This window comes from Loxodonta africana, chromosome 6 (genome assembly GCF_030014295.1).
Source record: "Loxodonta africana isolate mLoxAfr1 chromosome 6, mLoxAfr1.hap2, whole genome shotgun sequence".
NCBI classification, from domain to species: Eukaryota; Metazoa; Chordata; class Mammalia; order Proboscidea; family Elephantidae; genus Loxodonta; species Loxodonta africana.
This window is the reverse complement of record NC_087347.1, coordinates 21,261,315-21,333,403: the sequence shown is the minus strand read 5'-3', so window position 1 is coordinate 21,333,403 and position 72,089 is coordinate 21,261,315. Positions and strand designations below refer to the sequence as shown.

General features: G+C 38.5%; 1 protein-coding gene across 1 annotated transcript; it reads left to right on the top strand.

Moving 5' to 3' along the window:
- Positions 1 to 45,037: 45,037 nt before the first annotated feature.
- On the top strand, positions 45,038 to 60,057 carry CCDC195 (coiled-coil domain containing 195). Its single transcript, XM_064287416.1, has 3 exons — positions 45,038 to 45,608; positions 52,109 to 52,355; positions 59,934 to 60,057. Exons 1-3 carry the CDS (start codon positions 45,347 to 45,349, stop codon positions 60,055 to 60,057), a joined length of 633 nt encoding a protein of 210 aa, XP_064143486.1. The 5' UTR covers positions 45,038 to 45,346.
- The last annotated feature ends 12,032 nt before the right edge of the window (positions 60,058 to 72,089 follow it).

The window sequence follows — 72,089 nt, the reverse complement described above, 5'->3', positions numbered from 1 at the left end:
ACATACAATGCAATTCCGATCCAAATTCCAATGTCATTTTTTAAGGGGATAGAGAAACAAATCACCAACTTCACATGGAAGGGAAAGAAGCCTCGGATAAGCAGAGCATTACTGAAAAAGAAGAAGAAAGTGGGAGGCCTCACTCTACCTGATTTCAGAACCTATTATACAGCCACAGTAGTCAAAACAGCCTGGTATTGGTACGACAACAGGCACATAGACCAGTGGAACAGAATTGAGAACCCAGATATAAATCCATCCACATATGAGCAGCTGTTATTTGACAAAGGCCCAGTGTCAGTTAATTGGGGAAAAGATAGTCTTTTTAACAAATGGTGCTGGCATAACTGGATATCCATTTGCAAAAAAATGAAACAGGACCCATACCTCACACCAAGCACAAAAACTAAGTCCAAGTGGATCAAAGACCTAAACATAAAGACTAAAATGGTAAAGATCATGGAAGAAAAAATAGGGACAACCTTAGGAGCCCTAATACAAGGCATAAACAGAATACAAAACATTACCAAAAATGATGAAGAGAAACCAGATAACTGGGAGCTCCTAAAATTCAAACACCTATGCTCATCTAAAGACTTCACCAAAAGAGTAAAAAGACCACCTCCAGACTGGGAAAGAATTTTCAGCTATGACATCTCAGACCAGTGCCTGATCTCTAAAATCTATATGATTCTATCAAAACTCAACCACAAAAAGACAAACAACCCAATCAAGAAGTAGGCAAAGGATATGAACACGCACTTCACTAAAGAAGATATTCAGGCAGCTAACAGATACATGAGAAAATGCTCTCGATCATTAGCCATTAGAGAAATGCAAATTAAAACTACAATGAGATTCCATCTCACTCCAACAAGGCTAGCATTAATCCAAAAAACACAAAATAATAAATGTTGGAGAGGCTGCAGAGAGATTGGAACTCTTATATACTGCTGGTGGGAATGTAAAATGGTACAACCACTTTGGAAATCTATCTGGCGTTTTCTTAAAAAGTTAGAAATAGAACTACCATACAACCCAGAAATCCCACTCCTCAGAATATATCCTAGGGAAATAAGAGCTTTTACACGAACAGATATATGCACACCCATGTTTATTGCAGCTCTGTTTACAATAGCAAAAAGCTGGAAGCAACCAAGGTGTCCATCAACGGATGAATGGGTAAATAAATTGTGGTATATTCACACAATGGAATACTACGCATCGATAAAGAACAGTGACGAATCTCTGAAAGATTTCATAACATGGAGGAACCTGGAAGGCATTATGCTGAGTGAAATTAGTCAGAGGCAAAAGGACAAATATTGTATAAGACCACTATTATAAGATCTTGAGAAATAGTATAAACTGAGAAGAACACATACTTTTGTGGTTACGAGGGGGGGAGGGAGGGAGGGTGGGAGAGGGTTTTTTACTGATTAATTAGTAGATAAGAACTACTTTAGGTGAAGGGAAGGACAATACTCGATGCATGGTAGGTCAGCTCAACTGGACTGGACCAAAATCAAAGAAGTTTCCGGGATAAGCTGAATGCCTCAAAGATCAGCGGAGCAAGGGCTGGGGTTTGGGGACATGGTTTAAGGGGACTTCTAAGTCAATTGGCAAAATAATTCTATTATGAAATCATTCTGCATCCCACTTTGAAATGTGGTGTCTGGGGTCTTAAATGCTAACAAGTGGCCATCTAAGATGCATCAATTGGTCTCAACTCACCTGGATCAAAGGAGAATGAAGAACACCAAGGTCACACGATAACTATGAGCCCAAGAGAAAGGGCCACATGAACCAGAAACTTACATCATCCTCAGACCAGAAGAACTAGTTGGTGCCCGGCCACAACCAATGACTGCCGTGACAGGGAGCACAACACAGAACCCCAGAGGGAGCAGGAGATAAGTGGGATGCAGACCTCAAATTCTCACAAAAAGACCGTACTTAATGGTCTGACTGAGACTAGAGGAATCCCGGCGGTCATGGTCCCCAAACCTTCTGTTGGCCCAGGACAGGAACCATTCCCGAAGACAACTCATCAGACATGGAAGGGACTGGACAGTGGGTAGGAGAGAGATGCTGATGAAGAGTGAGCTATTTGTATCAGGTGGACACTTGAGACTGTGTTGGCATCTCCTGTCTGGAGGGGGGATGGGAGGGTAGAGAGGGTTGGAAGCTGACAAAATTGTCACGAAAGGAGAGACTGGAAGGGCTGACTCATTAGGGGGAGAGAAAATGGGAGTATGAAGTAAGGTGTATATAAACTTGTATGTGACAGACTGACTTGATTTGTAAACATTCACTTGAAGCTCAGTAAAAATTAAAAAAAAAAATTTCGAGGAAAAAATTGCCAACAAAGAATCATATATCCAGCAAAACTGTCTCTGAAATATGAAGGTGAAATTAGGATATTTCCAGATATACAGAAGTTTAGGGAATTCATAAAAACCAGACTAAAACTAGAAGAAATACTAAAGCGAGTTCTTTGGTTTGAAAATCAATAATAGCAGGTATCAACCCAAGACTAGAATACTGGACAGAGCAATCAGAGGTCAGCTCAGACAGGGAAATCACAAAAATAAATCAAGGTAAAAAAAAAAGCTCAAAACGGTAACAGCGATGTTATTATGTAAAAGAAAGCAACATTAAAACAATTAAGAGGGACTAAGAAATGTAGTCACAGATCTTCCATATGGAGAGGAAGACAAGGTGATACAACAATATAAAACAGAAGAGAAAGCAAATAACCTGAATAAGAAATGAGATGGGTGATATTACAACAGACCCAACTGAAAATTAAAAGAATCCTATCAGGTTACTATGAAAAATTGTACTCTAACAAATTTGAGGATCTAGAAGAAATCCATGAATTCCTAGAAACACTACTTACCTAAATTAACACAAACAGAGGTAGAACAACTGAATAGACCCATAACAAAAGAAGAGATTCAAAAGGTAATCAAAAAACTCACACACACAAAAAAAGCCCTGGTCGGGAGGGCTTCACTGCAGAGTTCTACCAAACTTTCAGAGAAGAGTTAACACCACTACTACTAAAGGTATTTCAGAGCAGAGAAAAGGATGGAATACTCCCAAGCTCGTTCTTTGCAGCAAGCCTATCCATGATACCAAAAACAGGTAAAGACACCACAAAAAAAGAAAATTACCCACCTATACCCCTCATGAACTTAAATGCAAAAATCTCAAAAAAATCTAGCCAACAGAAATCAACAACATATCGAAAAAATAATTCACCATGACCAAGTGGGATTCATATCAGGTATGCAGGGATGGTTCAACATTAGAAAAACAATTCATGTAATCCACCACATAAATAAAACAAAAGGCAAGAATCACATGATTTTACCAATTGATGCAGAAAAGGCATTTGACAAAGTTCAACACCCATTCATGATAAAAACTCTCAGCAAAATAGGAATAGAAGGAAAATTCTTCAACATAATACAGGGCATTTATACAAAGCCAATAGCCAACATCATCATAAATGGAGCCTGAAAACATTCCGCTTGAGATCGGGAACCAGATGAGGATATTCTTTATCACCACTCTTATTCAACGTTGTGCTGGAGGACCTAGCCAGAGCCATTAAGCTAGATAAAGAAATAAAGAGCATCCAGAAGAAGTAAAAGTATCTCTATTTGCAGATGACATGATCTTATACACAGAAAACCCTAAAGAATCCTCAAGAAAACTACTGAAAGTAATAGAAGAGTTCAGCAGAGTATTAGGATACAAGATAAACATACAAAAATTACTTGGATTCCTCTACAACAACAAAAAGAACATCGAGGAGGGAATCACCAAATCTATAACATTTACAGCAGCCCCCTAGAAGATAAAATACTTAGGAATAAATCTTACCCAAGGTGTAAAAGACTTATAGAAAGAAAACTACAAAACACTTCTGCAAGAAACGAAGAGAACTACATAAGTGGAAAAACATACCTTGCTCATGGATAGGAAGAATTAACATTGTAAAAATGTCTATTCTACCAAAAGCGATCTACAGATTTAATACAATTGCTACCCAAATTCCATCAACATTTTTAAATGAGATGGGAAAACAAATCACCAATTTCATATGGAAGGGAAAGAGGCCCCGGATAAGTAGAGCATTACTGAAAAAGAAGAACAATGTGGGAGGCATCACTCTACACAAAATAATAAATGTTGGAGAGATTGTGGAGAGAATGAAACACTTAAACACTGCTGGTGGGAATGTCAAATGGTACTACCACTTTGGAAATCAATTTGGCGCTTCCTTAAAAAGCTAGAAATAGAACTACCATACGATCCAGCAACTTCACTCCTCAGAATACATCCTAGAGAAATAAGAGCCTTTACACGAACAGATATATGCACACCCATGTTCATTGCAGCAGTATTTGTGATAGCAAAAAGATGGAAGCAACCAAGGTGCCCATCAATGGATGAATGGGTAAAGAAATTATGGTATATTCACACAATGGAATACTATACATCGATAAAGAACAGTGATGAATCTGTGAAACATTTCATAACATGGAGGAATCTGGAAGGCATTATGCTGAGTGAAATTACTCAGTTGCAAAAGGACAAATATTGTATAAAACCCCTATTATAAGAACTCGAGAAATAGTTTAAACAGAGAAGAAAATACTCCTTGATGGTTATGAGAGGGGGGAAGGAGGGAGGGAGGGAGGGAAAGGGGTATTCACTAATTAGATAGTAGATAAGAACTACTTTAGGCCAAGGGAAAGACAGCACACAATACAGGAGGTCAGCACAACTGGACTAAACCAAAAGCAAAGAAGCTTAAAGAATAAACTGAATGCTTCAAAGGCCAGCATAGCAGGGGCAGAGGTTTGGGGACCATGGTTTCAGGGGACATCTAAGTTAATTGGCATAATAAAATCTATTAAGAAAACATTCTGCATCCCACTTTGGAGAGCAGCTTCTGGGGTCTTAAACACTAGCAATTGGCCATCTCAGATGCGTCAATTGGTCTCAACCCACCTGGACCAAAGGAGAATGAAGAACACCAAGGACACAAGGTAATTATGAGGCCAAGAGACAGAACGAGCCACATAAATCAGAGACTACATCAGCCTGAGACCAGAAGAACTAACTAGATGGTGCCCAGCTACAACCTATGATTTCTCTGACAGGGAACACAGCAGAGAACCTCTGAAGGAGGAGGAAGGCAGTAGCCTATAGACCCCAAATTCTCATAAAAAGACCAGACTTATTGGTCTGATTGAGACTAGAAGGACCCTGGTGGTCATGGCCACCAAACCTTCTGTTACCCCAGGACAGGAACCATTTCCAAAGCCAACTCTTCAGACAGGGATTGACCTGGACAATGAGATAGAAAAAGATGCTGGTAAAGAATGAGCTTCTTGGATCAAGTAGATGCTTGAAACTATGTTGGCACCTATGGAGGGGAGATGAGAGGGTAGAGAGGGTTAGAAGCTGGAAGAATGGACACAAAAAGAGAGAGTGAAGGGAAGGAGTGGGCTGTCTTATTAGGGGGAGAGCAATTAGGAGTATATAGCAAGGTGTATATAAATTTTTGTATGAGAGACTGACTTGATTTATAAACTTTCACTTAAAGCACACACACAAAAAGTTAATTGTATTTTAAGTGAATCTAACCTAAATTAAAAAAGAAAAAAGAGCAAACAGCATATCTTGGTAGGAAGAGACACTTCTGCAGGAAATGAACTCCAGTGTAGACTTAATGACCCATTAAAAATATGTTCTGGAGCAGATTTGAGCATCTAATAGGTGGTTAGTCTGGATGACCTTTAAGATTGCACTTTACCATAGATTCAGTGTTTCTAAACCTGACGTCTACAACCTCTAGAGTATCTGGCACATGAGCTGTTACTGAAATTGTTTTAAATACAAACAGAAGTAAGATATCAAAAGAACCTCATAATTTTTTGACTGACTTTTTAGTAAGCAAATCTTAGAATTTGAATATATAAAATAAAGTTGTATGAACAAAAAAGGAATAATGCTTCCTCAAATCACTCCTTCCATCTGTCGCCTTAGATCAGTCAACCAATATTGATTAGAATGGGCCCAAACAAAAAACAAATACAAATAGAAAATAGAAGAAAACAAGTGAGCACCATAAAAATTTTTCTAATAATTTTTACCTTGTTGCAAAAGTCCATTTATATTTAAGCATTGAAGACCCTGCCATCAGAGAGTGTGATATTTAATATTTGTGCTTTTCATTCCCAACAAAGAAATGCTTCATAAAATAGGTAACAAAAGCTATAACTGTGCATGTCATTCTCATTCAAGATTAATGTTTAACCTGTATCTTCTTACATTCCCTTAATATTTCTGGATACCCTTGCACAGTTAAACAGCCCAAAAGTAAATAACAGGAAAACACTTATAGGATAGGACCCTGCAAAGAAGTAATTATATACATTATTGGCCTTATCGTGAGAAGTTTAGGTACAATTATCAGCATAATATTTAAGTAATATTACTGCAGTTTATATAATCCCCTCCTGAATAAAGGTTATCCTTCCTTAATCAATAGGTATCAAAATTAATAATTTACCAGAGAAGTACAGAATTATGATATATTTTACAAAGAAACAGAGTATTATTGGTATGTACCAGCTTTGATGTATTATGACAGTTAGCAATTATAAGAAATACTTGGTCCTTGAAGGATCAACAGAAGGAAGACTTTGCGTTGCTGGTGTGATGGTGAGTTCATGGCAGAAACAAGAAACTGTTCTTTCCGGGAAATTCTCTTCAGACACAAAGCGATATTCTAGAACTGTGGATGGATATGAAATGGAAAACGCTAAGTAAAACTCTGTTCTGAAAAACAACACCCAGAATGAATAAATCATGGTGATCTCTTACCTTCCTTGACAGTCTAATTGCCCAAATGCTGAAAGATGGCACGGAGCTGAGTGACATGTATTGTTCGGGAATATTCAAGGGCAGGATTTACCAGCCCCACTGCATTTGATTTGTGAATAAAATTGACTTGCTTCCTTGTAGGTACAAGCCAGAAAGACCTGGGAAAAGACAACGGAAGCTAATACCCTGCTCGTGCAAGTTATCCAGGAAATGCAAGCAGAGATCAATAAACTGGAGAAAGATAATTAAGCTCTCCAAAAGAAAATGATTTCAAGTAGTCAAAAAACCTCGGGATCAGGGAAAGAATCAAGAGATGAAAGGAAGAGGAAGCCACAGACATTGGTAATCTAGGAGAAGCAGTGCACAATCTTCAGCTGCACTGCCTGGCAGTGTTTCCACTGATTCAGCACCAGCTCTGGGAACACCCAGCTATACAACATTCATTGCTCCTCTAGGCTGTGCCCACTTCTGCAAATATCTCCTAAATATTATGCTTATCACATTACCACATAATTTGAGATTGTTGTTATTGTTAGCTGCCATCAAGTGAATCCCCAACTCATGGTGATCCTATGGACATAGAAGAAAGCTATGGCCAGTCTTGCACATGGAATGTACAAAGTATGAATCTAGGAAAACTGGAAGTCATAAAAAATGAAACCGATCACCTAAAGATCGATATCCTAGTAATTAGTGAGCTGAAAGGAACTGGTACTGACCATTTTGAATTAGACAATCATATGGCCTACTACGCCAGTTGTGATCCATAGTGTCTGAATTTCAGAAGTAAATAGCCAGGCTTTTCTTCCTAATCTAAGTGCAGTAGCTTCACTGAAACCTGTATATTAGGCAAGAATTCTACCACTGAACCAACACTGCCCTCACTAATGGTGGGGAATTTAATCCTTTTTCTCTTGGTAAACTTTCTTTGAAGCCCTAGACAAATGTTTCTTTAGCATCTTCTAGCAACATGTTTTAGCAACAAACACTTTCTAGATATGTTGTGAAAACCCACTGCCGTCGAGTCGATTCCGACTCATAGTGACCCTATAGGACAGGCTAGAACTGCCTGATGGAGTTTCCAAGGAGTGCCTGGCAGATTCGAACTGCCAACCTCTTGGTTAGCAGCGGTAGCACTTAACCACTACGTGTTTCTTTAGCATCTTCAAGCAACATGTTTTAGCAACAAACTCTTTCTAGATATGTTGTGATATGAATAAAATAAGAACGATCGGTTTGCGGCAAACAATCATTCAAAACAATGTGTTTTTCCCCCTTGACTTCAAATATTCAAAAACTATTGAAGAGGACACTGAATGTGTCTATGTCAAATGGATTGCTCACTTACTGGTTGCAACAGCACTGCACGATAGCTAAAGGCATATATAGCATAGTTAGAGGGATATGTTTGTGAGTGATTTGTTAGCAAGTAGCCACTTGATCACCATGTGCCTGTCAGTTTGTCATACTCTGGTGGCTTGTGTGTTGCTGTGATACTGAAAGCTTTGTCACCAGCATTGCAAATACCAGCAGGGTTATCCCTGATGAACAGGTTTCAGTGGAACTTCCAGACTAAGACAGGCTAAGAAGCAGAGCCTGGCAGTCTACTTCTGAAAAATTGGTCAGCAAAAACCTTACGAATAGCAGTAAACATTATCTGATATAGTGGTGGAAGATGAGCTTCTCAAGTTGGAAGGCATTCAAAATATGACTGGGGAAGAGCTGCTCCCTTAAAGGAGAGTCAACCTTATGATATGGATGGAGTCAAGCTTTTGGGACCTTCATTTGCTGATGTAGCATGACTCAAAATTAGAAGAAACGGTTGCAAACATCCATTAATAATCAGAACAAAAAATGCACACAGTATGAATCTAGGAAAATTGGAAGTCGTCAAAAAATGAAGCTGAACACCTAAAGATCCATATCCTAGGCATTAGTAATCTGAAATGAACTGGTACTGGCCATTTCGAATCAGACAATCATATGGTCTGCTATGCCAGGAGTGACAAATTGAAGAGGAATGCTATCGCATTCATTGTCAAAAAGAACATTTCAAGATCTATAGTGAAACACAAGTCTGTCAGTGATAGAACAATATCCATACACCTATAAGGAAGACCAATTAATACGACTATTGTTCAAATTTACATACCAACCCCTGAGGCCAAAGATGAAAAAATTGAAGATTTTTACCAATTTCTGCAATCTGAAACAGATCAAACATGTAAGAAAGGTGCATTGATAAGTATTGACAACTGAAATGTCAAAGTTGGAAACAAAGAAGGATTCGTGGTTGGAAGATATGGCCTTGGTGATAGAAACGATGCCAGAGAATTACATGATAGAATTTTGCGAAGCCAACGACTTCTTCATGCAAATACCTTTTTTCAACAACATAAACAGCAAATATACATGTGAACCTCAGCAGATGGAATACACAGAAATCAAATCAATATATCTGTGGAAAGACAGGCTGGGAAAACTCAATATCAACAATCAGAACAAGGCCAGGTGCTGACTGTGGAACAGATCATCAACTACTCGTATGCAAGTTCAAGTTGAAGCTGAAGAAAATCAGAGCAAGTCCACTAGAGCCAAAATACAACCTTTAGTATATCCCACCTGAATTTAGAGACCATCTCAAGAATAGATTTGACACATTAAACACTAATGACCAAAGACCAGATGAGTTGTGGAATAACATCAAGGACTTCATACATGAAGAAAACAAGAGGTTATTAAAAAGACAGGGAAGAGAGAAAAGACCAAATGAATATCCGAAGACACTCTTAAACTTGCTCTTGAATGTAGAGTAGCTAAAGCAAATGAAAGAAAAGATGAAGTAAAAGAGCTGAACAAAAGATTTCAAAGTGTGGCTCCAGAAGACCAAGTATTACAATGAAACATCCAAAGACCTAGAGCTAGAAGACTGAAAAGGAAGAACACTCTCAGCATTTCTCAAGCTGAAAGAACTAAAGAAAAATTCAAGCCTCGAGTTGCAATATTGAAGAATTCTATGGGCAAAATGTTTAATCACTCAGAAAGCATCAAAAGCGGATGGAAGGAATACAGAGTCACTTTACCCAAAAGAATTGGTCCAAGTTCAACCATTTCAGGAGGTAGCATATGATCAAGAACTGATGGTACTGAAGAAAGAAGCCCAAGCTTCACCAAAGGCATTAGCAAAAAACAAGGCTCCAGGAATTGATGGAATATCAACTGAGATGTTTCAACAAACAGATGCAGCATTGGAAGTGCTCACTCATTTATGCCAAGAAATTTGGAAGAGAGCTACCTGGCCAAACCACTGGAAGAGGTAAATATTTGTACCCATTCCAAAGAAAGGTGATCCAACAGAACACAGAAATTATCAAACTATATCATTAATATCGTGCACAAGTAAAATTTTGCTGAAGATCATTCAAAAGTGGTTGTAGTAGCACATCAACAGGGAACTGCCAGAAATTCAAGCTAGATTCAGAAGAGGAGGTGGAACAAGGGATATCATTGCTGATGCCAGATGGATTATGGCCGAGAGCAGAGAACACGAGAAAGACGTTTACCTGTGTTTTCTTGACTACTCAAAGGCATTTGATTCTGTGGACCATAACAAATTATGGACAAAATAATTTGGTTCTTACACAAAACCAGCATTATGTGAGGAGGATAACAACTGCCAGAAGAAGGAAAAAATCTCTCTTGGAAGAAATACAGCCAGAACGCCCCTTAGAAGCAAGGATGGTGAAACTTCACCTCACATACTCTGGACATGCTAACAGGAGAGCCCAGTCCCTGAAGAATTCAGCATGCTTGGTAAAGCAGAGGGTCAGCAAAAAAAGAAGAAGACCCTCAACGAGATGTATTGGCACTGTGACTGCAACAATGGGATCAAGCATAGCAAAGATGGTGAGGATGGCACAGGACTTACAGACTTACAGACGCTACGAATCAGTTTTTCCAAAAGGATTTTGATACACCTCAAGAATTTTTTTACTAACCACTCTAGTTGTACCTATTCTTAAATTTTTTTAACAAAGACAAGGATTCATTATTTGGCAAAGCATTTTTTTTCCTGTTTATGTATTAATATACTCCAAAAATTAATCAAAACATATTTATATGTTATTAATGCCTTTTATTGAAAAGAATAAGAATTCATGAAATAGAGACTATTCTGGAAAACTCAAAATGTACAGCTTCTGTCCCCACAGCAACCCACTAGCTGGTTTCACATGGTCCTTCAGGATAATTTCCTGTGTGCTGGGGTGGTCTGCTGCTTCTTAAGACCAGCAAGAGAGGAGGAACAAGATGAACTTTCATTAAAAGAAAACAAACTTAAATCTTATCTAGAGGAATTAAACTTTTAGGTCTAATCTAATTTCACCCTTGCAGGCAGTTTGACACTGAACACTAAAATGGGAGGCCAGATTTATGGCTTTAGCCAATTTTGTAGGATTCAGATGATTTTTTTCCCGTGCTTCAATTAGTTCAGTTGAATCAATATCCACTTGTTTGTACATATCTGCACAGTGCGGCTCACCTAAAAAGAGAAAGAGAAATATCAAAATACTAAGTATCCAATGACCAGATGTGCTTAACATCTGGCTACACTTTAGAATCACCTGAACCCTGTTCAAATAAGCCAATATTTGAATCCCATTCTTCAGAGGTACTGATTTTATTAGTCTGAGGTGGGACTGGATATCAGTAATTTTCCAAAAACTGGTTAAGAGGTGATTAAAATGTGCAGCCACAATTAAGAGTAAGGATTACTTTACTAATATCATAGCCTTTGAATTAAAGAAGTAAGTTTCTTTCTAGATTAAGTTTGGGTAAACATGATATTTATTAAAGTGAGTTATTATTCACACCTTCGCAATCCTTCTGTGCTACAAACTAATGAACATTTCTGGGAATGATTAAAGTGGTAAATTTAGAGAATAATGTTTTCAGTTTCCTTTTTGTTCGACCCAGGCGTAATACAGCTTAAGTTCCATCTGAGGAGGTTACAAAGTCTGAATCTCAGTGAGTCACGTTTTACACAGTTTTCCCGGCGCTCTACTGGAGTCACACAATATCCAGCAGTGGATTGTTCAATTTTCAGGTTTTCCACAAGCTGGCTGTTAAAAAAAAAAGCTTGAAATTGGCCATATGGGAGTGTTTACACTGTGGAAATCAGAAGACGCTACAAACCAGGGCTTTTGCTCTTATGGAGAGTGGATTGATAAATATATATGAGAATAAAATCAAATGGTTGAAATTTGATGTAGAATTAATATTTTTGTCAACCCCTTAATTTTTACAGTTATGGAACCTGGACCTCAGAGAGTTTAAGTGCCTTTTCCAGAAAATTGGTGGCAGAACTAAGGATTGAATCCAGTTCACCAGAGTTCCTGTTACACTCTGACTTATGTAGCAAATGCTGTGAAATGTAAGCTCAGGGCTTTACAGACAAGCATCCATCCAAATGAAAAAACAAAACAAAAATGAAACAAAACAATTGCCTTAGAGACTCACAGTAACCCCATATGTTTCAGAGTACAACAGTGCTCCACAGGATTTTCAATGGCTGTGATCTTTTGGAAGTAGAAAACCAGGGCTTTCTTCCGAGTCACTGACAGCCCTTCAGTTAGTAGCAGTGCGCTTAGCCGTTTGTGCCACCCAGGGACTCCAAGCATCCAACAACATGGTATTATTCTAGGGGCACCAGGTATTTGCTGTTACCAAAAACTCCATTGCTGCTGAGTCAATTTCGACTCATAGTGACCCTTTAGGACAGAGTAGAACCATCTAGTACGGTTTCCAACCTGTAATCTTTACAGAAACAGACTGCCACATCTTTCTCCTGCAAAGTAGCTGGTGGATTCAAATGCCAACCTTCCGGTAGGCAGCCAAGCACTTAAACATTGCACCACCAGGACTCCTTATCTGCTGTTATGAAGCCAAATTATGTAATAACTACTGCACATCCATAGCTGGATTCAGAAGAGGACATGGAACCAGGGATATCATTGCTGATGTCAGATGGATCCTAGCTGAAAGAGGAGAATACCAGAAGGATGTTTACTTATGTTTTATTGACTATGCAAAGGCACTTGACTGTGTGGCTCATAACAAATTATGGATAACATTGTGAAGAATGGGAATTCCAGAACACTTAATTGTGCTCATGAGGAAACTACATAGATGAAGAGGCAACTGTTCAAAGAGAACAAGGGAATACTGCATCACTTAAAGTCAGGAAAGATATGGACTATATGAAAAAGAGTGGGACATCAGGATTGGAGGAAAACTTATTAACAACCTGCTTTATGCAGATGACACAACCTTGCTTGCTGAAAATGAAGACAACTTGAAGCACTTACTGATGAAGATCCAAGACCACAGCCTTCAGTATGGATTACATTTCAACATAAAGAAAACAAAAATCCTCACAACTGTATCAATAAGCAACATCATGATCAAGGAAGAAAAGATTGAAGTTGTCAAGGATTTCATTTTCCTTGGATCCACAATCAATGCCCATGGAAGTGGTAGTCAAGAAATCAACCGACACATTGCATTAGGCAAACCTGCTGCAAAAGATCTTTTTAAAATGTTAAAAAGCAAATATGTCACTTTAAGGACTAAGGTGCACCTGAGCCAAGCCATGATGTTTTCAATTGTCTCAAATGCGTATAAAAGCTGGACAATGAACAAAGAAAACAAAAGAATCGATGCCTTTGAATTATGATGTTGGTGAAGAATAATGACTGCCAGAACCAACAAATCTGTCGTGGAAGAAGTACAGCCAGAATGTTCCCTGGAAGCAAAGATGACGAGACTGTCTCACATACTTTGGACATGTTATCAGGAGGAACCTGTTCCTGAAGAAGTACATTAAGCTTGGTAGAGTGAAGGGTCAGTGAAAAAGAAGACCCTCGGCAAGATGGATTGACACAGTAGCTGCAACAATGGGCTTAAGCATAATGGTGCAGGACCAGGCAGTGTTTCATTCTCTTGTACGTAGGGTCACTATGAGTCATAACTGACTCGACGGCACCTAACAACAATAACATGTGTTTCATTCCTTCCTTTAAAAAATCTTTTAGTCTTTCTCTTTTAGATGAAAGTTATTCACTTTAATGTTATTACCTTTCTGTTCATTATTACACCTTTTTGGTCATTAATTGTTCTAATAGGTTATTGTCATATAATTCCATGCAAATAATAGGCTTTAATAATATTTGTCTTTCTCTAAAATAGCTTTATTTTAGCAATCGAAATATACTGTTTTTATTTAAAATAACCTTACTTATATACTTAATACCTATTACTTATATATTTTACTAACAAACAAACAAACAAAAAAAAAAAGTCCACTGCCATCAGGTCGATTCTGACCCATAGCAACCCTATAGGACAGAGCAGAACTGCCCTCATAGGGTTTCCAAGGAGCAGGTGGTGTATTTGAACTGCCGACCTTTTGGTTAGCAGCCTGAGCTCTTAACCTCTGCTCCACCAGGGCTCCACTTACAATAACCCTGTAGGACAGAGTAGAACCGTCGCATAGTGTTTCCAAGGAGCAACCTTGGAATTTGGAACTGCCAACCTTTTTGGATGGCAGCCATAGCATGCCATAGTTCTTAACCACTGCTTATACATTTTTTTTCTTATTTATTTATTGTGCTTTAAGTGAAAGTTTAAAATTCAAGTCAGCTTCTAGTACAAAAACTTATGTGCACATTGTTATGTGACCCTAGTTGCTCTCCCCACACCATCACAGCACACTCCCTCTCTCCACCCTGTATTTCCTATACCCATTCAACCAGCCCCTGTCACCCTCTGCCTTCTTATCTCGCCTTGGAACAGGAGCTGCCCCCATAGCCTCATGGGTCTACTTAAGCTAAGAAGCACATTCTTCACCAGTATCATTTTATGTCTTATAGTCCAGTCTAATCTTTGAAGAATTGGCTGCAGGAATGGTTTTAGTTTTAGGCTAACAGAGTCCAGGGGCCGTGACTTCTGGGGTCCCTCCAGTTTCAGTCAGACCATTAAGTCTGGTCTTTTTATGAGAATTCGAGGTCTGCATCCCACTTTTCTCCTGCTCCTTCAGGGATTCTCCATTGTGTTCCCTGTCAAGGCAGTCATTGGTGGTAGCCAGGCACCATCTAGTTCTTCCAGTCTCAGGCTGATGGATTCTCTGGTTTATGTGGCCCTTTCTGTCTCTTTGGGGTCATATTTCCCTTGTGTCTTTGGTGTTCTTCATTCTCCTCTGCTCCAGGTGGGTTGAGACCAACTGATGCATCTTAGATGGCCACTTACTACCTTTTAAGACCCCAGACGCCACTCACCAAAGAAGGAGGCAGAATGGTTTCATAATACACTTTGTTATGCCAATTGACCTAGATGTCCTCTAAAAACTTGGTCCCCAACCTTCACCACTGCTACTCTGTCCCTCGAAGTGTTTGGTTTGTATTCAGGAAACCAGTTTACTTTTGGTTTATTCCAGTTGTGCTGACACCCCTTGTATTGTGTGTTGTCCTTCCCTTCCCCTAGAATAATTCTTGTCTGCTATCTAACTAAAGAATACTCCTCTCCCTCCCTCCCTTCCCATCCTCCTAATGATCAAAGAATGTTTTCTTTTGTGTTAAACCTTTTCCTGAGTTCTTATAATAGTGGTCTTATACAATATTTGTCCTTTTGTGACTGTCTAATCTCATTCAACATAATGCATTCCAGATTCATCCATGTTATGAGATGTTTTGAGGATTCATCATTGTTCTTTATTGTTGCATGGTATTCCATTATGTGAATATGCCATAATTTATATCCATTCATCTGTTCTTGGGCATCTTGGTTGCTTCCATCTTTTTGCTATTGTAAACAGTGCTGCATTGAACATGGGTGTGCATATATCTGTTCGTGTGAGGGCTCTTATTTCTCTAGAACATATTCCAAGGAGTAGGATTGCTGAATCCTATGGTAGTTCTAGCTTTCTAAGGACATGCCAAATCAATTTCCAAAGTGGTTGTACCATTTTATATTCCCACCATTAGTGTATAAGTGTTCCAGTCTCTCCACAACCTCACCAACATTTATTATTTTGTGTTTTTTGGATTAATCCCAGCCTTGTTGGGGTGAGATCCTATCTCACTGTAGTTTTGATTTGCATTTCTCTACTGGCTAATGATCGTGAACATTTCATCATGTATCTGTTAGCCACTTGAATGTCTTCTTTGGTGAAGTGCCTGTTCATATCTTTGCCCATTATTTAATAGGGCTATTTCTCTTTTTGTTGTTGAGTTTTTGGAGTATCATGTAGATTTTAGAGATCAGATGCTGATTGGATTTGTCGTAGCTAAAAACTTTTTGCCCGTCTGTAGGTTGTCTTTTTACTCTTTTGGTGAAGTCTCTGCATGAGCAAAAGTGTTTGATTTTTAGAAGCTTCCTGTTATCTAGTTTCTCTTCTGGCATTTGTGCCTTGTTACTATTTTTTTGTATACTGTTTATGCCATGTATTAAGGCTCCTAGCTTTGTTCCTATTTTTCCTTCCAGGATCTTTATCATTTTAGATTTTATATTTTGGTCTTTGATCCATTTTGAGTTAGTTTTTGTGCATGGTGTGAGGTATGGGTCTCGTTTCATTTTTTTGCAGATGGATATCCGATTATGCCAGCACCATTTGTTAAACAGACTGTCTTTTCCCCATTTAACTGACTTTGGGCCTTTGTCAAATATCAGCAGCTCATATGTGGATGGGGATGGATAAAAAGACTGCAAAGAAAATTTTTAGAAATCTTTCAGTAACTATATTATTGGCGGCAGTGTTGTTACTATTATTCTGAGACTGCTGTGTAATATGAGGTAAAGAAAATGAGTAATTGTGTAATATTCTAAATCTATTACCCTTAATGTCCTTTTAAAACCTAGTAAATAAAGAGAATGAGCCAAGTATTTATACTGTTCTTCCAATACAAATTGTGTCACCATGTAACCAAATAATAGATGGGAAGTCTCTTTTATACACTTATTCTAACCAATAAATGAGAATGATAAAATTAATATCATCTTTTCAGAACTCCCTCCAATGAATTAATAAATCCAGGCATTGGGCATCAACAGCTTCCGCCATAATAATCACAAAAGACATTTCATGTCTCTACAGGAAAGAACTTGCCATTATCTATGAAGTAGTTTTGCTCCCCTAGTCTCACCAATAAAAAAAAAAAAATTGAATTTGATTAATTCTCTAGTCCAGCAACCAATTTATAGAAAATATGTGCAACTTCAAAAGCAAACAGAACAAAAAATAACTGAAAATTGTCCTCCAAAGCTAAGTGGTTCAGCAAAGGGTGGCATGTTATCTCAGTGAAATGTCTTCAAACCAAAAAACCAAATTGGTTGCCATCAAATTGATTTCAAACCAGGATGAGCATGGTTTTTTCAAGGCTGTGACCTTTCAGAAGCATATTTCCATACGTTTCTTCAGAGGTGCCTCTATCTGGGTTCTAACCACCAACCTTCCAGTTTTGTGCTTAACCATTTGCACCACTCAGGGACTGATAACACTTCCCATCTCTTTTATACCTTATTAACCTATGTAGGGTCACTATGAGTCGGAACCAACTCGATGGGAACGGGTTTTTTTGTTTTTGTTTTTTTAACTGCCGTAGCACCTACTTACAAGGCCTCAAGCTTACATTATCTTGTCAGCACCTGCCCTGGTCATTAGTTTTTACCTGTCGCCAGAATGGTGAGCTCTTTTTGCTAAAATTGTTGAGCTTTAGCTTCCGGTCATCAGTAGGGTACTTCGCTTTGCTAGATGAGGCACTCTGAGTCTGGAGGAAACTCTGGGCACAGGAACAGAAGAGCAGGAGTAGCAGTGAAAGCAGCAGCCACTTAAGAGCTTGGGCCGTGGTCGTCTTCTGGGAAGCACTTTCCACAGTTTGGGCTATTTCTACTGGAATCACACCCCAGCCTGGAACAAGACTGACAGACATCTGTACAGGACCTGGGCCCTTGAGGCTACATGATGATATCTCTACCTAGCAACGTACGTGCCACGATTTCCCCCATGTCCTGAGACTATGGGGACATTCCAGTAGAAATGGTCAAATGGGGAAGGGAAAAAGATGTCTGCTAGTGGCTTTCCACCCCACCTGCTTAGGTGAAGACCCTAGCATCCTCGTCCCCAGGGCTGCAGAAACCAACAAAGGTGAGAGTGGGAGATGCTGAGAAACTCATCCTCTGTGGAATGATTTCCTTGTCTTCTTCACCTCTTGTGGAGTCTTCTGGTAGGACACCAAGACTGCACACACTTAGAATAACAGGCCAGAATGGATGCTTAGATTCCAGTTGGTGAGACATCTCTGTCCAAAACCCTAAGTGTTTGAATCTCTGATCACAGGTTTACCTTCCTAGTCCCTCTAATTCTGTCATTGTAGAACTGCTGCTATTGCTTTCTCATCCTAATCTTCATCACCACCACCATCATCACCTCTTTTTCAGTGTTACCACCACAATAAACATGTTTTGAGATGGCCAAACCCTGCCGGCCTCATGGAGAGATAAGGAGTTACCGTAGCTTTCCTGCCTTGAAATGTCTTGTAGTTGAGTTAAGAATGCAACATCTGCACAGGAAAGAGAGAGAAAGGCAGAAAAGCATAGGTGGAATAGTCTAGGAGGTCTGTAACTCAATTCGCGTCTATGTCAGTATAACCAAAACCAAAAAACCAAACAAATGCCTTAAGCTGATTCTGACTCATAGTGACCCTATAGCCCCATAGGGTTTCCAAGGAGCACCTGGTGAATTTGAACTGCCTACCAATTGGTTAGTAGCCACAGCTCACTGTACCTCTTAACCACTGTGAAACCAGGGCAGTATAGAACCAAGGGGTATGGAACAACCAAAAACAAACCCACTGTGGTCCAGTCAATTCTGACTCAGCAACTCCATAGGGTTTCCAAGGCTGTAAATCTCAAAGGAAGCAGACTGTCACATCTTTCTGCCACAGACCCACTGGTGATTTCAAACCAACAACTTTTCAGTTACCAGCCTATTGCTTTAACCATTACACTGCCAGGGATCCTAGTATAAAACTGGAGGGTGCAAGGATTCCCATGGAGGTGGGAACCGGGAGCAGTATCTTGAGTGCCCAATGGCATTTTTTTCATGTCTAGAGTCTAAAGAGTAACACCACTGGCTTGGATACCAGACTTCCTGGGTTTCAAGCTGCAACTCATGGTGACCCTGTGTAAACACTGCCTGGTCCTGCACCATTCTCACAATCTTTGTTATGTTTCGGTCCGTTATGGGAGCCCTGGTGGTGTAGTGGTTAAGACCTCAGCTGTTAACCAAAAGGTCTGCAAATCAAATCCACCAGCCACTCCTTGGCAAACCTATGGGGAGTTCTACTTTCTTCTGTAGGGTTGCTGTGAGTCAGAACCGACTCAAAGACACCTAACAACAACAACAGTCCGTTATTGTAGCCATGTGTCACTCCATCTTGTGGAGGGTATCTGTCATTTTGCTGATGTTCTACTTTAACGAATGTGATGTCCTTTTTTCACAATAGGTCTTTACTGATGACTTGAACAAAGTAAGCTTGACAAAGTCTTGTCATCCTCTGTCACTTCTAAGGAGCATTTTAACTGTGCCTTATATTTTATTCTATTTTTTTTTATAATTTTATTTTATTTACATTTTATACTTTTTTTCATTATTGTACTTTAGATGAAGGTTTACAGAACAAACTAGCTTCTCATTAAACAATTAGCACACATATTGTGTTGTGACATTGGTTACCAACCCTATGACATGTCAACACTCTTCCTTCTTGACCTTGGTTTCCCTATTACCAGCTTTCTTGTCCCTTCTTGTCTTCTAGTCCTTGCTGCTGGGCTAGTGTGCCCCTTTAGTCTCATTTTGTTTTATGGACCTGTCTAATCTTTGGCTAAAGGATGAACCTCAGAAGGGACTTCATTACTGAGATGAAAGGGTGTCTGGGGGCCATACTCTTATGCTGTGAGCTATATTTTATGTGTTTGCTATTACTTTAATTACGTGGAAGAGTAGTGCTTATACTAGATGTTTCAGACCTACTTGCTTGGCACTGAGTCTGTTGCTATTGTTAGATGCCATCGACTCCAACTTAATTTTTTTTACTAACTAATTTTCTAACATAAATTTTTGTGTTAACAACCAAATTTAAATGTAAATATTATTTTATAAACTTTATTTATTTTTAATTATTCAAATTTACTTGCTAACAGTAGAACCAAATTTAAAAAGTGACACAATTTTATAAGGTCAAATGAAAGAGCAACAAATGAGTACAAAAATGAAAGCCCGTACAAGAGAAAAATAAAATAATTTGTGAATTCCTAAAGACAATTCCAGAACCTTGGTGGCTAAGTGGTTAAGAAGTCAGCTGCTAACGAAAAGATTGGCACTTCAAATCCACCAGCTGCTCTTTGGAAACTCTGTGGGGCAGTTCTACTCTGTCCTATAGGGTCGCTATGAGTGGGAATTAACTTGACGGCAATGGGTTTTTTCAGAAAGACGATTCCAAAATTAACTCCCTTTTTAAAACATAATGAATCAGAAGAAACTTCTTCCATTGCACGCTCAAATCTAATGGGTAGAAATAATTGTATTAGTACTACTAGTGCTGATATTACTAATAGAAATAGGAATGTAACAGGGTTTGTTCCAAATTCTGCATCCATTCCTTCCAGTAGTTAAAACATTAATAATGGTGTAGAAAGTGAAACTATTTTAGAATCTGAAATCGTCACATCTGCAGACCCTGTAAATAACAGAAATACAGATCCTTCTTTGTGGAATTATTTTTCTTCTAATGATGTAAATTATTGGATCAAAAGAGAGCCAAGTGATTGTCAACATCACAGTGGACCATTTGAAAATTCATTATTGAAAATTTCTGAATGGTAAACAAAAAAGGCTTTGTAGCCAGAATATGTTTCTACGGTGCAAACCTCATGGCAAAAATTATAAGAGGGGGTGGCTACCATATTCTCCATCAGGTGGCTCTGTACATTGTTTTGTTTGCGGACTACTGAGTCTTGAATCATTAAATTCTCTACTTGCTACTGATGGATTCAGCAATTGGCCAAACTCGAATATGATTGATAAACCTGAAAACAGTTCAATTCACATAGATTTTATGTTGTCATTTTTAAACCAAAGACATGGTTTTGGCTTAACTCATGAATTGGAAACACAAATTAGTGAAGAGTGTCAGTATTGGAAAGCCATCTTGCAACGCATTGTTGCTATCATTATAACAATTGCTGAATGTGGACTACCTTTTCAAGAAAGAAATGAATCATTTGGGTCCTCACAAAATGGAAAATTTGGGGGGTTACTTGAATTTTTGGTCAGTTTGATCCATTTTCAGCAGGTTACATCACAAAATATGGTAACACAGGAAACAGCAACCCATCTTATATTTCTAAAACAAGGTGTAAAGAATTAACAAACAATCAATGATTTAGATTGATCAACTATTTCCAGTGAAATAAATATAGCTTGGTATTTCAGATTGCCTATAAATTCTAATCCTGATCTTTCTCATACAGATCAACTAAGTATTGTTTTAAGATACATATCTCCAACAGACAGAAAAACTGTCCAGCGATTCATCACATTTATCACAAAACGCATGGTACAAATACAAGGGTATGCCCAATACAAAGATATATTTTGCTTCTCTTTTTGCAGGGTTGGACCAGATATGTCTCAAGTCATGTGATTATAGTGCCACTGGAGTGTTCTTACATGATCAACAAGAGAATTGAATTTGAGGTTTTACATGATTGGTCTAAAATGAAAAGGAAAATATTATTGTTATTGTATACAAAACTTATAAAATGTACATTTTATTTCTTTGTGAAGTTGTTCAACTTCCAAATTCAGAGACAGGTACATAAGTGATGTAAAAATAACACCACTTCTTGACAACCGAGTTTGTTTTGCGAGTAATAACAACATCAGTTTCTTAAAAGAAAGTCAGTCTAAAGGGAAACAGAAAATAAAATACATTTATATAATTTTATTATCTAAATATTCATGTAGTTTATTTCCTTGAGCATTTGTTAACTTTTCTTATGCCAAAAAAAAAAAAAGACTCTTTGATGTTGAATCAATTCCAACTTATTGTGACTCTAGAGGACAGAGTAGAACTGCCCATATGGTTTCCAAGGAAGCGCCTGGTGGATTTGAACTGCCTACCTTTTGGTTAGCAGCTATAGGTCTTAACCACTAAGCCACCACGGTTTTCTTTCCGTACACAGAGATACATAAATATTTCCATAAAATATAAATGTTATGTTCCAATAAACGCCTTTTGTTGCTTTCTTGGAAGATGGATTTAGAAACACACTCATTGCTGCAAAACAGCAATATGTTTTGCACAATAAATAAACATTGAATTATGAGTCCTCCTAATGTGCCTAATACCTCATTTATTAGCATATGTAGAGTAATATCAAGCACTGTGTCATGTGTAATTAAAAATGAAACACATTTGAAGTATAAATTAAAACTTTTCGTGTTAGATTAATATTAACATTTCCAGTATTTTTTAATTTTGCTGTTAGTATTATAATAAATGTATGCTAGTTATAAAAAAAAAAAAAAGTTAGATTGTGTCCGTGTGTATGTCAAACAATTTTAAAGTTAAAGTTATAAACATTGTTTACAAAACTTAGGACATAACTCTACATAAATGCTATATAGTTAAAAAGTAATTGGAATAAATTCTTTGCACTGTTTCACTGAGTCCAGTTCCCTTGCTTTTGTACGTCTTCTGGGACTGGAGTTTCCAATGGTTGTTTACAAGGATGTATACAAGAGCACACCCCTGTGTTTGTATCATGGCAAAGAGCATCGTTGGCCTTCCTGGCTGGAGTTGCAGGGTCAGCAGACATGGATGTACAAGACAGTCCTTTCAAAATGGATCAGAGAAATGTTATCTATTAACGTAATCTGTCCTTGCCCTGTAACAGTTCGTGTTGGATCCAGTTGCATGTTGGGTGAATGTAGCAAGAATTAGTCTTGGTAGCCTACCCCCACCTCTCATTTATTAGAAAGTCTACTAGCAGAGGATCTGCTGAGATAAGGAATTTCAATTATACAGGAGGGAAACTTAGGATAAGATGTCAATGAAGGTGTTGAAGTGGTAAGCATCTCATAGCTTAAACAATCTTGTGTTGTTTCAAGTGTTGCTTCATGACTCTGTATGAACTTTATTTCCAGTCAACACATTCTCATGCAATGGAGCTGGTATCAATTTCCAGTTCCCTTCCACTGTGGCATGAATTTTCCTTGTTTTCTGTCTGCCTGGCATATATGGGTCTTTGGACAATTGGTGCCCCAGTTTTGTTGATGCACTAAGGATGTACTTGTCTTGCTTATCGGGTAATCCATCATTGCTTACCATATGACCCAACAATCACACTTTAGGTATTCACCAAAATAAATTGAAATTTTATGCCCACATAAAAAACCCTCACATGAATGTTCATAGCACATTTATTCATAATTGCCAAAAATTATGATCAATGAAGATGTTCTTCAATAGGTGAATAGATAAACAAACTGTGTTATGGAGAAACTAAAAAAAAAAAAGCCACACTCATCGAGTTAATTCCAATTCATAGATGAAATATTATTGAGCAATAAAAAGAGATGAGCTATCAAGCTACAAAAAGGCATGGAGGAAACTTAGATGCTATGTGAGAGAAGACAGTCTGAAGAAGCTGTACACTGTATGATTCCACTTAGATGGCATTCTTGAGAAGGAAAAAAAGAAAACTATAAAAGAAACCAAAAGGATCAGTGGTTGCTAGTAGATCCAGGGAGGGGTGACTAGGTGGAGCACAGGGGATTTTTAGGACACAAATTATTCTGTATGATACTATAATGGTGAATACATGACATTATGTATTTGTTGAAACCCAAAGAAGTGTACAACACAAAGGATGAACCTTAATTTTAACTATGTAGTTTACATAAAAATAATGTGTCAAAATTAGTTCATTAATTGTACCAAATGTACCACACAGGAATGCAGAATGTTAAGCATAGGCAAAACTTGTGCATGGGAGAGCAAAGATATGTTGGAACTCTCTGTAATTTCTGCTCAATTTTTCTGTAAACCTAAAACTGTTCTAAAAAAAAAAAAAGTCTCGGGGCTTAATGCCCTGCATATATGCATATATCCCCCATGGGTCTATCAATTTGTCATACTGTGGGGATTTGTGTGTTGCTATGATGCTGGAAGCTATGCCACTGATATTCAAACACCAGTAGGATCACGCATGGCAGACAGGAATCAAACCAACTGCATGTGTGAGAAGAGATGATGGAAAACTCAATATCATCAGTCAGAACAAGGCTAGGGGTTGACTGCGGAACAGCCCATCAATTGCTCATATGCAAGTTCAGGTTGAAACTGAAAAAATTAGAACAAATCAACAACAGCCAAAGTACGACCTTGAGTATATCCCACTTGAATTTAGATACCACCTCAAGAATAGATTTGACACATTGAACAATAATGACCAAAGACCAGGCAAGTTGTGGAAGGACATCATTCATGAAGAAAGCAAGGTCATTAAAAAGACAGGAAAGAAAGAAAAGACCTAAATGGAAGTCAGAAAGAGACTCTGAAACTTGATCTTGAATGTCAAGTGGCTAATGTGAAAGGAAGAAATGATGAAGTAAAAAAGTTGAACAGGAGATTTCAAAGGGTGGCTCGAGAAGACAGAATAAACTATTATGATGACATGTGCAAATACCTGGAGATGGAAAACCAAAAGGAAAGAACATGCTCTGCATTTCTCAAACTGAAAGAACTGAAGAAAAAATTCAAGCCTAGAATTGCAATATTGAAGGATTCTATGGGGAAAATATTAAATGACTCAGGAAGCATCAAAAGAATATGGAAGGGATACAAAGAATCACTATACCAAAAAGAATTGGTTGAAGTTCAACCACTGAGATGTTTCAACAAACAGATGCAGCGCTGGAAGTACTCACTCCTCTATGGCAAGAATTTGGAAGATAGCTACCTGACCAACAAACTGGAAGAGATCTATATTTATGCCTCTTCCTAAGAAAGGTGATCCCACCAAATGAGAAAATTATTGAACAATATCATTAATATCACATGCAAGTAAAATTTTGCTGAAGATCATTCAAAAGCAGCTGCAGCAGTATGTTGACAGGGAACTGCCAGAAATTCAAGCTGGATTCAGAAGAGGACGAGGAACCAGGGATATCATTGCTGATATCAGGTGGATTCTGGCTGAAAGCAGAGAATACCAGAAATGTTTACCTATGTTCTATTGACTATGCAAAGGCATTTGACTGTGTGGATCATAACAAATTACGGATAATGTCGTGAAGAACAGGAATTTCCAAACACTTAATTGTGCTCATGAAGAAGCTGTACATAGATCAAGAGGCAGTCGTTCAAACAGAACAAGGGAATACTACGTGTTTTAAATTCAGGAAAGGTGTGCATCAGGGTTGTATCCTTTCACCACACCTATTCAATCTATATGCTGAGCAAATAATCCCAGAAGCTGGACTATATGAAGAAGAATGGGGCAACAGGATTGGAAGGAGACTCATTAACAACTGGCATCATACAAATGACACAACCTTGCTTGCTGAATGTGAAGAGAACTTGAAACACTTACTGATGAAGATCAAAGACCACAGCCTTCAGTATGGATTACACCTCAACATAAAGTAAATAAAAATCTTCACAATTGGATCAATAAGCAATACCATGATAAACGGGGAAAAGATTGAAGTTGTCGAGGATTTCATTTTGCTTGAATCCACGAGCAACACCCATGGAAGCAACAGTCAAGAAATCAAAAGACACATGGCATTGGGCAAATCTGCTACAAAAGACCTCTTTAAAGTGTTGAAAAGCAAAGATGTTACCTTGAAGATTAAGATGCGCCTGACCCAAGCCATAGTGTTCTCAATCACCTCCTATGCATGTGAAAGCTGGATGATGAATAAGGAAGACCAAAGAAGAATTGAGGCCTTTGAATTGTGGTGATGGAGAAGAATATCCAATATACCGTGGACTGCCAAAAGAACGAACAAATCTGTCTTGGAAGAAGTACAACCAGAATGCACCTTTGCAGGGGGATTACAAGAGAATAAATCTCACATACTTTGAACATGTTATCAGTAGGGATCAGTCCCTGGAGAAGGAAATCATGTTCAGTAAAGCAGAAGGTCAGTGAAAAAGAGGAAGACCCTCAGTGAGATGGACTGACACAGTGGCTGCAACAATGGGCTTCAGCATAACAACGATTGTAAAGATGGTGCAGGACCAGGCAGTGTTTCATTCCTTTGTGCATAGCGTTGCTATGAGTCAGAACTGACTCAGTGGCACCTAACAACAACAACATATGTATGTATGTATATATATATATATACACACACACGTATGAGTGTGTGTGTGTGTGTGTATATATACATATATATATATACATACTGAGGAGCACCCAAACTGAGAAGGCTGGAAAATAAGGCTTAGGAAAGGTATAGAAATAATAAAGATAAGCAGCCAGAAGCATGAGATCAACACTGAGAGACTATAGCACACAGGGCCTTGCCAGGGGGGAAATATCAAGCCTATTTTTAAAAGATAAGAGAGGGAGGATTCTGGAAAGACAGAAGACCTTATTTCTGACCCTACCCCACAAATACAAGAAGACATACAAAGAAATGGCACTTGGCTTTGAAGGACTCTGAATCAGGGAGCAGAGGAAAGCAGCAGGGAACTGCAGACGGACAAGAATAAACAATCAAAAATGATTCACACATGGCAGGAAAACCACCTCTCCTACCATCCCTGCCCCACCTCCCAGCCACTGGCTGCTGTGAACTGGAAAAGGGGCTTCAGAATCTAAGAACATCTTTCCCTAACCACCACACATCCTGCCTGTACAAAGAGACAGGATCCCAAGCTACCACTGTAAAGTCAGCAAGGCAGACCTTCCTGTGGGTCTGTTTGGAGTGTGCCAGCACCTCTCCCACCAGAACAATGTCAGCTGCAAGCCTACAGTGAATTGCTACAGAAAGCCCCCTGCAGTGAAGTCTGCTCTCATAGTCAACACTACCTGCCTCCCTGAGCACCCCATAGCTCAGGCCTTTGAAACCTTCAGGACAGACCTCCCAGGGAGTCAATTTAGGTCTGCCCCACTACTACTCCCCCTTCCAGTCTGTGCTGAGGACTACTGACTGAACCTGCTCTGTATTAGGAAGCAGGCATCTTGAGTGGAGGCTACACCCACAGTCAACATACTACAGGAAAGGCTCTGATAGCAACAAGGCAGACCTCTGTGAAAAACCATTTGGAGCACCACATCCCTCTGCTGTGAATTGCTACAGAAAGGTCTTGTAGTGTAGTCTGTTCCCATAGTCAGCACTCTACCTGCCTCCGTGTGCATCCCATAGCTCTGGCCTCTGAAAGCAACAGGACAAATCTCCCTGGAGGTCAATTAGTGTTAGTCTGCCCCCACTTCCCATTGGAGCTGAGGACTGCTGACTGAGGCTGAGGCTGCTGTGTGTTAAGAAGCAGGAGTCTTGAGTGGAGGGTTCATTCACAGCCAACAATCTACCAGGATGGCTCTGATAGCAACGAGACAGACCTCCACAGGAATCTGACCAGAGTGTGATACCCTCTCTAAAAACTACCACCTGGTAATTATTGGTTGCCAGGCTGTTGCAAACTGCTACGGAAGGCCCCTGCAGCAGAATCTGCTCCTATAGTCAACACTCTACGTGCCTCCCTGTGCATCCCATAGCTCAATCCTCTGAAGCCAACAGGATAGGCCTCCTGGGGATCAGTTTGGCTCTGTCTGCTCCCCATTACAATAGCTGCTGAGCACTGCTGACTGAGTTGGCTATGTGCTAGAAAACAGGCATCTTGAGTGGAGGCTAAACCCACAGCAAACTTACTATGGGGAGGGCTCTGATAGCAACAAGGCAGGCCTCCCTGGGAGTCTGTTCAGAGTGGGACTACTCCTCCCCCAACCACTAACTGTTGACTGCTGGACTGATACAAACTCCTACAGAAGGTCCCATCCAATGGAGTCAACAGGTGGGTCTCCTAAGTGGAGACTGCTCTCCCAACCACCACAGTCCACTGGGGCTCTGAAATCAACAAGACAGACATCAGAAGTCCTTCTGGAGAGTGCCAGTCCCTCTTGACCTGAAATGGAGGAAAATCTGTATGTGCTTCCCCTGAATGCCTGCTTGAATATAAGCAGAGCAGGGAAGGAAACCTCAGGCAAAACTGAAGGGCAACACCCAGCCCTGAAGGGGGTTCACTGGATGTGGGCTTTCCAACTAAAAACATGGTTGCAGAAACAGAGAAGGGAAGGGAATAATGACCAGAGAGAGGGGACCATGCCCCCCAGTTGACAGATTGATTAGTACACGGTATCTCTCCTGAGTAGCTGTGCCTGATGGTGGACAGACTGACCACAGCATGCTCTCTGGAGCATTTGGGAGACAATGAAAGTTGAGAAATGAGATCTGGAACATTCAAATCCCAATTAAGTCAGGGAGGGAAAAGGAGCTGTCACAGAGAGGGAGAGGAAATGGTAAGCAAAGGCCTAAAGCTCTACCCACTTAAGAGTTTCGTGCAGAAAGTAGTGCAGGCAAAAACACCAAATACTGTGGAAAACTGACAAAGTTAACACTCTCAAAAATTACAGACCCAACAAAATGTCATGAGACAAGCTAAGAACAAAGAAACAATGGACCTTCCAAATGAAAATGGCAAAGGGAGTGAAAATGCATCTAGAGATGACCAAATAATGAAAAAATGGAAAATACAACAACATTAAATGTAATTAAAGAACTAAGGGAATATACAGGCAAAGAGCTAAAAAATAATAACGAAAACAATGCAAGAACAAAATGAGGATCTAAAAAAAGAGACATTGCAACTGAAAGAGACAATGACTGAAATAAGAAACACAGTAGAAATATTTATCAACAGATTTAATCAGGCAAAAGAAAGAATCAGTTAGAGGGTACAATAGTTAAAATCACCGGTGTTGAAGAGCAATACAAATGGAGGCTCAAGAAGGTTGAGCACAGTTTAATGGAATCATGGGACAACAAAAGAACCTCTTCTCATGAGAATTTAAGAAGGAGATGAGAGAGAAAGGAATATAAAGAATATTTGAAAAAATAATGATAAAAAATTTCCTCAATCTAATGAAGGACATGAATCTACAAAAGCAAAAAGCTCAAAGAATGCCAAGCAAGATAAATCCTAAGAAAGCTACACAAAAACATATCCTATCAAACAAAACATATCATAGATATGCTCTCAAAAATTAAAGAGAGAAATGGACACACCAGCCCAAAAGCAAAACAAGAAGGCAGGAACGGACAGGAAAACTGGACAAATGGAAACAGGGAACCTGGGATGAAGGGGAAGTGTTGACACATCGAGGGGATGGTAACCCATGCCATAAATCAATTTGTGTATTAACTGTCTAATGAGAAACTAATTTGCTCTGTAAACTTTCACCTAAATCACAATAAAAAATAATTTTAAAATGCCATCATTAGGGCCTTCAACCAAAAGGTTAAAAAAAACCAGTGTGAATCGAAAGGCAGACAACTGAAAAAAAAAATTTAAAGTGAGAATCCTGAAAGCAGTGAGAGAGAAGCAAACAGTTACTTACAATGGATCTCCAGTAAGATTAAGTGCCAATTTTTCCTCAGAAACATTGGAGGCCAGAAGGTAATTGAAGTAATACATTTAAAGTACTGAAATAAAAAACTGTCAACCAAGAATACCATGCCCAGAAAAACTATCATGAAAGAATGAGGGTGAAGCTAAAGCATTCCCAGACAAATAGAACCTGAGATAGTTCATATTCATCAGACCAACTGTGTATAAAAATACTAATGGGAGTGTAATGGATTGAATTGTGTCCCCCCAAAATATCTGTTAACTTGACTAGGTCATGACTCCCAGTATTGTATGATTGCCTACCATTTTGCCATCTGATGTGAATTCCCTACGTGTTTTAAATCCTATCACTATAATGTAATGAGATGGATTAGTAACAGTTATATTGATGAGATCTATAAGATTAGACAGTGTCTTAAGCCAATCTCTTTTGAGATATGAAAGAGAGAAGTGAGAAGAGAGACATGGAGGCCTCATACCACCAAGAAAGCAGTGCTCGGAGCAGAACATGTCCTTTGGACGTGAGGTTCCTGCACTGAGATGCTCCCAGACCAAGGGAAGGCTGATGATAAGGAGCTTCCTCCAAAGCCAACAGAGAGAGAAAGCCTTCCCTTGGAGCGGGTGCCCTGAATTCAGATTTCTAGCCTACTGGACTGTGAGAGAATAAACTTCTCTTTATTAAAGCCATCCATTTGTGGTATTTCTGTTATAGCAGCACTAGATGGCCAAGACAGCCTTCTCGACCAAGAAAGTTTACAGAGGTTCTATAGATGGAAGGAAAAAGACAATAGAAAGTAATTCAAAGCTATACATTAAAAAGAAAGATCCTTAAGAAAAGAAAGTGCGTGGACAGGAATAAGGGTTGGTAATAAGGTATTCATGCTTGATAATTCTAAATGTTTTGATCTTCATGTTTTCTTAATAACAAATATATAAAAGGCAAGGATAAAATTATGTTACTGGGCACATAAAATATAAAGATGTAATTAGTGATAACAACAACAAAAGGAGAGAGAGAAGAATGGCATATATATAAAATTTCTTGTATGTTACTAAAGTTAATTTGGTAGCAACTTACTGTAGAATTTTATAAATACAAGCTGTTACATATAATATTCATGGTTACAACTAAGAAAATTCATAATAAAAGAAAGACACACAAAAGAAAAGCAGAAGGGAACAAAAAAGGCTCACTGCAATAAACCAACAAAACACAAAAGCAAATAGTACTAAAGGACATAGAGAAGGCTTAAGACACACAAAAAACAAATAAAAAAATTATAGAAATAAGTCACTTCTTATCAGCAATCACACTGAGTGGAATCAACGCTCTAATCAAAAGGCAAAGCATAGCAGAATGGAGAAAAAAAAAAAAAGATCCAACCATATGCTGTTTACAAGAGACACACCTTAAACCCAAAGACCCAGATAGGTTGAAAGTGAACGAAGAAAAAAAATATTCCATCCAAACCATAATCAAAAGAGAGCTGGGGTGGCAATCTTAATATCAAACAAAGTAGACTTCAACCAAGCCTAAATTTACCAGAAGAATGGAAATAACAAAGATCAGAGCAGAAATAAGTAAAATTAAAAACAGAAAAAAAATAGAAGGAATTAATAAGACCCAAAGTTGGTCCTTTGAAAAGACCAATAAAATTGACAAACCTTTAGCTAAACTGACAAAGAAAAGATGAGATAAGATGGAAATAACCAAAATTAATAATGAAAGAGGGGACTTTACAACTGACCCGACTGAAGTAAAAAGAATTAAGGCAGAATATTAAAAACAACCGTATAATAAAAAAAAAAAAAAAACTGGATAAAATAGGTGAAATAGACAAATTCTTAAAAGCACAAAACCTACCCAAACAGACTCAAGAGGAAATAGAAAGTCTTAAAAGACCTGTAACAAATGAAGAGACTGAAGGAGTGATCAAACACCTTCCAACAACAACAACAAAAAGTCCTGGACCAGACGGCTTCACCGGGAATGTCTTCCAAATATTTAGAAAAAAATTAATACCAATACTGTCTAAACTCTTCCAAAAGATAGGGCAGGAAGGAATATTCCCCAGTTCATTCTATAAAGCCAACATAACTCTGATACCCAAAGCCAACAAAGACCCCCACAAGAAAAGTATAGGTCAATATCTCTTATGAATATAGATGGAAAAAGCCTCAACAAAATACTAGCAAACATAATTGAGCAGTGTTTTAAAAGAGTTATAGCCATGACCAAGTGGGATTTATTCCAGGAATGCAGGGATGGTTCAGCATTAGAAATCAAATCAAAGTAAAACACCACATCAGTGGAACAAAGGAAAATAACCATATGATCATCTCTATAAATGCAGAAAAAGCATTTGATAAAAAACAACACTCTTTTTGATGAAAACTAAAAAAAGATTGGAATAAAAGAAAAATTCCTCAATATGGTTCAGGGCATATATAAAGATAACAGCCTGCGTTATACTTAAGGGAGAGAGAATGAGAACTTAACCCTTGAAATGTGGAACAAGACAAGGGTTCCCACTCTCACCACTTCCATTCATATTATATTAAAAGTCATAGCCAGAGGAATAAGACAAGAAAAAGAAATGAAAGCCTTCCAGATTGGAAAAGAAGTAAAATTATCCCTTTTCGCAGGTGATATGATCCCATATGTAAAAAATCCCAAAGCATCCACAAGAAAACTTCTAGAGCTGATAAAGGAATTTAGCAAATTTTCAGGGTACAAGGCCAACAAACAAAAATCAGTTGGGTTTTTATACACTAGCTATGAGAAATATAAAAGGGAAATTACAGAAAAATTCCATTTACTATAGCATCTAAGAGAATAAAATACCTAGGAATAAATTTAACCAGGGACGTGAAGGACTTATGCAATGGAAACTAAAAAGGCCACTTCCAAAAGAGATTAAAGAAGACTTAAAGCAATCTAAAGATGTTCCATTTTCATGGATTGGAAGACTTAATACTGTCATGATGTCAATACTACCCAAAGCTATCTATAGATTCAGTGCAACCCTGGTCAGAATTCGAACAGTCTTCTTTACAGAAATAAAAACATCAATCCTCAACTTCATATTTTATGGCAAGAGGTCCTGAGTTGCTAAAAAATGTTGAAAGAGAAGAACAAAGTAGAAGGGCTCATACTTTCGGATTTTAAAACATACTATAAAAAAAAAAAAAAAACTTCCTGATTTTAAAACGTACTACAGCTACAGTATTCAAAACAGTCTGGTACTGGTATAACAACAGACACATAGGCCAATGGAATAAAATTGACAGTCCAGAAATAAACCCACACAACTAGTCAACTGATTTTTTACAATGGTGCTAAACACATTTGAAGGGGAAAGAGTCTCCTCAATAAATGGTGTTGAGAAAATTGGATTTCCACATGAAGAAAAATAAAACACGATCCATGCATCACACCATACACACACATACAAAAAAAAATTCAAAATGGATTAAGGACCTAAAGGTACGAACTAAAACCACAAAACTCTTAGAAGAACAAGCAGGGATGATACCGTCAGGCCTTCAACAATGAGTTATCTAATATAATAACAAAATCACAAACAGCAAAAGATAAAATAAATAAATGGGACTTCACAAAAATGAAAAACTTTTGTTCATTCAAAGACTTTACAAAAAAAAGTGAAAAGACAAGCTACCAACTGGGAGAATATCTTCAGAAAACGTATTTCTGACATTCATCTAATAACCAAAATATATATAAAGCTTCAACAGCTTAACTACAAAAAGACAACCTAATCATAAAATGGGCAAAGGACTTGAATGGACTTTTCACCAAAGAGGACATTCAAATGGTCACCAAACATGAAAAGATGCACAGCGTCATTAGCAATCAGAGAGATGCAGATCAAAACCACAATAAGATATCATTTTCCTCCTACAAGGATGGCTGTGATAAAAAGAAAAATAGAAAATGACAAATGTTGATGAAGATGTGGGGAAATTGGAATGCTTATCCATGGCTGGTGGGAAAGCAAAGTGGTGTAACTGCTGTAGAAAACGGTGTGGTGTTTCTTCAAAAAAAAAAGAAAAAATTTTTTTGTTTGGAATGGCTGTATTACCCAGCAATTCTGCTCCTAGGTATATACCCAAAAGACGTGAAAGCAGAGACTCAAAAAGAGACGTGTTCACCTATGTTCATTGCAGCACTATTCACAAAAAGCCGAAAAGTAGAAACGATCTGAATGCCCATCGGTGGAAGAATGGAAGAACAAAATGTGGCAGATACATGCAATGGAATACTACTCAGCCAGTAGGAGAAATGAAGTCCACAGTATGGATGGAGCTTGAAGACACTATGCTGAGTGAAATAAACCAATAACAAAAGGATGATATTGTATGACTTCACTTACATAAAAGACAAGAAAAGGCAAATTTACAGATAACAAACTTCATTAGTGATTGCCAGGGGTGGGAGAGAGGAGGAAAAGAGGGATTAATGATAATGGAAAAATTGAATTGGTTAAGGGGAGGGTTGCACACAGTCAATTATTATCCTTGCTATCAATAATTTGTATACCGGTAAAAAAATGAACTGGTAAAAGTTGTGTTATAGATAAATTTACAATGACAAAAAAAAGAGTAGCTACTGAGGCTGCTTAGGTACAACCAAATACCTCATGGGATTTGGTTCCTGGGCTTGGAGGTTTAGGGTCACGGTTTCATGGGACATCCCAGTTAATTGGCCTTATAAAGTTTTTAGTGCTTCTCTTCTACCTCCTAGTTCTTTTGTAGTGCCTGGGGTCTTAAAGGCTTGCAAATAGCCATCCAAGGCACAACAGTTGGTCTCTATTCACCTTGAGCAACAGAAGAAAAACGAGAGTCAGGAATAGGAGGAAGATATGGAATGTGTGGCTAACTGCCTCTATGAATAACTGCCTCTTTTGCCATGAGACCAGAAGAACTGGATGGTGCCCAGCTACCATTACTAAACATTTTGATCAAAGATTCCATAAAAGAATCCTGATTAAAAATGGGAAAATGCAGAAGAGAATTTTAAATTCTTGTGGACTCTAGACTTTCTAAAGCCATGGAAGGAAGATAAACCCCTGGAAATGTTGCTCTGAGATAATCTTTAAAGTTTAAACCAAAAATATCCCCCAAAGTCATCTTGAAACTAAACATTAAAAAAAACATTAGTTTAGCTTAACTAGTCAAAAAAAAAAAAAAAAAGTCTGCCTTGAGCATTATGCTCTTTTCAGAACTATATATGGGATCAGGAGCCCTGGGGACACAGCAGTTAAGAGCTCAGCTGCTAACCAAAAGGTCAGCATTTCAAATCCACCAGAAGCTCCTTGGGAACCCTATAGGGGCAGTTCTCCTGTGTCCTGTAGGGTCGCTATGAGTTGGAATCGACTCAAGCAGTGGGTTTTTATATGAGATCAAATTCACAACAGCAACTTGAAATATGAGGTAGGAAAATTAGAGGTCAGTAAGCTTTTTAAGCTTATGTTAATAGGGGAAAAAATTTTTTTTACTTTTTTTAAGCTTATGTTAACAGGGGAGGAACAACTCAAAAAAGTAGGATGAGAATGGTTGTACAACTTAAAGAATATAATCGATGTCACTAAATTATACCCATAGAAACTGTGGAATGGTGTATGTTCTACTGTGTATATTCTCAACAACAACAACAAAAATAAATAAAATTTAGAAGGGGGAAAAAAGGTGAGGGGAATTTTGACCTTCAGTTACACAAGACAAAAATATTCAGGTGTATGTTGTTGGGAAGGAAAGTAGCTGTAGATATATTCATACATTTCAGATCCTTTAAAACTATTGTTGGAGTGAACTTATTGAGAGTGTCTGCTACATAGCATTGGCCTGGATATAACAATTCTTTCCCATTTGCTAATTTTCCATATCAAATTATTCCTATGAACATCCTTCTGAAGGAACCCAGATATGCAAATTATTTAAAATACAGAATAAAACAGAAGTTTTTGAGGTTAAAAAATAATTTTGTGATTTCACATTTAATAGGGATCACTTTCTAAAGTTTTTTTGTTTTTGTTTTTTTCATTATAGATTCTAAGAAGTGGCTGGATTTTGGCAAGGTCTCTGGATAGTACAAGTGATTCAGCTTTGGGCTATTAACTGAAAGACTGGCAGTTTAAACCCACTCAGCAACACCTCAGACGTAAGATCTTGTTATCTGTTTCTGAAAAGGCCACAACCCTGAAAACCTTATGGAGCAGTTGTACTCTGCACGCTTTGGGTTCGCAGTTCTCATGAATTGGAATTTGCTCAACGATACCTAACGACAACAATCATTTCATGTTTTGAAATAGCTTCTAAATATTTTTCAGTATAAAAGATTCATAAAATGTGGAAATGCAGAATTTTAAAATAATGTGGTAAGCAAAAAAAAAAAAAAACCTGTTGCCATCAAGTCGATTCTGACTCATAGCGATCCTATAGGTCAGAATAGAACCGCCCCGTGGAGTTTCCAAGGAGCGCCTGGTGGATTCAAGCTGCTGACCTTTTGGCTAGCAGCTGTAGCTCTTAACCACTACACCACCAGGGTCCCAGATGCACTCATAGTGAACTTGTACCTACTCTACACTAAACAATTAGTGGTTTTCAGGACCGAAAACAAAGCAAACCAATTGGTGTCTGGTCAATTCTAACTCATGGTGAACCCATGCTTGTGAGAGTAAAAGTGTATTCCATAGATTTCAAGATGCTTCTGGGTGGACTTGAACCTCCAACCTTTGGGTTAGTAGCCGAATGCATTAAACTTTTCACCATCCAGGGACTCTAGCTTCTCAGGACAGGAGACCCCTCTTCATTAGTTCAATTTCTAAAGGGACTCTAACACCCTGTGTATAATTGGTTAGCTTTTTTTTTCTCTCAATTTCTGACATCTCTCATTTAGAGAATATGTACTTATTCTAGTCTGTTTTTTTCTCTGCCCTTCAGTTCTTCTCCTTCTTTTTCCATTTTGTTTATCTGAAAAACTCTGTTGTCTCTATTATACTGAACAACCTCCGTAAAAATACCAGCCAGACTTTCCAGGAAATAGACTGAGTCCCTTTCTGAGTTAATTGGGAGCTTTTCACATACTCTGAGGGAAAGGAAAGCATAAACACAATTTTAATCTCTGTTCCATTGAAATTGCAGAGCCCACAAGTAGAAATAAAATGGATGAAACCTAGAATAAATATTAGATTTTAAACAGCTTGTACTGTGTGTAAGATGCTCATATTAGCCAAATTTTCAGTTCTAGCCAAAATTTAAATTCTCAAAAAGAATAATTTGTAAATATAATTCCAACTTACTTTAAATTAACATTGCATTTTTTTTAAGTGATTTCATTTAAAGTATTATACTACTAATAAATCTGGTAAAAGCATTTTTATACTATTGTAAATAAAACACTACAATAAAAATGAGAAATTTTTTAAAAAGTGTTTTATGATCAGTATGAATTAAATGGCAGATATGTAGGGTAAAGTCATTTGCTGTTGCTGTTGTTAGGTGCCATCCAGTCAGTTCTGATTCGTAGCAACCCTATGTACAACAGAAGGAAACAATGCTGTTCTGAGCCATCATCACAATCATTGTTATGTTTGAGTCCATTGTTGCAGCCACTGTGTCAATCCATCTGTTGAAGATCTTCCTCTCTTTCACTGACCCTCTACTCTACCCAGCATGATGTCTTTCTCTAGGGACTGGTCCCTTCTGATAATATGTCCAAAGTGTGTGAGACAAAGTTTCGCCGTCTTTGCTTCTACGGAATATTCTGGCTGTGCTTTTCCAAGACAGATTTGTTTGGTCCTCTGGCAGTCCATGGTGTATTCAATATTCTTCACCAACACCATAATTCAAAGGCATCAATTCTTCTTTGGTCTTCCTTATTCATTGTCCAGCTTTCACATGCCTAAAAGGCGATTGAAAACACCCTGGCTTGGGTCAGGTGCACCTTTGTCCCTAAAGTGACATCTTTGCTTTTTAACACTTTAAAAAGACTTTTGCAGCAGATTTACCCAGTGTAATGAGTCGTTTGATTTCTTATTTAATTAGATACATATTTCTTTAGTGAATAGATCATACTTATAACGACAATTTATGAATCTTTACCTCAGAAAGATAATGGTAATATCTTTCCTAAATGCCCTGCGCACTGCTGACCATCACTGGATCTTTCTTGTGCTCTGTGAAATTAACTAGCTACTTTGCCACACAAACCTCCCTTCCTGCAACACTCTCAAATGGCCCTAAATGTCTCTGTGCTGTCTGCTTTGTAGATTGTCTGATGGGTGATTAAACGAGCTAATCCCTAAATTGTTTAAAATGGAGTCTGGCACAAAATAAAATTTTTATTATAAAACAAAAAATTATTATCATCATTGAAACCCATTTGCCTTCCTCCTTTAAGTTTTTGCAGAAGTATGATTTTTATTTGGATTGTTCTACATTTAGGCCTTTAGTTTTCCTGTTTTAGCATCCTTTGATATTTTAATTTATTTCCATTAAAGGAAACGTGAAAAGAAAACTTGCAGGAAAAAATAACCTTTTATTATTTTAGACATTCAGTCCTAATTATGAAACAATATTATGGCATGAAGCCATTCCTAACATGAAATATAAGTGCATGTGTGTATACAGATTCATTTTACATTAGCAGATGCACACACAAAAAAAAAATTCTGTGAAAAGAATAGACACCAGATTGTTAACAATGATTATCTCTAAGGTTGGGATTAGAGTGAACTAGTTAACAAGTTGCCATCCAGCCGATTCCAGCTCATGGCAATTCCACGCACAGAGTAGAACTGCACTCCACAGATTTTTCAAGGCTGTACCTTTCAGAAGCAAATCACCAGGCCTTTCTTCTGAGGTACCTCTGGGTGAGTTCGAACCACCAACCTTTCTTTAAATAGTTGAGTACTTAACTGCTCAACAGTTTAACTACCCCATAGGGTTTCCAAAGCTGCAATCTGTATGGAAGGAGAGTACCACATCTTTCTCTCAAGGAGCAAGGAGTGGCTGGTGCGTTCAAAGCACAGACTTTTTGGTTAGCAGCTAAGTCATTAACCATTTCACCACCAGGGCTCCATGTAATAATAATAAAAAAAAAAAAAAACTAATAATAAGGCACAGATTATTGGGAAAAACTGAAAGTGCTATCTTGTCCATGGTCACTTATGTCATCTTAGTGTCTATTAAAGCTTGTTCCAGCCTGCTTCCCTGTGACTCTCACCTGACCTGGCTTAGAACACTCATATTTGTCATTTTAACCCAGATTTTGCTTCTATCCCAAAGTACTTTGTGTTTGGAAATATTCGGTTATGTTTAATCCTTGATATTTCTGCACGGGCTGGGCTCACTCCTTTGGCTCTCAGAATTCTGTAACTCCCCTCCCCAGCATCCATTCCAGTCTATAGGGAACAGCCTGTCTGGCAAACTGAGTAAATTTTTGGAGAACAGGAGTCAAAACAGGATAACCTGCAGTGTTAATACTTTACATAAATGCCTAAAGCCTGAAGACTTTCTGGCATGAACTAAAAACATTGCCTCTTTACCAAAGCACAACCTAGGTGTGGTGGTATCACTCAGATGCTAAAAATGAAATCATATGAGGATAAAAGAACAAAAACAGTGCTGGTATTGTTTTTGGACATCCAGATCTTATACAACAGCTTTAGAGCTAAAGGCAAAGGGAGAACAATAAAGATAATGTGAGGACTTAATCATTAATTCCCCAAAATAATAGACAATAAGGGGAAAGAATGGGACTTGCCTCAGCAGATTAAGCACGGTGAGAGGGGATGGATCAAGGAGAAGTGGCCTTGAATTAGCAGGGGGCCTCCATAGACTGTCTAATCTGTTTTGTTCTGGAAAGGCTGCCCCCATGAGCATCTGTCCCAGACAGAAGGCAAGTTTGCCAACAACCTAGGCTCCCTCTGAAACCTATCCAAAAGTACACAGCACTAGGCAAAGGGCAAGACGCAATAGCCAAGAAAAGTCTTACCACAAAGTATTTTGAGAAAATTCAAAGGTCAGGTCACAAATGATCAGGCATTTGTGGTGAGAAAATTTTTCTCATCTGTCTTTTCTAAAATTTTCTAGGTCACAAAGCTAGAATTTGATGAGATCAATGGACACTATGTGGGGCAGTGGTGGTTTAGTGGTAGAATTCTCACCTTCCAGGTTTGATTCCCACCCATTGCTCCTCAAGCTCCTCCACCTGTCTGTCAGTAGAGGATTGCATGCTGCCATGAAGCTCAACAGCTCTCATCAGAGCTTCCAGACTAACACACACTAGGAAAGAAGGCCTGGCAATCTACTCCTGAAAATCAGTCAGTGAAAGCCCTATGGATCACCCCAGTCTGAACGACATACAACATAAACACTACCTCTAGGAAAATCAGCCCTGAAAACTCTGTGGATCACAATGGTCTGAACAGCAATAACACAATCACTATCCCCAAGGAAATGTGCATATGAACACTCAAATCTGCATTCAGTTGCAGGAATCTCAAGGACCTCCTGCTGCCATGAATGCCAGTTAACAACATTTGGAGTAGAAGCTGGATTCCTTTGCAGAAAGTCAAAGCGTGTTGGAAAAATATTCTTTAGCATTTATAATTTACAAACAAGGAATTGTGACTACAGAACTTAAAAATAATTCCAAGGGCATAGGGAAACGTTGGGCTTTAATACTGACTTATTAGGTTAAGGGGTGAGGAGTTCTTAGAAACCACTAACATCTCTTTGCTCAAGTTTGTAAAGTTCCTTGCCATTAGAAATAATAATGATTATCAAAGTAAAAATAGCTATTATTGATTTCATACCTATTACATGGAAAACTTAGGCACAAAACTGTGTTCATTTGACAAGTATTTATTGAGAATTTTCAGGGTAATTTTAAATAAATTAATATGTAGAGAGAACTTAGAAGAAAGCTTGAAACATAGTAAGTACTCAAGATAAGTCAGCTATTACCATTTGAGTCAGGAAGTTCTATGGTGCTTGTGGGTTTAAATAAAAACGAACCTGTAAGTCCAGCATGGAGTCTCTGGGTGTGTAAACTGTTAAGTGCTCGGCTTCTAAATAATGAGCCATTGAAACCCCTATGGCGCAAGGTTCTGCTCTACCATGCTTGGGGTCGCCATGAGTCAGAATTAACAAGATGACACCTCATCTGTTTTTGTTGGTTTGTTTGTTTGTTTGTTTTTCACGTCCAGCACATGATGGTGCCTCTCTCCAGTTAATCAAACCAAGTGGCTCCAAATTGCCAGGAATTTATACTTAGCAATGACATCCATGGATGTAAATCTTAAAAAGTCATGGTGCTGCCATATTTAGTTGGGGGGTGACTTCAGACCTAAATTAAAACTCCATTCTCAAATAAGATTTTCATTTCTACTTCATTAAAGAAACAATTCTTCATTTTGTCAAAGTTTTACCTCTTGTAAAACTAAGAAGGCAGGAATCAGGATTTCTAATCCTAGGTAAAGAATTGCTTGGTGCCTCTTAAGAATGTTTATGCAGCTGGCTGCAGAGAAGGCACCTTGGTCAACAGGGGTTAGAAAATAGAACTGATAATGTTAAATGAGTTTAGAACCTGTAAATAATTTTATAGCTAGGATAGATTTATAGCAAGCCTTAGTTCTACATCTTGACTCCCAAATTCATTTTCACTCATCAGGGTTTTTCCACTGTATTTCTTCTGTTAGTTACTTGTAAATTTATAACTGGATAGAGAATAAGTTTGTAAAGATGAGGAGGCAAATAGCAGCTGTGATAGACAATTTAGCCCCTTGTAAAAGTCTTGACAGTTTGTAACACAAAGAATGCAGAGATCTGGGCCTTAGCTTATATAAATTGGAAACCCTGGTGATATAGTGGTTAAAAGATCAGCAGTTCGAATCCCCCAGGTGCTCCTTGGAAATCCTGTGAAGCAGTTCTACCCTGTCCCTTTAGGGTCACTATGAGTCAGAATTGACTCGATGGCAACGGGTTTTTTTTTTTAACTCACTCCCTCCTAGTCAGATAGGCAGTGCTTACATTTCAAGAGGTTTCAAGTTAAAGCTGATTTAGTCTCTATCCTAGCCAAACGATCGACTTTTGTATTTCCAGGACTCCAGCTAGGTTTTACCTGGCCTGCAATCCTTCACTAAACTCTCACATCAGAAATGCTTACACAACTTGCTTTAGAAATATTGCCTTAGTCAAGTTGTATCAGGAAAAAGAGATTTGCGTTAGGCTAGAAATTGATGTTAAGAAAGTTTGTAGTTTAGCAGCCCCTTGAAAATGTCCCCATTCTTCCTCTGCTTTCCCTTTAATGTGGAACCATTTGCCTTCCCCTTGCAAGGCAGAACACAATGCAGTCTTCTGTTTGGATGCCCTGTGCTTCTCCATTTTGAGAAATAAAATTATTCCTTCATTAAAAGATTTGTTTTAAATTTCTAAAAAAATGTAAGTCTAGTGCTTAAACTAAGACACATCAAAAACTACTGCCAAATCCAAGACTGAACAAGGGATTCAGATCTTTGGTCTAACTGAGATCCTTCAGCTTATTTTAGAAGGTTGTGTATAATAGAAAAATTTGTTCAGCAGTAACAAAAAAGGTCAACATTTAGATTCAGCTGGAGATAGACATTTAAAAAATATTACATAGGTAATGAGACAAGGCTCCTTTTCACAAGGTAGAAGTAATAAATAATTTTACTGTTTTATTTATTTATTTTTAATTTTACTGCAATTTGCTTTTACCCTGTGAATAAATCACAGACTTTTTTCTTGTCAAGAGAAAAAGAAGAAGTATCTCTAGTTGGCATTTGCTTCCTCGTATATGTTTAATTTCTAGAAAAATGACAGTATGGTCTATTTAAATTTTCAAATTTCCATAAAAGCTATGTTCCTAGGAGACCCACAAATAGCCAAGATTAGAAACCAGCTCTTCTGAAGCTCTAAGGAGATACATAAGGTGAAATGGTGGTTGCTGTTGTTGTTGCTATCAGAGTCGGCTCCTGACTTGTGGCAACTCCATACACAGTAGAACGATATGCTGCCCAGTCCTGTGCCATCATCATGATCAGTTGCAGATAGGGTCATTGTGATCTGTAGGGTTATCACTGACTGATTTTCAGAAGTAGATGGCCAGTTCTTTCTAACTAGTCTGTTTTAGTTTGGAAGCTTCAAAAAAAAAAAACCTGTTCGGTATCATAGCATCATGCAAGCCTCCACTGATGGAGCAATGGTGGCTGCACAAGAGGAGAATTGGCTGGGAATCAAACGCAGGTCTCTCACACGTAACGTGAAAATTCTGCCACTGAACGTGAAAATATGAACAGGAACCAAAACCAAAAACCAAACCCAGTGCCATCGAGTCAATTCTGACTTATAGCAACCCTATAGGACAGGGTAGAACCGCCCCACAGAGTTTGCAAGGAGCACCTGGCAGATTCGAACTGCCAACCCTTTGGTTAGCAGCGGTAGCACTTAACCACTACGCCACCAGGGTAACGAGAGGGTAAACTGCAAAGGCCTCTACAGGATAACGGCCCCAAAAGATGTGCACGCCCTGAGCCCTGGAGCCTATGAATATGTTAGGTTACATGGCAAATTAATTTGCTAATCAGCTGATCTTGAAATGGAGAAATCAGCCTGTATTATCCAGCTGCACCCACTATAATCACAGGAGTCTTTATAAAAAAGAAGAGGAAGGTAGGAGAGAGAACAAGAGAGGTGGAAGTATGGGAAAGACTCAGCCTAAGGCTGCTGGATTTAAAGATGGAGGAATAGGGTCAAGGAATGCAGGCAGCCTCTAGAAGCTATAAAAAGCAAGAAAGCAGAATCTTCCCCTGGAGTCTCTAGAAAGAAACACAGCCTTGTGGACACCTTGATTTTACCTCAGTGAGGTACAATTTAGGACCTTGGATCTCCAGAAATATAAAAAAATAAATGTGTTGTTTTAAACCACTAAATTGGTGGTAATTTATCAGAACAGCAATAGGAAGCTAATACAGGCTTGTGAAAAATATATTTATTACTAATTTAACTGAATATTACAATTTTAAGGCTTGTAACATTAGCTTTTGTAATACCAAATATGCCTTAAATTAACTCTATAGTCTGAAGAGAAACTATATTTGATGAGTTGAAGTTATATTTTGTTACCTAAAACAATTTACAAATTTATAAACTCAAAAAATATAGATGATAGTGTTGTAGCTAGAAGTCAATATTAGTTTAAAATAGATTCTAAAAAAAAAGAAAAGAAAACCCATTCTCATTTAGTTGACTCTGACTCACAGTGACCCTATGGAACAAGATAGAACTGCCCCATAGGGTTTCCAAGGAGAAGCTGGTGGATTTGAACTGCCACCCTTTTAGTTAGCAGCTTGAGCCCTTAACTACTGCACCACCAGGGCTCCAAAATAGATTCTATATTACTTCAAATAGGAAAATTGAATCCAACACTATTTTTCATTGTCATAGAAATTTTTACATTTCCTGAATATTTAGGCTGAATTGAAGTGGTGAAGGAATTGGGCGATTCATTTCATTTTTTAAACCTCAGTTTCCTTATCTGTAAAATAAAGACAATATCCAATTCATAAAGAGATTAAATGAGATCATGCATATGAAAAGCACTAGATAAGTACCCATGACTAATGATGTCAAGAGTAATACAAACATGTTGAACCAAAGAAAAGAATTGATGCCTTTGAATTATGATGTTGGTGAAGAATACTGAATATACCATGGACTGCCGAACCAACAAATCTGTCTTGGAAGAAGTACGGCCAGAATGCTCCTTAGAAGCAAGGATGGCGAGATTTCGTCTCACATACTTTGGACATGTTATCACGAGGGACCAGTTCCTGGAGAAGCACATTACGCTTATAGAGCAGGACAGTGAAAAAGAGGAAGACCCTCAGTGAGAGGCATTGACACAGTATTTGCAACAATGAGCTCAACCGTAACGATTTAGAGGATGGCATAGGACCAGGCAATGTTTTGTTCTGTTGTAGATAGGGCTGTTACGAGTTGGAATGGACTGGATAGCACTTAACAACAAAAACATTAACATCATATTCAAATAATATCGCCACAGTTCATATAACTTCTGGTATAAAGGTTGTACTTCTTTAATCAACAGGTATCAAAATTAATAATTTAGCATAAGAGTACAGAATGTGACATATTTTGCAGAGAACACAGAGCATTATTGTTAAGCACCAGCTTTGATCCATTAGTGGCAGATGGCAACTAAAAGAAATATTTGGTCCTGGAAGGATCAACAGAAGAAAGACTTTCAGTTGCTGGTATGATGGTGAGTTCACGGCAGGAATAAGAAACCGTTCTTCCCTGGAAAATATTAGGGTGTTTCCTTTTCTTCAGATACAAAGCAATTATTCTAGAACTGTGGATGGATATGAAATGAAAGATACAAAGGAAAGCTCTGTTCTGAAAAACAACACCCAGAATGAATAAGTCATGGTGATCCCTTACCTCCCTTGACAGTCTAATTGCTCTAGTGCTGAAAGGTGACACAGAGCTGAGTGATGTGCATCGTTCAGGAAGGTTTAAGAGTGGGATCCACCAGTACCACTGCATTTAGTTCATGAGCAAATGATGACCTGGCTTCCTTGTAGGAGCAAACCAGACAGACCTGGGAAAAGACAATGGAAGCTAATATCCAGATGATGCAAGTTATCCAGGAAATGCAGGCAGAGATCAATAAACTGGAGAAAGAGAATCGCGCCCTCCGGGTGAAACTGACTTCAAGTAATCAAAGACCCTTAGGCTCAGAGGAAGAATCAGAAGATGAAAGAGAAGAGGAAGCCACAGATCTTGGTAACCTAGGAGAAGTCCCTGCACAATCTTCAGCCACTCTACCTGGTAGTATTTCCACTGTTTCAGCACCAGCTTCTCGGGAACCCCAAGGTACTGAACGTTCATTGTTCTTCTGGGGTGTGGCCACCTTTGCAAAATACCTCCTAAATACTAGGCTTATTATGCTCATCACATCACTGCATAAATTGAGATTTTTGTTGTTTTTGTTAGCTATCATTGAGTAAGTCCCCAACTCATGGCAACCCTGTTAGCATGGAACCAAGCTCTGCTCAGTCCTGCGCTATATCCAACATCAGTTGTGTATAGGCCGGTTGGTTTTCACTGGATGATTTTCAGACATAAATAGCCAGGCCTTTCTTCCTAATCTGTCTTAGTCTGGTAACTTCACTGAAACCTGCTCAGCATCATAGTAACATGCAAACCTCCACTGACAGTCAGGTGGTATCTGTGCATGAGCGGCACTGGCTAGGAATGGAACCCTGGTCTCCTGCATAGAAAAAAAAAAATTTTTTTTTTTTTCTATAGAAGGCAAGAATTCTACCACTGAACCAACACTGCCTTCATTAATGGTAGGGAATTTCATTCTTTTTCTCCTGGTAGCTTAGCTCTGAATCCGTAGACAAAGATTTCTTCAGCATCTTCTAGCAAACTGTTTTAACAACAAACTCTAGATATGTCATCATAAGAATGACAAGTTTGTGGTAATCGATCACTGTCGAAATAATGTGTTTTTCTCCCTTGATTTCAATATTCAAATGCTACATAAGAGAACACTGAATGTGTGTATGTTAAATGGCTGGCTCACTTACCGAGCAAGAACAGCACTGCACAATAGTTACAGGCACGGATAGCAGAGTTGGATGAATCTGTTTGCAAGTGATTTGTCAGTCATTATCTGCTTGAATCTGAGCTCATTACTGAACATCTTTAACCTTCATTTTCTTCATCTGGTAGTAGGAATCATCATAGTATCTATATCAGAGAGTCGTGTGCTTAAATGCAATAACTTAGGGTAAGAGCTTAGCATAGCATCTGGTAAGCACACACAAATAACAGATATTATTTCTTATCCACCTTTTACAAAAAATTTTATCACCCTAAATGAGTGTACTGTACATAATTCAACCTATTCTACAGACTGGAGACTTCAAGACATGAAGCCAGTGTTTGGTATGTTCTAAATTATCGAATCTCTCACCTTGTGTGGGAAAGAAATTTTGACTGAAGATTATACGTGAGGTCAGAAAACAGCAGAGAAATATGCTTCACGTTTAAATTGTCAGTGCTCACCTAAGCACAACAAATTCAAATAAAATTGACATACACATAGTTAAATACTCAGATCTCTTAAAACCATCTGTCAAAGGCTGCAATCAATGCCATTTAGGGACTCTGAACAGCTTCACAATGGAAACTGTCATAGTTACCAGTGGGTTCTCTGTCTCGTAGAGTGGTCTCCCTCTAGTAAGGGACTCTGTATTTCAAAGCTAGAAACAGATTCCATCAGGGTATTTTGCCTTTTTGTCAGGTACAACTCTGGATCTGAGTAGAACTGTCTGCTAGTTATTTAATAAAGCTGTGAGAGCTTAACCTACAAGAAGGTTAGACTTTCTCCTGGTGGAATGTAATGTACCCTTACTCCAGGGTTTCTCAACCTCTGTACTATTGACATCTTGGATTCAATACTTCTTTGTTAAACGGATGCTTGGTGGCCAAATGGTTAAAGTGTTCAACTGCTAACCAAAAGTTCTGTAGTTCGGACCCACTGGCCACTGTGTGGGAGAAAGATGTGGCAGTCTTTTTTCAAAAAGATTACCCAAAAAAAAAAACCCACTGCCGTCGAGTCGTTTCCGACTCATATCGACCCTATAGGACAGAGTAGAACTGCCTAACAGTTTCCAAGGAGTGCCTGGCGGATTTGAACTGCCAACCTCTTGGTTAGCAGCCATAGCACTTAACCACTATGCCACCAGGGTTTCCTCATAAAGATTACAGATTACAGCTTTGGAAATCCCATGGGGAAGTTCTACACTGTTCTATTGGGGTCACTATGAGTCAGAATCTACTTGACAACATTGGGTTCCATTCTGGTTTTTGGATTATTTGTTGTAGGGGCTACCTCTGGGCATTGCAAGATGTTTAGCAACAGCTGCTAATAGTACCTGCCTCCCCCCAGTCAAGACAATCAAAAATATCTCCAGACATTTCAAAATGCCACCTGGGGGGCAAAATTGCCCCCAGCTTAGAATCACTGTAGTATTTCCAAGGTAAATAACACTCCTTTAAGTCTGTTTTTTATGGTGCTTAAAGGGAAACCCTGGTGGCGTAGTGGTTAAGTGCTACAGCTGCTAACCAAGAGTTCAGCAGTTCAAATCCACCAGGTGCTCCTTGGAAACTCTATGGGGCATTTCTACTCTGTTCTATAGGGTCGCTATGAGTCAGAATCGACTCAACGGCAGTGGGTTTTGTCCTAAAGAGGGAAACCCTGGCGGCGTAGTGGTTAAGTACTAAGGCTGCTAACCAAAAGGTTGGCAGTTCGAATTCACCAGGCGCTCCTTGGAAACTCTGTGGGGCAGTTCTACTCTGTCCTGTAGGGTTGCTATGAGTCGGAATCAACTCCATGGCAGTGGATTAGTGGGTATTCTAAAGAGTAAGTAAGTTAGGTCTTGGTATGTCTCTGTCCTATTCTGAAACAAGTGTTATGCTGCTGTTTAAAGAACACTAAACGCTCAAGGCCTGCATGCTATGAAGCTTAGTGTATTAGAATATTAGTTAGGCCTAAAAACATAATTGATATCATATTTCTTCAGCATGCGGGTGGTAACATATAATAAGGATATTAGCATTAATTTTTTTCAGGAATATGGATTTTTTTCTTGTTGTTAAGAGTATATTAGCATTAAATTTGACAATGACTGGTGAAGAATGTTCAAAGAAATTTTGGAAACTCTTGCCAGTTGCAAATAAAATACAAAAGGAAAAGCAATTTAAATTTATGCTTTGGGGCCCAGATATGTAACTTTATATATTTATTTGTGTCTTATATGTGATCGACTATTATAAGAGTAAGTGACATGATTGAGAGGGAAAAGAAAAAAAAAAAAAACACTGCCCCGAGCATCAGGAGACCTGGGTTGTAGTCCCAGTTTTATAAAAGTTGTTGAACACTGGGCAAGTCACATAAAATCTTTGATCCCGGAATTCTCTTGTAAAATTGAATACATTGGACTAGATGCCTTCCAAGGCCTCTTCTAGCTGTAAAGTTCTATAATTCTGTGAATGTAACATGCTTTTACGGTCACTCTTCTCATTTTTAAATAGGGAGAGTGATAAAATCTTTCATAGGGCTATTGAGAGGATTAAATGAGATGGTGCAAGTAAAAGTGAACATACATTACTCAGTAGTAGTTGTCATTGTAATATAATTGGATATGTCAGAAAAAAATATCATTCAACTTGAGCATAATAATCTTTGTTAGTAGTCGTAATCATATTGTTGTTGTTGTTGTTAGGTACCGTCAAGTCCGTTCCTAGTAAGTTATCCTATGTGCGACAGAAGGAAACACTGTCTGGTCCTTCACCATCCTCACAATTGCTGCTATGCCTGATCTAATTGCTGCAGCCACTGTGTCAATTCATCTTGTTGATGGCCTCTGACCCTCTACTTTACCAAGCATGTTGTCTCCTCCAGGGACTGAGCTTTCCTGATAACATGTCCAAAGTATGTGAGACATAGCCTTGCCATCCTTGCCTCTAAAGAGCATTCTGGTTGTACTTCTTCCAAGACAGATTTGTTCATTCTTTTGGCAACCCATGGTATATTCAATATTCTTTGCCAACACCACAATTCAAAGGCATCAATTCTTCTTCAGTCTTCCTTTCGCATGCATATAAGGCAACTGAAAACACCATGGCAGGCAACTGAAAACACCATGGCTTGGGTCAGGTGCACCTTATTCTTCGCCAACACCATAATCCAAAGGCATCCATTCTTCAGAAGTCTTCCTTATTCATCGTCCAACTTTAGCATGCATATCAGGCAAATGAAAACACCATAGCTTGAGTCAGGCATACCTTAGTCTTCAAGGTGACATCTCTCCTTTCAACACTTGAAAGAGGTCCTTTGCAGCAGATTTGCCCAATGCAATGTGTCTTTTGATTTCTTGCCTACTGCTTCCATGGGTCTTGATTGTGCATCCAAGTAAAATGAAATTCTTGACAACTTCAATCTTTTCTCCGTTTATCATGATGTTGCTTATTGGTCCAGTTGTGAGGATTTTTGTTTTATTTTGAGATATAATCCATACTGAAGGCTGTGGTCTTTAATCTTCATCAGTAAGTACTTCAAGTCCTCTTCACTTTCAGCAAGCAAGGTTGTGTCATCTGCATAACTCAGGTCATTAATGCATCTTCCTCCAATCTTGATGCCCCATTCTTATTCATATAGTCCAGCTTCCTGGAGTATTTGCTCAGCATACAGCTTGAATAGGTATGGTGAAAGGATACAACCCTGACACACACCATTCCTGACTATAAACCAGGCAGCATCCCCTTGTTCTGTTCAAATGACTGCCTCTTGATCTATATGCAGATTCCTCATGAGCACAATTAAGTGTTCCGGAATTCCCATTCTTCTCAATGTCATCCATAATTTGTTATGATCCACACAGTTGAATGCCCTTGCACAGTCGGTAAGAAGCAGGTAAACATCTTTCTGGTATTCTCTGCTTTCAGCCAGGAACCATCTCATATCAGCAATGATATTCCTGGTTCTACATCCTTTTCTCAATCTGGCTGGAATTTCTGGCAGTTCCCTGCTGATATATTGCTGCAGCAGCTTTTGAATGATCTTCAGCAAAATTTCACTTGCATGTGGTATTAATAATATAGTTCAATAATTTCCACATTTGGTTGGATCACCTTTCTTGGGAATAGGCATAAATATGGATCTCTTCCAGTTGGTTGGCCAAGTAGCTGTCTTCCAAATTTCTTGGCGTAGATGAATGAGCACTTCCAGTGCTGCATCCATTGGTTGAAGCATCTCAATCGATATTCTGTCAATTCCTGGAGCCTTGCTTTTTCACCAGTGCCTTCAGTGCAGCTTGGACTTCTTCCTTCTGTACCATCAGTTCCTGATCATATGCTACCTCCTGAAATGGTTGAAGGTCGACCAATTCTTTCTGGTACAATGACTCTATATTCCTTCCATCTTCATTTGATGCTTCCTGAGTCGTTTAATATTTTCCCCCATAGAATCCTTCAATATGGCAACTCAAGGCTTGAATTTTTTCTTCAGTTCTTTCAGCTTGAGAAATGCGCAGCATGTTTTTCCCTTTTGGTTTTTTATCTCCAGGTCATGTACATGTCATTATAATACTTTATTTTGCCTTCTCAAGCCCCTCTTTGAAATCTTCTGTTCAGCTCTTTTACTACATCATTTCTGCCTATTGCTTTAGCTACTTGATGTTCAAGAGCAAGATTCAGAGTCTCTTTTGACATCCCTTTTGGTCTTTTCTTTCTTTCCTATCTTTTTAATGACCTCTTGCTTTCTTCATGTATGATGTCCTTGATGTCATCCCACAACTCGTCTGGCCTTCGGTCATTCATGTTCAACGTGTCAAATCTCTTCTTGAGATAGTCTCTAGATTCAGGTAGGATATCATATATTGCCAATTTTAATTGGAATTTATTCTTGCAGCTAAATACATTTGAGAGTACAGGACCCAGAGAGATTAAGTAACTTGCCCAAGCCCCTTTAGAAAACAGGATAATAAACCCATTCTATGAGAAAGAACAATATAAAAATCAGAAATGTGAATTTCGCTTTAAGAAAAGGAAAAATTTAATTAAAGATGAACTGGAAGCAAATCACTAAAAGTTCTTCTGATTATTCTGTGACAGCTGTAGTGAGATAAAGAAAGGCTTTTCATGAGTGGAGACACATTCCTTCCATCAACACCTGAGGGCCTAGAGCCATACTACAGCTGAGGGGCACTGCTGCTTGGTAATTGTATTGAAACGGTAAATGTTTTGTTATATGTATCGAGTCGATTCCGATTCATAGCGACCCTATAGGACAGAGTAGAACTGCCCCCATAGAGTTTCCAAGGAGCGCCTGGTGGATTTGAACTGCCAACCCTTTGGTTAGCAGCCGTAGCACTTAACCATATATGTTATATGTATATTTACCACAAATAATATATGTGAGTGTGTGTGTATACTCATACATACATACTTAAAAAAAATAGTTGCAGTCAAACTGACTCCAACTCAGGGTGACCCCATTTGTGTCAGAGTAGAACTGTTCTCCATAGGGCTTTCAGTGGCTGATTTTTCGGAAGTAGACCTCCAGGCCTTTCTTCTGAGGTGACTCTGGGCATATTAGAACCTCCTACTTTTTGATTATCAGCTGAGTGCATTAACTCTTTGCATCACATACATGCATATATACATACGTACGTGTACACGTACACACTCATATACATATATATATATATTGCACTGTGAATGCTGAAAGTGTGCTCAGAACGAACCCTATTGAATCATTAAGGGTAGAATTTTTGAACTTTAATTTTTTGTCTCCTGTACAGGCAATGTTATGATCATAAGACGCTATTCCATTTCCTCATCAGTTAATTCATTTGCTGCAATTGATCCCTGGAAAACTGGAAAAAGACTTCCAAGTACTGGAATTCTAAAACCTCAAGGAACATTTAAATCACTGGTTAGTTCTTCAGTTAAGAAGCAAGACAATGAAGAAAAGATGTTTGCAGCAGATTCTTGTACCAGCCATAGTTTCAGCCAAAGAGCTTTACCCAAACATATTTTTGGTTGCAGGTAATGAACAGTATGTATCAAGGTAGTGTACAAGTGTATGGTATGATGGTTACTGAGATATTCCCCCTGGATAATCAGGGTCTTATCTAATGGTGGACACAAAGCGAAATAGCATATTAGGCCAAGATAATTTTCATCTCACTATGTCCGTTCTGGGGAATCAAAAGAGACAAACTTATTTGAGATCAAATGGCACGCTCAGATAGAGGTCTCTAATAAGTGGAAAACTTAATTTGTCTTCATTTGTTTGTCAAATATTAATAATCTTACAGTGTTTTTGAGGTAGTCACTGGTGATAAAAAATATTCAGTAAGAGATAAAATCCTATGCTCAAAATGCTCATGTAATGACGAAGACTCACATATAAACTCCCCATTGCAATAATGTGCCTCTCAGGGAGACAAGACAGTTATTTTAGAGCTGACCACAGAATTCCTCTCTGAGAGAGAATTGTCCTCATGTAGGCAGAGTATTATAGGCTTCTGAGGGAGTATTAAAAAAAAAAAAAAAAGGGACCCTTCAGGTATAACCCCAAAGAGCCAAGAGACAAAGAGACAACTGAAGTGCTCTTTAAAATACGTGAATTGATATTCAAGTTGAGAACAACCTGAAAATCGGAGAGATTTGAGAAAACGTTTGAGGGTGAGGCTGGGGGTCTTTGCAAGGAAACTTAGCCAGTGGTCCCTGTAGTGGGTGAAGCCAAGAGATCTTTCAGAACAAGGTTGTCTAATGCCAAGTATTACTTGATCTTCTCTACTGTCCTGGAGATTGGCCTTCCCTCTCACACATTACACATTGTTCTCATCCAACTCCCAGTTAGACCCTGACTCTTTAGCAAAAGACTTCTACACATTTGTCTTGTGCAAGTGCAAGGAGGAAAATAAAAAAAAAGAGTCTGGGTTTCTTGATTAGCTTATCACAAGGAAGAGAAAGTGGGACAAACATGGCTACTGAGAGAATAGTGAATCATCAAATTCAGCAGTGGCAGGAAATCAAATCATGGGAGAGTTATAAGTAGGAGGTCTTCAGGAATTCTCATAAATATTAGCAAGAGCAATGGACTTCCCACAGATGTGAGGTAGGAGGGTTGAGCCAGTTATATTTGAATTTCAGAAGACAAGATGAAAATGATGTTCACTTGTAGAAAGCTCAATTCTAGAAGCAGAGAGCGCAGCCTGAGTCAAGAAAGACAACTGAACTCAGCCAGGCAAAGAAAACTGGCAAAAGCTTCACATGCAGAGCAAAAATTATCACTAATCAAGAGGGGGTTCGCATAGCTCTCTTATCTAGTCCTCCCCAAAAGCAAGTATCATCAGGAATTTTGTTTCCATTCTTTCTATCCTTTCACTCTATGTTTTTATACTTTTATTACATATATTCATTGATTCATCAAATACAGCCTGTGTAGTATGTGCCAGGCAGGGTTGTAGACCCTAATCATACAACAGAGAATAAAATTGTCAAAAATCCCTGCTCACGTGGCACTTATAGTCTATGTAGCATGATATTAAATAAAGAAGAAAATATGTAAAGTGCATATTATGTTAGAAGGAAATAAGTACTAAAGAGAAAGACAAAGTAACAAAAGGTAGAAAAAAGTATTAGAGGAGAAAGGATTGTTGAAATTGTTTTATATCATGGCCAGAAAATGTCTCGCCATTGGAATCAAGAAGAAAGAGAGAGTCCTGAGGATATCTGAGGGAAGAACACCCCAGGTCCTGAGAAGAACAAATGCAAAGGACTTGGGTGTGTTGAAGGACAACTAAGGAGGCCAGTGTGCCTGGAATCCAGCAAGCAAGCCAGAGATCAATAAGAGATAAAGGCCAACAGCCAAGAAATGGCCTTTCACCTCCTACAATGACTCTGAATTTGTTCTAAGTGAATTGAGGCACATAACATACTCTTTTCATTTTAAAAGGATCATGTTCTGAGCCTGGTTGTGGAAAGACTGCAGGAGAGCAATACAGAAGGCAAGGAGGCCAGTTATAAAGCTATAAAATAATCTAGGCAAGAGATGATTAGTCAAGGATGGTAACAATTGCTGTAGTTTCTGGATCTGGTTTGAAGGTAGAGCCAACAAAGTTTGTTGGCAGGTCAGGTATTGGAAATGGAAATAAGAACTGTACATCCAACTACTGGGTTCCAACAGTCAAGTGTTTTCAAAGAGGGAAGAGAAAACAAAGATATGTCCTTTGCCTTTAAAAAAGAGTAAAATTATTATTTCCAATAATAAAATCACTAAATGTTTATTGTAAAAAAAAAAAAGATGGCAATTATAAAATATAAATACAATATGCAAAGTAAAACGTATACAAAGGAAAATTCCTCCAAAATCCCACTACCAAAATTACTACCTTTTAGATTTTGATGTATATCTTTCCAGGCATATGACTACATATTTTGAAATTCTACAGTGCATATATTATAATCTGTTTTTTATACATTAAAACTATTATATTTTCATAGACCTACAACTCTAACTGATAACTGTTGTTGTTGTTGTTGTTGTTGTTAGGTGTCATCCAGTCGGTTCTGACTCGTAGCAACCCTATGCACAACAGAACGAAACACTGCCCGATCCTGAGCCATCCTTACAATCATTGTTATACTTGAGCTCATTGTTGCAGCCACTGGGTCAATCTACCTCGTTGAGGGTCTTCCTCTTTTCCACTGACCCTCTACTCTGCCAAGCATGATGTCCTTCTCCAGGGACTGATCCCTCCTGACAACATGTCCAAAGTATGTAAAACACAGTCTCGCCATCCTTGCCTCTAAGAAGAATTCTGGCTGTACTTCTAAGACAGATTTGTTCGTTCTTTTGGCAGTCCATGGTATATTCAACATTCTTTGCCAACACCACAATTCAAAGGCGTCAATTCTTCTTCGGTCTTTCTTATTCATGGTCCAGCTTTCACATGCATATGATGCAACTGGAAATACCATGGCTTGGGTCAGGCGTACCTTAGTCTTCAAGGTGACGTCTTTGCTCTTCAACACTTTAAAGAGGTCCTTTGTAGCAGATTTACCCAATGCAATGCGTCTTTTGATTTCTTGATTGCTGTTTCCATGATGGCTGTTGATTGTGGACCCAAGTAAAATGAAATCCTTGACAACTTCAATCTTTTCTCCATTTATCATGATGTTGCTCATTGGTCCACTTGTGAGGATTTTTGTTTTCTTTATGTTGAGGTGCAATCCATTCTGAAGGCTGTGGTCTTTGTTCTTCATGAGTAAGTGCTTCAAGCCCTCTTCACTTTCAGCAAGCAAGGTTGTGTCATCTGCATAATGCAGGTTGTTAATGAGTCTTCCTCCAATCCTGATGCCCTGTTCTTCTTCATATAGTCCAGCTTTTCATATACAGCATACAGGTTGAATAGGTATGGTGAAAGAATACAACCCTGACACACACCTTTCCTGACTTTAAACCAATCAATATCCCCTCGTTCTGTCCCAACAATTGCCTCTTGATCTATGTAAAGGTTCCTCATGAACACAATTAAGTGTTCTGGAATTCCCCGTCTTCACAATGTTATCCATAATTTGTTATGATCCACACAGTCGAATGCCTTTGCACAGTCAATAAAACACAGGTAAACATCCTTCTGGTATTCTCTGCTTTTAGCCAGGATCCACCTGACATCAGCAATGATATCTCTGGTTCCATGTCCTCTTCTGAAACCAGCCTGAATTCTGGCAGTTCCCTGTCAATACACTACTGCAACCATTTTTGAATGATCTTCAGCAGAATTTTGTTTGTGTGTAATATTAATAATATTGTTCTATAATTTCCACATTTGGTTATATCATCTTTTTTGGGAATAGGCATAAATATGGATCTTTTCCAGTCAGTTGGACAGGAAGTTGTCTTCCATATTTCTTGGCATAGACCAGTGAGCACCTCCAGCGTTGCATCTGTTTGTTCAAACATCTCAACTGATATTCCATCAATTCCTGGATCCTTGTTTTTCACCAATCCTTTCAGAGCAGCTTGGACTTCTTCCTTCAGTACCATCGGTTCCTGATCATATGCCACCTCTTGAAATGGCTGAACATTGACTAATTCTTTTTGGTATAATGACTCTGTGTATTCCTTCCATCTTCTTTTGATGCTTCCTGTGTCGTTTGATATTTTCCCCAGAAAATCCTTCACTATTGCAACTCGGGGTTTAAATTTTTTCTTCAGTTCTTTCAGCTTGAGAAACACCGAGTGTGTTCTTCCCTTTTGGTTTTCCATCTCCAGCTCTTTGCACATGTCATTATAATACATTCAATTTCAGACTGCAACAGCTGATAAAAATCTTCTATGTCTTCATCTTTGGCCCTAGTGGTTGGTAGGCAAATTTGAATAATAGTTGCATTAACTGGTCTTCCTTGTAAAAAATCCTTGTAGGCGTATGGATATTATCCTATCACTGACAGTGTTGTACTTCAGGATAGATCTTGAAACGTTCTTTTTGACGATGAATGCAACGCCATTCCTCTTCGATTTGTCATTCCCAGCATAGTAGACCGTATGATCGTCTGATTCAAAATGGCCAATACCAGTCCATTTCCACTCACTAATGCCTAGGTTATCGATGTTTATGCGTTCCATTTCATTTTTGATGATTTCCAGTTTTCCTAGATCCATACTTCGTACATTCCAGGTTACAATTACTAATTGATGTTTGCAGCTCTTTCTTCACATTTTGAGTCGCGCCACCTTAGCAAATGAAGGTCCTGAAAGCTTTACTCCATCCACGTCATTAAGATCGACTCTACTTTGAGGAGGCAGCTCTTCCCCAGCCATCTTTTGAGTGCCTTCCAACCTGGGGGGCTCATCTCCCAGCACTATATCAGACAATGTTCTGCTGCTATTCATAAGGTTTTCACTGCCTAATGGTTTTCAGAAGTAGACTTCTGGGTTCTTCTTCCTAGTCCATCTTAGTCTGGAAGCTCAGCTGAAAACCGTCCTCCATGGGTGATCCTGCTGGTATCTGAATACCACTGGCATAGCTTCCAGCAACACGCAAGCCCCCACAGTTCCACAAACTGAGACGTGGTGGTATTATAAACTCATAATTATAATACTATTAATTTTATCATTTCCATTTATTTGCTCTGATAATTTGAGAACCAAGCCAACATTTATACTATGTTATTTTTCTGAACCAAAATGTTTTCCAAATCCCAAACTGCCGATTATTGAACTATTTAGAACACAATCTATTTCTAATTTAGAAGCTATTTTAATTTTAAAGATTGAGCCAATGTAGAATTTTGTTAAAACAAGAAAATCAGTACTGGCTTAAAATCAACAGCTGGGTTGGCATAACATCTGCTAGATACAAAAGACTATTGAGTAAAAGTTAAACATGTGTTTTGGAGCTGTTGTTGTTGTTGTTAGGTGCCTTGCAATGTGTTCTGACTCATAGAGACCCTATGCACAACAGAACGAAATACTGCTCCCTTCTGTGCTGTCCTCACAATTTTTGCTATCCTTGAGCCCATTGTTGTAGTCACTGTGTCAATCCATCTCATTTAAGGTCTTTCTCTTTTCCGCTGACCCTGTACTCTGCCAAGAATGATGTCCTTCTCCAGGGACTGATCCCTCCTGATAACATGTCCAAGATATGTGAGATGCAGTCTCGCCATCCTTGCTTCTAAGGAGCATTTTGGTTGTACTTCTTCCAAGACAGATGTGTTTGTTCTTTTGGCAGCCCATGGTATATTCAATATTCTTTGCCAACATCACAATTCAAAGGCATCAATTCTTCTTCGGTCTTCCTTTCATGTGCATATGAGGCAATTGAAAACACCGTGGCTTGGGTCAGGTGCACCTTAGTCCTTTTTTATTTTGTTTTACTTTTGTAGAGATTAAATAACAAAGTAGCACAAAAAAATCAGCTCATTATTCCCCAATTGCTTGGTAAATTCATTTACTTTCTAATAGCTTTCAAAGAATTTTACAAAGATTTATCGAAAACCAATTTCCTTGAATTGGCTTTTCAATTATATCAAACATCATTCCTAATTTCCTTGTGAACTTTTCCATTATTGTACTAAGAAAGTATTTTACAGAATAATTTCAATATCAAGATTTCTAAGAACCAAAGCTTTCCAAAAACTAGAGATAAGATTTTAATTTTTCCTTAATTAGATATAGAAATCCAATCCACTCCTGGGTTTAAGAAAAAAGTAATCTCAGGCTATTGAAAAGATTAGGGAAAAGGATTCATATAGACAGTTAAAATTAGAAATGCTATTTTATTCATTTTGCTTTTAGGAGAAACCAGACATACTAAAATAAATATAGTCTCTCCGTTTCCTAGAGCAAAGTGGTTAAGAAGTGAGCCTCTGTAATTAGACAACTAAAATTCTAACTCTATCACTTTTTAAATCCCATGACCTTGGAAACCTTTTTAGTCTATCTTGTGTCACGGTTTCCTTCTCCGTAAAAAAGGGAATCACAATAGGAATTACCTCATAGTTTTTGTGATGAATAAGTGAGATAATAGAGTGAGTGCTTGCTAAGTGGCACTGTTTTTATTGACCCCAGCATTTGGAAACAATGGCCTTCCTTTCAAGGGTAGGAGCAAATGCATTCTCCCAGAAGAGGCCACCAAATGCCATTTAGTGAAATTGGTGCCTTAACTAGCAAAAGTTATTGTCAGCTGCCATTGAGTTGGCCCTGACTCCTGGCGATGTCATCCATGCACAACAGAACAAAATGCTGCCCCGTCTCATGCCATCCCCGTGATCATTTGGGGATTGGACAGTTGTGACACACAGTGTTTTCAGTAGCTGATTTTTGAAAGTAGATCTCCAGGCCCTTCTTCCTAGTCTGTCTTAGTCTGGAAGCTCCGCTGAAGCCTGTTCAGGATCAGAACAACAGCAAGCCTCCATTGAAAGACAGGTAGTGGCTGTGCTTGAGGTGCATTGGTTGGAAATCGAACCCAGCAATCCCACGTGGAAGGCAAGACATCGACCACTGAACCAACATGCAATCATTTTGAACAGTGTACTTTAGACTTAAACCTAAGAGCAATTGATCCTGATTTATGTCCAAAATCTGTACAACACTGTTAGAGGTAAAAGGAGAAGTGAGCAAAATGAAAAGACAATCTCCCGGTTAATACTGAGTCATTGCTGTTGTTCCTCTCACTCCTTTATTATTCAGGTGTAGCAGATGTTCAATTAGTTCAAAGTCAAAAAGGAGCAGATTGATCTGAATTATAAGCTAATTGCCTCAACTCTAACTGCATTTCAGCTGAAGAGCTTTGATATGAAAGACCTTTGCCTAAGACACCACAGTGTTACTCTGCTTTAAGCATCAAGCTAATTATCTTGAGGTTTAGAGACACTCCCTCAATCATTTTAAATCTTAGTTTCATAAGCATGACTCATTGTGCTTAATTAAAAGATCAATCCCAAAATGTTTTCTTACATCATTGTTGAACAACTTATCACAAAATTATTATAATATTTTTTAAATGGATATCCAACATACTGCACAGTATTTGATGACTTGGAAAAAATAGAAAATACTTTGTATAAAGGATCACTAAATTTTTTTTCCCCTTATTCTGTTTTCTTTAGGGACAAGATAAAGACAGTCAGTTTTCTGTTACCCATGGACATATCTGCATATTCCAAAAATTCAAGTTTTTTGAAATATTCACCAAGTCAGACCACTAACAAGCTAAGTACCATTATGGAATAGGATGTGTGATTCCCAAGAGATGGGATTGTTAAGGCCTAGCTCGGTCAGGATCCTCCCCTGCAAAAACCTCTGGCCAGAGGCCCAGTAAGACATACAAAATCCAGGTCACCGGACTCTGTTGGGCAAAAAAATGGAAGTTATTACTTTTTGTTGTTTTTGAGTATGAAGGACTGATCTGTGTACAGTGGCTATTGTAGTTTGTCTACTTACCATGTGAACAATTAAATGTGATTTACACTAAGCATCCAATCTCTGCATTATGCCATCAGGAAATGCTGCTGTTCACATCATAAGTGTCACTTTTGCAGTTGAAACTATGACAAATCTTCAAAAAGTTCCAGTTTTCATTAAAGTCATAAAAAAAAAATAGTGATCCTTCTTACAGTTGATTGCATGTCGACATTTCACAAATACCAGCTCACTTGGCCTTTTAATGTACTTGTGTCATAGACGTGTGTATGCAAATACAACAGACTATCATCATATACATTATGGACTCAGAGGAACTATGGACTGGCTAAATGCAAAGAAATTAAACCTGACTGGAAGGGGGGAGAAAAAGGTTCAGATGATCAATACTGAAGGGCTAGGAACTCTCAGAAACTCCCACAATTCCTGAACTTGTAGTCAAGAGAAAATCACCCCTTCCTGGTTTGTAGCAATGATGCCTCATCCCAGACTTACAGAATTGGCTGGGGAACAAAAGCTGGAACAGAGAGAGGGAGGAACTCCAAAAGAAGACCAGAAACTCACATTTTAAACAAGCTTTCCAAGATAATATTGATGGCAGCCATGTTTATGATCTACAGTTACAAATGTAAGAAACATGGTTTAGAGCTCCCCAGGTCTGGTTCCAGGTTGAAACTGAAGCAATCAAGCAATTAAAGACTTGAAATGGTCCAAACTTTTCTAGGAAGGGACTTTAATAGTCACAGAAATCACCTAGAAAGAGACAAATGAATCAACTAAGACCCTGGGGTAAAAGTCACCTAATAGGATCAAATACTTCTTTTACTGATGATATTCACTTAAGGTTAACAATACTTTCAACACACAACAGGTGTACAGTAGGGCAAGGTTACAACCAGAGGGGATAGATACAAATGAGATGTAAAAAACACATTCAGCTCAGAATAAAGACACACTTACAGATATTCAATAATTAAGCTGTTAAACAATGAGATTGCTGGCATTTTTAGTTTATGTACAATTATATTCTCTGGATATATTCACAAAATGAAGAATTTCATGCAACATCAGTTAAACGTTTCTGAAACAGGAAAAAAAAAATAACAATGAATGACAACCCAAGTTACAATGTCATAACTGGCAAAGTTACCCAAACCCACAAGTTATAATGACAAATTACCCTAGTGCCACACTCAATGACTGGTATATAATAGGCACTTCATAGATGTTCAGGGTCCTTGGGTGATGTAAATGTTAACTCATTCAATTCAAACTGAAAGGTTGGAGGTTTGAATCCACACAGAAGCATCTTGGAAGAAAGGCCTAGTGATCTACTTCTGAAAAATCACCCACTGAAAATCCTACAGAGCACAGTTCTACTCTGTTCAACGTGATGGCAACTGGTTTGGTTTATTTGCTTCTTGTATGTGCATTGAACTGAATTAACAGTTACATGAGTCTAATGCTGCCCAGTGAAATATTCTGCCTCATCAAATTTTAAACTTTGAAATTAAATCATTTAGTATTTTTTTTTTTTTTTAGTATTATGATTAGAGAAGCAAAGCCCTATCTGTGTTCCTTGGCTTATTATATTGTTTGATAGTAAGCCCTCTGAGCAAATGTTTAAAAGTGATGAGCTACAAAGCTCAAGAAAACCATCTCAGTCATACTCTGATCTGTCAATTACATTTATATGTCTTTTCCTCCTATTGCCCATGATTCCAGTGGTATGTATCAAACCGTGATTAAGTCCAGGGTTATGAGAACTCAAAGCCTACCAGGCTCAGACAAATAACAGAAATGTGCGGGGGTGCTGGAGAGCCCTCCTGGGCATGCTCCATCTAAAAGGAGCTTAGGCTACTCACTTTCATGATGTTTTGTGGCAAAGCAGACAGTATTGCCAGATGGCCTATTTTTCACGAAATTTGTAAATCAGCATTTTTGTGGGTAATGTCCTGACTTGTAAATGGTGTTCTCTTGTTCCATTTTTAAAAATTGTGAAAATCAAATACAACATGTATGCAGGCGACATGTAGCCCCTAAACCACAAACACCAAACCAGTTGCCATTGAGTTGATTCCAACCCATGGCAACCCCATGTGTGTCTCAGTAGAACTGTGCTCCATGGGATTTTCAATGGTTGTAGTCTTTTGGAAGTAGACTGACAAATCTTTCTTCAAAGATGACTTTGGGTGGATTCAAATTACCCACCTTTCAGTTAGTAGTCGAGCACTTAACGTGTTCTCTCACCCATGTAGACCCCAGGACACCAGTTTTCAAACTCTGATTTAAATCTGATTTCTTAAGCACAGGGATCCAAAACAAGAGAGTGGCTCTGGAAAGCTACAGTTTGAAGAATGGAAAGGGAAGAAGGAAGTTTGGGGTTGGAGTACGATAAAACACTCTGGGAAAGAAGAGGCAGGTAGTTGTTTAGTCAACAAATAATGTTCTGTCATATTCCTTTCTCAAGAATCTGTGAAATACTTAATTTTTTAAATATCAATGAAAGAAAACATTCAATCATTCAAGCTGTGTTTAAAAAAGCATGCAGTAAAATAATACTTTCTTACATAGAAATGAATAAAAGACTTTTGCAGCTTTATTTCTTCTCTGGTTTCTGCCTTTATTATTAGTGCCACAGGACAGTCAAAATAGTTCATGACTACAATAATACATTTAAAAAGAAATACTGAGTTTATCCAATCTCATATGCATATACTAAGTAGTTTGAAACTATTAAAACTGTTGTTGTTAGGTGCCATCGGTTTGGCTCTAACTCACAGCTACCCTACACATAACAGAATGAAACAGTGCCCAACCCTGCACCATCCTCACAATCCTTGCTGTTTGAGCCCATTGTGGCAGCAACTGTGTCAATTCATCTCATTGAAGGTCTTGCTCTTTTTTGCTGACCCTCTAATTTATGAAGCATGATGTCCTTATCCAGGGACCAGTCCCTCCTCATAGCATGTCCAAAGTATGGGAAACGAAGACTAGCCATCCTTGCTTCTAAGGAGCATTCTGGCTGTACGTTTTCCAAGACATATTTGTTAGTTCTTTGGCAGTCTGTGGTATACCCAATGCTCTTCACCAACACCATAATTCAAATGCATCAATTCTTTGTCTTTCTTATTCATTGTCCAGCTTTTGAATGCATATGATGTGATCGAAAATACAGTGGCTTGGGTCAGGCACACCTTAGTTCTCAAAGTGACATCTTTGATTTTAACAATTTAAAGAGGTTTTTTGCAACAGATCTGCCCAACGCAACATGTCATTTTGTTTCCTGACTGCTGTTTCCATGGGCATTGATTGTGGATCCAACTAAAATGAAATCCTTGACAACTTCAGTCTTTCCTCCATTTATCACAATGTTGCTTATTGGTCCTGCTGTGAGAAATTTTGTTTTCTTTATACTGAGGTATAATCCATACTGAAAGTCATTTACTAATTGATGCATCAGCTTCCCTGTTTTAAGTCTTTAAGCTTGTTTTATTATTGAGAGTTCTTTACGTAAATTGGTATCTGGCTGATGCTGTCCTTTGTCCTTGATTCCGGTTGTTGTCTGATGTTGTTGATTCTCTAACGGAAGGACTCCCTTTAATATTTCTTGTAAGTTTAGTTTGGTTTTTATGAATTCCTTTAATTTGTGTTTATCTGAAAATGTCCTAACTTCATTGCATTTGAGTGAGAGTTTTGAAGGGTATATTATTCTTGTTTGGCAATTTTTTTCTTTCAAGGTTTTATATATATCATCCCATTGCCTTCTTGTCTGCATTGTTTCTGCTTAGATTAGTTTTATTGTTTCCTCTTTTTAAGGGACTTTTCAGGATTCTGCTCTCAGGATTCTTTGCCTTTGATTTTGGCAATTGTGATTATGATATGCCTTGGTGTCTTTCTTTTGGGTCTTTTGGGGTTTATTGAGCTTCTTCAATGGCCAGACTTTTGTCTTTCATGGTATTTGGGGAGTTTTTTGCCAGCAAATCTTCAACAATATTCTCTGTCATGTTCTTGAGCTCTGATCATGGGCAAATTTTTGCTCTTGATTGTGTCCCATATAATTCTTAGGCTCTCTTCAGGTTGCTTCATTCTTTTCTCTGGATTTTCCTCAAACAAAGTGGTGTCCATGGATTTGTCTTCAATCTCACTGATTCTGTCTGCCATTGTTTCAAATTCATTCCTAAGGCTATTGAATCATCCATTTCTGAAATTTTGTTATCTTTTGGATTTCTAGTTGTTATTTTTGTATGATTTCTGTTTATTTATTATAATGTTTTTTTATATTGTTTTCCTAAATTATTCTATTGTTTTCATTGATTTTGGCAATGTTTTCATTGGTTTCGTCTGTGTTTTCCATGATTTTGTCTATTTTTTCCTTGATTTTGTTGGCATTTCCTTAATCTCTTAATCACTTGGAGAGCCCTAAATATTAGTCTTTTGAAATCCATATCAGGTAGTTCCACTGCTTTTTCTTCCAGAAGACAGACATATGATTATTTTGGTCACTTGTTGGAGCTATCTTGTCCTGCTTTTTTATATGTTTTAATATCGTCTGCTGTCTCTGAGACATTAAAGTATCACATAAACCACAGCCTCCACCAGCCTGAGCCTAGAAGAACTAAATGGTGTCTGGCTACCACTGCTGAGTGCTCTGACAGAGATCACTATATAGGGTCTGGGGCAGAGTGGAAGAAAATGTGGAACAAAATTCAAATTCACAAAACAAAGATCAGACTTACTGGTCTGACAGAGACTGGAGGAACCCCCGAGACTATGGCTCCAGGACATGCTGCTAACTCAGAACTGAAGCCAGTCCTGAAGTCCAACTTTCAGCCAAAGATTAGACAGGCCTATAAAACAAACAATAACACACACAAAGAATGTGTTTCTTAGTTCTTTCGAGTATAGGGGACCAAATGGGCAACATTTGCCCAAAAGCAAAGACAAGAAGGCAGGAAGGGACAGGAAAATGGGACAAATGGACGCAGAAAACCCAGGTAGAAAGGAAAAGGTGAAGAAGGCTGACACATTGCAGATATTTCAATGAATGTCACAATACAATTTGTGTATAAATTTTTGGATGAGAAACTAATTTGCTCAGTAAACTTCAACCAGAAGCATAATAAAATAAAATAAACAGCAAAATAGGTCAAGAGACACCACAGAAGAAAAAAAATTTTCTCCTACGTTTTGAACACGGATTCGCATATTTTCATTTTGCACTGGGCTCTGTAAATTATGTAGCCAGCTCTGTATAGACCTTGTAAGAAAGCAAGGAAAAGTACAGCTTGTGGATGGAGAAGGAGCAAGTAGAAAAGTGGCCACTGAGGGTAGGTGGCACTTCAGAACACAGACAGCAGTGGGAAGTTTTCCGGTTTGCTTTTGGCATCCAGGGCTTGGGAGCCTTTTCTTTTCCCAACTTTTAGCTGTGCAATAATTAAACTGGACTGGGTTCTGGAGCTGCTTTACATAGGGCAGTGAATGTCAGTGTTTCTTAAAAACTGACATTTGACCTGAACCTGAATGATGGGAAAAGCCAGAGTGAAAGATCTGGGGGAGCAATGTTCCAGACTGAAGGAACAAAGCTATGAGGTGGAAACAAGCTTGAACAGTGGTGGTTTAATGGTGATTTGTGCACAGAAATAGTTTCAAAAAAATAATGGCACCACCTCTGATATTTAACTGAAGACTTCTTTCCTCTATTCTGGTCTTAAAAGTGAGATCTGTTTAATCTACTGAATCACAGCCTTGACCAATCCTAATGAATATTATTTATTTTGTCCATTAGAGAGTTGAACATTAGCTGTGACCTGCCCGTAATATCAGGAGTTGATACTAAGTGCCTCTAAATTACTTCCAGCTTTCCCTGAAATACATTTAGAATACATGTGTTCATTCAACAAGTCTTCCTTAAGCACATCTTATGTTGTAAAATTCCATAGTAGGATCACTGGAGAATAAAGCCTCCAGGTTCTTTGGAATCTAGGAGTGGGTAAAAGGCACTTGCCCTCAAGAATGTGATGAATGCTATGACAGGGACAAAATCAGCACTGTGACAGTCTAGCTGAGGTTGTTGTTAGTTGCCTTCAAGTTGGCTCCAACTCATAGCGACCTTATGTATAACAGAACAAAACATTGCCTGATCCTGAGCCATCTTCATGATTGTGTGTATGTTTGAGTCCATTGTTGTGGGTATTGTGTCAATTCACCTCGTTGGGGGTTTCCCTCTTTTTTGCTGACGCTCTACTTTACCACACACATCCATTTCTACTGATTGTTCTTTCCTGAGGATGTGTCCAAAGTAAGCAAGACAAAGTCTCACCAATATTGCTTCTAAGGAGCACTCTGATTGTATTTCTTCTAAAAATGATATGCTCTTTCTTTTATCTGAGATGTCATGGGGGAAGGGTCTGTGAACTGAGCCAAGAGCCAAGAAGTGGTGTATGCCCCCAAACAACAACTTATTATCAGCCTCAAAAAAAAAGATCTTATAAGTACTGCAAGAATCAGTCTCTTGTGTTTAAGTAGTCCAAATTCTTCCTTAGCAATTAGAAGATTATCAAAGCACTATTTAAAATCAGATTCCAACTAAGCTCCAAAATTTACCAAATTTCTCCATGAACCAATTTGCAGAAACAATGAGACAAAAACAGAAGTCTCAGAGACATTTGGAAGGTTTTAATTTTCCAGTTCTCAGAAAAAATAGAATTTAAAACCCTCAAAGTGACTGTCTTAATCATCTAGTGCTGCTATAACAGAAATACCACAAGTGGATGGCTTTAACAAAGAGAAATTTATTTCCTTAAAGTAGGCCAAAAGTCCAAATTCAGGGTGTCAGCTCCAGGGGAAGTCTTTCTGTCTCTGTCAGCTCTGGAGGAAGGTCCTTGTCCTGTTTTCCCCTGGTCAAGGAGCTTCTCAGGTGCAGGGACCCCAGGTCCAAAGGATGTGCTCTGCTCCTGGTGCTGCTTTTTCGGTGGTATGAGGTCCCCAACTCTCTGCTTGCTTTTATCTCTTGAGAGACAAAAGATGGCGTAGCCCATATCCCAGGGAAACTCCCTTTACTTTGGATCAGGGATGTGACCTGAGTAAGAGTGGTGTTACAATCCCACCCTAATCCTCTTTAGCATAAAATTACAATCACAAAATGGAAGACAACCACGCAATACTGGGAATCATGGCATAACCAAGTTTATACACACATTTTTGGGGGGACATAATTCAATCCATTACAGTGACTCAATCAGAACCTTATAAACTCTTATTCCCACCCTATGCTTAAAGATTCCAAGAATTTGAATGTCGAATTCCATCTCTATATTTTAGAATTACTAAAACTGGGATTCAAAGAGTCATTTGGGTGATATAAACTACATCCTTCTCCTTTACTGTCTTTCCTGGATAAATGTCGGCAAATAATAAATAAGGTAGATTTGTAAGCAGTCTTGTTGAACCTGGCAATAAATTGAAAGGTGTAGAAATGGCAAGGGTTACCACATCTGTAGATGTGAAAAGGACCCTGCCTAGCTTATCTATCTGGACAGGACAACACATCCTAGGAGCCTCTAGTAGGCAGAATAACGGCCCCCAAAAATATCAACTTTCTAATCCCCTGAAAGTGTGACTATGTTAGGTTATACGACAAAAAGGAATTAGGTTTGCAGAAGGAAATAAGTTTGCTAAACAGCAGACAGGGAGATCATCCTGGATTACCAGGTGGGAATTTTATGTGATGACAGAGGTCAGGTAAGACTTCTTGAGTAAGAGATGTTTGAGCTGAGATCTCAAGGATAATCAGCAATTAACTATGTCTTAAAATCCAGGAGAAATGATCCAGGTTATAAAAAGAGCACATGCAAAAATAGCAGAGGCAAATGTCTCCAGGCCAGTCAAGCTTAGAGAATATAGGGTATATAAGGTATTGAAGAAGACAGTGTGTCTTGAATGGAGAGATCGTGAGGAAATTGGCATGAAATGAGGGTAGAGAAGCAGAGAGTGGGATGACTAAGCTCAATTAAACACCAGTTGCAATCTGAATCAATTCTAGAGCATTAATGACTAAATTTTTGGAAGTGAATTTCCAGGCCTTTCTTCCAACCATGTAGAGCCCTGTAAGCCATATAAACAAAGTCTAACTTCAAAGGAAAACCATTGAATGACTTCAAGCTGGTGATGAAGCCTGTTTGAAATAATCAGATTTGGTTTTGAAAAGTCCAAGTGGTTTGCTCATTGACCCAGTGCAGCTGAGCAAGAGGAAGCCAAGCCCCATGCCCTAACCACTGGCACAATGAACCTTGTTGGACCCGAGTGCCCACCATGCCTCCCCTCTCTTCCATCACTTCCTGTACTCTCGTCCCTATATTGCTCTGTACACTCTGGGACCCTTCTCTCATTTCTCCACTCCCAAGCCCCCCATCCAAACAAACATGCTGATCTGCCAACTTCCTTCTAACGCCAGCTTCTTCCCCAAAGGTTTTCTTTAGCTGCTTGCCTTTGACTGAAGCCTGGCTATCCCTTGAAGATATGAGTTCCCATGCAGGCCTCTCAAACTGAGGTTCTTTATTCTCTCTATACACCATATTCTTCTGAAATATGGGGTATGTAGAGAAGTCTTCTGTGCCCCAAATATTCTTTCAGACCAATATTCCCCGACCCCTGGCACTAACACCTTCTCCACCTCCTTAGTTACATCATCTACCAATCTGCTGATCATTTCCTCTAATGCACCAAGCATGAAATTCCTTCGTATTCCATTTGACTCCACAGACCTTTCTCTAATCTTAGTGATTGTCAAACTACATTCTCTCTGATGAACTTTTACTTGCACTCTTCTTTAGCCTTACCAGATATACCTCCTCTGAAACTTAAACATCCCCCTTTGAAACAAAATTTCTTATCATTTCACATCGTCCATGGGTGAAAATATTTGGTAATGGTATGTTTTTATTCTAAAAATTAGAGAGATACACAGACACACATACATACACACATAATCTCTCTATCCCGCCTCAAAAAAAGACAAGGAAACAGGAGGAAATGGCTCTAACCTCCTCCATATCTAATCATTTCAATTTATTATGGAAACTCCTAGAGGGCACAGACTGTACTGTGCTGAAGTGAATCAATAAGTATAAACAAAGGAACATAAACAGATGAAGTTAGAGACTAAGGGTATAATGCCTCATCTCTCTAGCAAATCTTGCCTAGAGTAAAATGTAAGCTAAATGGACATTTTACATCCCTTGATAATAACGCATGCTTTACTTGCCTCTTTGGTATAGCTTTTTTCCTGAATTGGGCTTTCCAATTTACTAATCAAAAATATTTCCAGTAATCAAGTATTAAATGAAGTATCTCAGTAACACCAACAATTAAGATTGAACATGCCAATGTACACACTCTCATATATCATTATATCATACAGAACCATTGATGTTTCTGACCAACTGGGTGTTAAAATAGAGAGAGTTTAAGGAACTGGGTTTTAATTTTATATACCTTATTGTGACTCCTCAAACTTCCATCTGGAAGATTTGCCTCTTAATTTTTCACCTGTTTAGAAATGGCTTCTCTTGGTCAATATAATAAAAAACCAAACCAAACCCATTGCCATCAAGTTGGTTCCAACTCATAGCGGCCCTATAGGACAGAGTATAACTGTCCCATAGGGTTTCCAAGGAGCGCCTGGTGGATTCGAACAGCCAACCTTTTGGTTAGCAGCCATAGCCCTTAACCACTATACCACCAGGGTTTCCTGTCAATATAATGCTACTTTTAAATATGGGAATAACTTGAAACCATGGTCTCTAGTGACAAACAGAACTCAAGACAAATTCTTTGCCCCACAGGGAATCCAAAGAAGAGCCAGTTCTTTGAATTCATGCTCTAGCAGAAGCCAAATTCAGTCCAAGTCAGATAAAGTCATTGCCTACCTCTAAGGCAAAACATCAGTTACCTTAAGACCAAGGATGTTTTTGCTAGTAACTAGAAAAAGAATTCAAAAAGTTTTAAGTATTCTATTTTATAAGATTCTTATGCCCCAGAAGAAGAATTTGGTCTGTTTTCTTAGATGTAATCTTGGCATGCCCAAATATTACCACATCAAGGTATTGCAACTATGTCCTATGAGCAGGAGATACTGGTGAGGACCTCACATGCTCTTGAAGTAACCCTCTCTCGTTCCCCCGAGGACCATCTTTCAAGCACCTCAGATCTATCCCAAGGTCCCTCATCTATTTCCAGCCTCTGCTTGGAGCACACTCTATTCTCTCTGCATGGAGGAAGAGCAGAGAAGAGGTTAGATTTCAGAAAATTATGACTCCAGAAGGTTAAACATAGTTGTTATGGATTGAATTATGACCCCCAAAATATGTACTTAAATCTTAACCTTCATATCTGTGGATGTGATCTTGTCGAAAATAGAGTTTTTAATTGGTTATGTTAATGAGGTCATATGAGTACAAAGAGCTAACATGCTAGGCTGCTAACCAAATGGTGGGGAGGTTCAAGTCTACCCATAGGTGCCTCAGAAGAAAGGCCTGGTGATATACTGGAAAATCAGCCATTGAAAACATCATAGTTTTCAAACATTTGACACACAATCAAGAGTGTTCGAGCAGAACTGTGCTCTATAGGGTTTTCAATGGCTCATCCTATGACAGATCTGTAGCCGCTGTGTGTCATTGTGGTATGTAGGTCATCAATAGTGACTCGGATTCTGGTATTCCCTGTAAAAGAAGATTCCAGCTATCCTTAAAAGTATGTACATACTCAGCAATAAAAAGGAATAAACAATTGAAACATGCAACAATATGGAAGAATTTCCAGGGAGGAGGAGTGAGAAAGCGGTCTGTATGTTGATTGTGATAGTGGTCCTCAACTGTCCTTGTTTGTCAAAAATCAAAACAATACACTAAAAAGAGTAGAATTTATTGTGTGTAAATTATACCTCAATTTTAAGAAATCTAAAAATATAATATACTTAATAACACTTATGTGGAACCTGTGCATAGATCAAGAGGGAGTTGTTCGAACATAACAAGGAGATACTGCATGGCTTAAAGTCAGGAAAGGTGTGCATCAGGGTTGTATCCTTTCATCATACCTGTTCAATCTGTATGCTGAGCAAATAGTCTGAGAAGCTGGACTATATGAACAAGAACTCAGCATCAGGATTGGAGGAAGACTCATTAACAACCTGCGTTATGCAGATGACACAACCTTGCTTGCTGAAAGTGAAGAGGATTTGAAGCACTTACTAATGAAGATCAAAGACCATAGCCTTCAGTATGGATTACACCTCAGCATAAAGAAAGCAAAAATCCTCACAACTGGACCAATAAGCAACATCATAATAAATGAGAAAGACTGAAGTTATTAAGGATTTCATTTTACTTGGATCTACAATCAACAGCCATGGAAGCAGCAGCCAGGAAATCAAACGACGCATTGCTTTGGGCAGATCTGCTGCAAAGGACCTCTTTAAAATGTTGAAGAGCAAAGATGTCACCTTGAAGACTAAGGTGCGCCTGACCCAAGCCATGGTATTTCCAATCGCATCATACGCATGTGAAAGCTGGACAATGAGTAAGGAAGACCGAAGAAGAAGTGACACCTTTGAATTGTGGCGTTGGCAAAGAATATTGAATATACCAGGGACTGCCAAAAGAATGAACAAATCTGTCTTGAAAGAAGTACAACCAGAATGTTCCTTAGAAGCAAGGATGGTGAGGCTGCTTCTTACATACTTTGGACATGCTATCAGGAAGGATCAGTCCCTGGAGAAGGACATCATGCTTGGTATAGTAGAGTGACAGCAAAAGAGAGGAAGACCCTCAATGAGATGG

Excerpts from the sequence above, each read along its gene's own strand:
- CCDC195 (XM_064287416.1), top strand. The coding sequence starts at position 45,347 with ATGGAAGCTAATATCCAGATGATGCAAGTTATCCAGGAAATGCAGGCA. Across the intron at positions 45,609-52,108 it reads AGCTTCTCGGGAACCCCAAG|GCAATGTTATGATCATAAGA; the intron begins GTACTGAACGTT and ends TCTCCTGTACAG. Across the intron at positions 52,356-59,933 it reads AAACATATTTTTGGTTGCAG|GGACAAGATAAAGACAGTCA; the intron begins GTAATGAACAGT and ends TGTTTTCTTTAG.